The sequence below is a fragment of the Gossypium hirsutum genome, chromosome A09 (genome assembly GCF_007990345.1).
Source record: "Gossypium hirsutum isolate 1008001.06 chromosome A09, Gossypium_hirsutum_v2.1, whole genome shotgun sequence".
NCBI classification, from domain to species: Eukaryota; Viridiplantae; Streptophyta; class Magnoliopsida; order Malvales; family Malvaceae; genus Gossypium; species Gossypium hirsutum.
The window spans coordinates 55534035-55606123 of NC_053432.1; the positions used below are offsets into that span (position 1 = coordinate 55534035).

The window sequence follows — 72089 nt, forward strand, 5'->3', positions numbered from 1 at the left end:
CACGAACACAGTGCCCTAACTTTTCAAAACCTGCATCTAAAAGAGAACCTCTCTTCAACGAAACAGTCATACATTTTTCCCTTCTATGACCAAGTTGCCTCCATTCCAAACAATTTGACTTCAACTCCGTAACGGACGAGGAATGTCCGATTTCACCGGTCACTGTATAACCTTCCAGAATATAAAGACTGCCGGTTCTTTTATCTTTTAGCAAAACCAGAGCTTCACGAGATACTTTAATACTGCTCGACTCGATGTTGATTTTGCATCCTTTCAAGTCTAAAATACTTAAGAAGATGAGATTCTTTCGTAAATCAGGTACATACCTGACATCTGAGAGTGTCCTAATCGTCCCATCGTGCATCTTAATTTTAACAGTACCAATACCAATTACCTTACTAGATGAATCGTTTCCCATGCGTACAACTCCACCTCCAATCGAACTGTATGTGGAGAACCATTCTCTATTGGGACACATGTGGAAAGAACATCCTGAATCTAGGATCCACTCGGACGTGAGCTTGGTGTTATCACTTGTTGACACTAACAAGAAATCATCCCCATTTTCATCGGCCAAATTAGCACCAGCTACATCTTCCTCATTACTCTCAGTAGCTTTTTTATTTCGCAGTTTATAACAATCTACTTTGATGTGACCTAACTTTTTACAATAGCGACACCTTTTATCTCGTTTCTTTGATGCTACCAAAACGGAAGCTTGCCTATTTGTCTTGCTATCCAAATAAAGCTCATTGTCGAGTTTGTCTTTACTCAACAAATGACCCTTCACATCTTCGAACGAGAGTTTGTCTCTGCCATAAATCAGGGTCTCCCTGAAAGACTTGTATGAAGGGGGTAAAGAGCACAATAATAGCATAGCCTGATCTTCATCGTCAATATGAACCTCAAAATTCTTTAAATCATTTAAAAGAGTAATGAATTGATTGATGTGATCTCTAAGAAGCTCACCTTCGTTCATGCGAAACGTAAATAGACGTTGTTTCAACACTAAACGGTTAGCCAGAGATTTAGTCGCATAAAGAGTTTCTAACCTTTTCCACAAGGCAGATGAGGTCTTCTCCATCAATACCTCCTGCAATACCGTATTCGTGAGGCACAACTGGATTGCAGATAAAACCTTTTCATTAAGCTCTTCCTATTCTGTTTTATTTAGATTCTCAGACTTTTTCCCGATAACAACCTTTTTCAAGCCTGATTGAACTAGAATTGCCATCATCCGAACTTGCCATAGATTGAAATTTGTCTCACCATCGAACTTATCAGTTTCAAACATTGTTGTTGCCATCTCTGAACGGGCTGATCTATGAAAATTGAACTAGCTCTGATACCACTTGTTAGGATTTTAACCCGATTAAGTAACGAACAGGAAAATAGCAGAATAAATTGAGAAATTGAACACACAAATTTAACGTGGAAAAACCCCTCCAAAGAGGATAAAAAACCACGGGTAAAGATAATTTTACTATAATGGCAAAAGAACGAAGAGTACAAAAGATGGAGATAAAAACTAAACCCCGAAAACCTAAAAAAAAGAACCCACAAAACGTAAACAAAAAATTCTCTAAATGTGTTATGAGTTCTAATCTCTAATGGGTGTATTTTCTAAGGTTGTAAAAGAGCCTATTTATAGGCTAAATTCATAGATCAAATAATAATAAAATAATCTAAACTAATCAGTGTTTGATTGAAACAAGTAAACAGAGTTTAACTGAAAGACTATTTTTCAAATTTGACTGAAAATAGGAGTCATATTTAACACGAGTAAAATAATTTCAAGTTAGTCGAGTTGACAAATCTTATTTTTATCAATCGAACTCAATTTGAATTTTTTTTAATTGAATCGAATCGAGTCAAATTGAGTTGAGTTAACGAATCCTATTATTCATACTCAATGTTACATTTACATGGACCAGTTATTTAACTAGTAGACAAATTATAATATTATTTAACTATATAATCAATATAATTGTTTTGTCTTTAAAATTATTTAACTATATAAATAATATAATTGTTTTGTCTTTTCACTTAATGGGTAAACATTTATAAAAATAATGTAATTTTGCCTTTTAACTTATGGTTTTGACTTTTAACTTTAGGAAAAGAAACATTTATCAAAACGACATAGTTTTGCCTTTTCTTATTTGAATTTTCGAATAACTCGATAGTTTTGCCTTTTCTTATTTGGATTTTCGAATAACTCGAATTGTGTAATTCATATTCAAGTTAAACCAAAAAATTTATTTTTTCATTCGAGTTGATCCGAATAACTCGATTAACTCAAATAACTCAAACTATTTAATTCAAAATTTAAATTTTTATCGAGTTTCTTGAATTAAATCGGATTTTGTTCACCCCTAATTAAAGCAATGGTCATTTGAAAAGGCAATATTGAATCATATTTAAACAACAATGGCACTGGGGAGAGATAGAATATTATTTTAATTGATGATAAGATAATATTATGATATTATTTTTAATTCTTTTTGTAAGTTGTTTAGGCTATGCAAAGCAAGCAATCTTAAATTCGTTTTTTTAAATTTATCCAATATTTGTTCGATGCTCCTAAATTTCTTTATGAATTTGTCTTGAAAAGAAATTAAAATTTTAACAATTATTTTTAATAGTTATTATTAAATGTGACCATTAATTTAATGTAAATATATTTTGTATTTACTTTATTATATAGTTTAAAATTTGTATATTATTTTAATAATAATTTTATGTATTAGTTCAATTTTTTGTTTCTATTATTTTATCCTCTCAATTGTTTTTTAAAATTAATTGATTCATAATATAAATTAAACTAATCCTGGTTTAATTAATAAAAATATATATTTTAAATTATAAAATATATTATTTAATACATTAGAAACTAGTTTTAAAAAAAAATCATAAAGGTCAAAACTATGGAATACCTTTAATGGGATTTGACGGGTTGATTTGTTCTATAAAGAATGTATCGGTCAACCATGTATTGAGAGAAACAAATACTTGCTTTCAAAAAAAACCTCAAAAGGAGGTTTCAGGTATTTATTTTTATAGTCAATAAATATACATATATTATAAAATAGTAATAATAATGCAAAGAACACAATAATAATGGATAAGAATAAGAGAGATTTTTATTGCATTTCTCTTCTTTTCTATCATCATTACAAGTAGTATACTCTTATATTTCTCTTCTTTTCTATCATCATTACAAGTAGTATACTCTTATATACATATGAAGATTAGACTCCTCATTTTCCAATACATAAAAAGGAAAGGGGTTACAAGAAGATGAAATGTGAAGAGTTAAGGAAGATGGAAGGTGAAAGGTTAAGAAAGATGAAAAGTTGAACATCCACTTAATAGCATTCATAACCTCCCCCTTGGATGTTCATTGTATAAATGATATGTCTCATTAAAAAACCTTACTAGGAAAACCTAGTAGGATAAAAACCTAGTGAAGAAAAAAAGAGTACATAATCCTTTAATACACAACTTGTCACAACCTTAAAATAAAAAATATAATGCAAATTTACTCCCTCTCAAGTAAGCATCACTTAATATCTTTGAAACAACACAATCCAATGCTGAAAATTAACTTCTCAAGTGTAGCGGTAGGGAGTGCCTAATTAAATTCTCAATTATTCTTTACATTGGGTGAGGGGTGTTACAACAGTGCGTATTTTTCTCCCCTTATTTGGACATCATTTTATAACTCAATATTGAGTCATTCAATATTATTTATCAATAATAAATCATCAACATAAACAACAAATTTTGTTGATGCGTATAAATATAGCAATAGAATTCAGTTGCATTCTCATGCTTTAGATGTTGCCAAAAACTTTATAAAGCATGAAATATTGTATCATTCACTATTACCAATACAATGAGTGAATTAAGCATATAAAGAAATGGTACTTCAGGACCATCATTTTATAACATTATTGTTTGACCATTTGTATTCCTTTCCAATATCTCCAACCTACATGAAAAATTAGCTTGATTAATTTTGATTATATAAACAATATTGGATACTCTATAGCAATTCTTTATAATATCATTGTGTAAAAATTTGTTCTTATTGAACATTTGATCTCATGTTGAGACAAATTTTCATTTTTAAATATGCTTTCATTATAAATTTTATCTATCGAATAAGTATTTCTCTTGTAAATTCATCAGGAACTCCAATGATTTTCTCATGAAACTCAAGTTTTATGCTTCAGGCATCAATATTATCAAATCATTTATATCGGTTGAATACAAATTCACTAGACGTAAATAAATAACTTTATTTGGTTTTTGCATTCACCACAAATTAATCATTTTTCATAACCAAAATCAAGTGTCTTGTAGATGTTCTTGTTAGAAGTCAATTTTATATATTATTACTTGTATTTTTTTCGCTATTATGCTAACATGTACTTCCATTGGCTTTACACCTTCCGAGTGTTTGGACCTCTTGTCCGAGATGTATTTTTTAAGTTATAATAGAAGTGTTTATTTATTTTTGATGACTTGTTTTCATCTTAATGCTTTCAAATATATTTTTATTAAAGATCTCTACTTCTCCATAATATTGAAGTATTCTATTTATATTATCATTGTCGAAAACAATGTCCTTGATGTGAGCTCCATCATATTTAGTTATGACATAACTGATTGGGATATCCCATTATATTCATAATTTCATGTACTTGAACCTCTTCTAGAGTTTTATCAAAAGTTATGCCTTGGGTCCCCTCATAAGTACCCGCCTCCTTTAGCATATGACCATTTTCATTTCTTTTTCCTTTCTTTCAAGAATTTTTCATTTTATGGAATCGACTAGTTTGTTGTAACACCCCAGACCCAACCTGGACGTTATGGCTGAATTTGGAGAGCTATATTAAACCATTTCTGGTGAGTTCAACTTTTAATAATAAAAATTCAAACGTTTCAAAGTCATTTACAAAATCATAAACAAACCAAAAAATCCAGTTTTTAAAAGAAGAAATTCGAAAAGAAATATGCAATAGTATAAATTCATAAAAAATAAAGTAATCAAACGAACATGACCGTGTTCCTGCTACGCCGACCTTCTTAAGTCAGTGGGTTACCTAAAATTCAATCAAGCAGATGAATTGGATTTACATACTCAGTGTGCAACTTAAGTATTCAATTAGCAGAAAATACCAGACACGTATTCAGTTTCACTGTATTTAGATAGTTCTCAAAGTCAGGTACAGAAATAGTAACAGGATATATCAGATACAGATACAGTTCATATCGGATACATATCCAGATTTCCTACCTCTATCCTCTACTCACCATCTTCGTCCATCCCTACACACCAAATAGGGTCTTAAGTACCCATCCATCCCTATACACCACATAGTGACTGTATGTCACGTTCAGAATTTTACAGACTAGCTGCTAGATCAAAGCTCTATAAATCGCCAAAATCATATATGTATATGTGGTGTAACCACCAGAATCAGTAGATAATTAAACTTCCCACACTTTTTCTTTTATCACAAATCTCACCCCAATGTATATGTATAATTAATAGATATCAGATATGCGTACACAGTGATATAGATTCAGTCATTACAAATCATATTTGTTTATCAAATAACACATCTTAGAATATTCAAATAACATATTTTCCAGTAACAGGTCATCAAATAATGAGTTTATAGCCTAGTTCAGATCATACGAACCCTACAGAAGACCCACGTTTGATTCGAACGACGTTTATGGCCCTAGGGAAAAATCTTGATTTTTGACCCACATGCTTGTGTAGATTTACACGACCTGGATGACTGGCCCGTGTGGTCCACATGACCTGGCACACGCCCGTGTGGCTCATTATAGTTCCTCACATGGTCTGTCACACATCATGTGACTCAAATCAGAGAGCTACACGATCTAAACATACGCCCGTGTCATTCGTCTGTGTGACTCACAATCAAAATAGTCCATCATACTGCTTCGACACATGCCTGTGTCGCATGCCCGTACGACCCAAGTTAGAGAGTTACACAGTCTATCACACAACCGTGTGGCTCACACAGCCTACAACACTGCCGTATGGCGTCGACAGCCATGCATTCTGGCTTTCATCATTCGTAAAAAACTCAGTTTTCGTTAAATACCTGGGATAGATTTGACATAGAAGCAATAGAAGTGACTCTGTGATAAAACGTAATTTATACATATTTTTACCTCATGCTTAACACGTTTTATGGATGATTTTCCCTTAGACTTGGTGAATTCGATGCTCCTAATGCCTTAATTTCATGTTTTACACTTAGGAGAGCATAGGAGAGTGAAAGGAATGAGAAACGGGCCAAAAACAGAGAAAATGGGCCAAAGTACGAATTCAACACGGCCTAGACCTCCTCACATGAGCAGACCACACGGCCGTGTCAATTTGGAAGAATCGAAGCACGACTCACACGGGTGGACCACACGGCCGTGCCTATTTAACAGGCTCAAGCACGACCTAAAGTAATCGCACACGGACGTGTCCCTGCTGAGCCCAAGTTGAGTCTAATTTAGAAAAGGGTAATTTTGAGGGTTCTTAGGCATTCCAAAGCCTATAAATACACCCTAGAGGAGGAAGAAAAAAGGAGGCACAGGGAGGAAGGAAGAAATTACTCGAAGAAAGCCGATTGTTCCATCTCAAAAGCCGAATTCATCATCAAGACTGAAAATCTCCCCTCAATTTCCCTTCAGGAGTTTTGGGGTTTTTTTTTATGTTTTGTATTCGTTATTCTTCTAAGATGTTTTGTTTTTTAGTTATGAACTAAATCCCCTAGATACCTAAGGGGAATGAAACCTAAGACAAATCTTGTTATTATTTTCTGAATTGTATGATAAATATTTAACTTGTTCTTAATTATGTGTTCTTAAGTCTTGTTTTGATATCCCATGATACTGATTCAAGATAAGCTCTTATTCAGAGGAGGAATAGACCATGTCTAATAGTACATTTTTCATAATTAAGCGGAGTTGATTGCGCGCTTAGAGATAGGGTGACAAGATTTTGCCGGATTAGGGTGAAACCTAATAGGGGGATCCATAGATCAAGTTAATGCAACCCTAGAGTGTTAATTAAAGAAAAGTCTCAATTAATCAATCTAGGGATTAGACGTTATTAGTCTTGAATAGAGATAATAACATAACTTAGGGATCTCTACGGAACAAGTTGAATGAATAAATCGTCCGATTCGGAGCCAGAATAACAAGTAAAGTCTAGGTGGATTTTTCCTTAGGTATTGCCTCAATTCAATTGTTTTCCAAAAGTAATCCCCCAATTCTACTTTTTGTGAATTCTTAGTTTAGATAATTAGTTAGTTAAAACAAAACCCCCTAATTCTTAGGCTAGATAATAAAAAGACAGTCATTACTAGTACTTTTAGTTCCTTTGGGTTTGACAATCCGGTCTTGCTAAAACTATACTAGTGTTCGATAGGTACACTTGCCTACATCGTGATAATAGTTAGTTTCAAGAACGATTAATTATAAGTATTTAAAACCTGTCACACAAAAATCGTGATCACTCTGGAACCTAAAAACTGCAAACCAATGACCAAGTTAACCATTATTTCTCAAATGAAATGCTCGAGTTAACGCACAAAATTGACTTACATCGAAAAGCTTTAAGGTAAAACCCTAAACTCAAAAATCAACGTTTAACTTTGCACGATACCACAAATTCACATACCTATTACGTTGGGGGGTTGTTATCCTTAAGATATTCGCCTAAAAGAAGACTAATCGAACACTTAAATAAAGAATTCGAGCAAATTAAGCAAAAAACCAATTTTAACATAAATTATGCGACTGTTATAGGAATTCAACCACAAAAATTCGTCAATTAACCTTTTAGTCAAAATACAACAAACTATGCGACTTCCCCGACAAACAACAGCTAGATTTTAATGGAAGAAAACAAAAGCAACAGAGAGGAACAATAGGGAGCAAAAACAAAATAAGAAGAAAAGAAAAAAAAATAATAACGTCTAATAGTAGATGACCTATTCATGAAGAACGAAGGCTACAAATCGATGAGCTAGATGAATGGCGGATACATAAACTGAGACTGCTCGTTAAACCGACACTACGACAGAACGAGCTCAACACCTTCCCACATCAACTTAAGGTTGGAGATAAAGTCTTATTAGATACCGCAGATCCTCACATTGTCACTACCACATCGAATGAAGAAATCCCTCTTACGGTACTTAGCATTTTTCGATTTGGTATAGTTGAGGTAAGTCATCCCAAGTTCGACACTTTTAGGGTAAACAAAACCCATCTGAAACCTTATTTTGATGAGAATGATAGCAAGAATGAGGAGCATAAACTCCTCGAACCACGATGACCATTCAAGGGAGAGGTAAGTCGAGCTTAGACTATAAATAAGCGCTTCTCGGGAGGCAACCCGAGCACTAACAATATTAATTTCTTTAAATTTTAGTATTTAATACCTAACTTACTAACAGAGATCTTGAATATAGGTTTTTCCACACAGACATGGCCAAGCACCTGAGCTTACTTAGGGCCGTGTGAAAACAGGGCAAAGATTTCCCCAACAAGGGCTACGATAAATCGCCACGGCCGTGCGACATGGCCGTGGGCGAACCTGTCAAACAACACGGGCGTGCGACACGCCCGTGCCAAGCAACCGTGGTCAAACATGTTAAACTAACACAGACGTGGGCATACATACACAGGCGTGAGGGAAGCGAACGAAGCCAGGCACGGTCGTGCGACAAGGCCGTATGCACCCACACGCCCAAGGAACACAGGCGTGGACTAACTGTTCAGATGCGCCCAAATTTAAAAATTCGTGAGTCACACGGGCAAAAATTGGGGAACACAGGCGTGCTCCATGGCCATGTGCCCCAAAATCTATGAATAGGCTGTACTATTCATTGTCTTCCCTACTCAAAAACCCTAACCCTAGCCGCTGCAAGTCCACAAGGCCTCCCTACCACGCCCGTGCGCTACTCCCAACTTCATTCCTGATGCTTATTCTTCCATTTTTTAGTGTTTGTTCACTCTTTTCCCTTTAATTCCACTCATTTTTAATGCTATAATCTTCATGTATCTCACACTATGCTATCATTCAAGTTTCATTTCTTTTAGATTAGTTATCATTTCATTCTACATGACATATTTTTATGAAACTCTCATGCCTTATTCACCTATTCTAAATCAATATTCATAGTTTTCAATTGCTTTTTGTTATTTACCATTACAACTCATGCCATGTGCCAAATTTATGCTCTTTATATTTCCATGAAATTCGATGCCCATTTTCATGCCCTTACAATGCTAATATCACGAAATTATGCTATCAAAATTCAAATGTTGGCTGGGTTTGGTTAGTATTAGTAATTTTGGCTAAAATTGTTAGTTCGAATTCATGGCTTTTCAAATCCATTTACCTACTATTATTTTCCTTTATAATTGCAGGTACCACGTCATCTTCACGTGGTAAAAATGCCATTGTCCCTGCTTCAAAGAAAATGAAGGGAGCGTCATCTTCCTCAGGTCCAACTGCGGAAGTTCGTCACTCTTTCCTGAGGTTCCCCATCGGGCCCCAAGAAAAACTATTCCAAGTACTTCGAGCCCGACCTTTAATTGTGGGCTGCTGCATCAACTAGGCTGCTGTAGAACAAGTTCAGTTGGCTGATGCGATTCAAGCCCTCCTAACCACCGACCCTTGGAAGCTTTTCTTTGGGATCATTGAACCGACGTATCTCGAGCTTACGATGGAATTATGCTCCACATTTCATCTTCAGACCATGATGACGAACTACGATGATCCTGAAACGGTCCAATTTAGCCTAGGCGGATTAGTCCACCAGCTAAATGTCCCAGAATTTGGTATTGCACTGGTTTATATACAGAGGAATTTAAGGAGGAGAATGACTTAGATACGCTCAATCGCCACATCCATCATTCTCTTTCACGGTGCTGGGATACATTAGTACCAGGTGGGGCCACCTATAATCCTAGCCACTCCAAGGCATCGGCTCTCCCTCCATCTCTGAGGTACCTACACGCCATTTTGGCTCACACAATTACAGGAAGGCGAGAGAGCACTGGCGTCGTCAACACTCACGACGCCTACTTTCTATGGTGTATGTCACACGGGCATGTCATCGACCTTGCCTATTTCATTACTTTCACGATTCAGCACCAAACGGAGCGGCATAGGAAGGGGGTCATCTCCATTGGCCCCCATGTTACCCAGTTGGCTCGCCACTTTGGGCTCTTCAGCACCGCGGCCCAAGAATCATCCTTGACCTTCATTGGCCAGATGTCTCCACAAGGCATCTCGAGCATGCTTAGCATGAGGATGATCGAAAAGTGCCGAGGAACCTACCCTTCTGAATATCGTCTCGCCAAATCTACCGAGGAGGAGGCCTCTGAGGATATTCCTGATGATGTCTCTCCACAGCATGGGGACCCACCATCTCAGCCACCACCACCCTCTCGTCCAGTTCATGCGGCGGCTTCATATGTTGACATTTCTGAGCGCCTCACTCGATTCGAGCAACAGTGGTTTCAACGATTTGACAATATTAATACTACTCTACAGCAGATTTGTCAGCACCTCCACATCTCATCGCCAGTCCCACCTCGCGAACCATCCAGCGATGAAGATGTTTAAAAATATTTATTTATTATTTTATGTTTTTAATTTTTATTAAAACTTTTTTTTATTTTTCTTAGTTTTTAGAATTTTATTTTTATATTTATCAATATCGGTTATTTCATTCAGAGTAATTATTCTTATTTATTCCCCCTAAAAAGTTCATGATTCTATCATAGTTATATAGAGCTCCTAAGCTCATCATCATATAGGAACTAAAAACTCCACCGGAAAAAGTTCTCTACGACTGCCATGTCCTGCTCGATCACGACCATAGCTACCACTAGATATAATATTCTTTTGGCGCAGGACTTATGGACTAATGAACCTCTACCATCGCCGGAGGATCTTCCTCCACCCTCACGCCGATTATTCTTCGAAACTCCAGTTCAAGGAAACTCGCTAATCACTCAGGAAGTTTCACTTCTCTCCCTATCTTATTTTTATTTTCTTATATCTATCTTTGTACATTGAGGGCAATGTACATCTTAAGTGTGGGGGGTATTCATTTCACTATCAGAAAAATTCCTAAATGATATCCTTGTTCTCTTGAAAAACTCTCATATCATATTTAGGATAAATTTTGATTGATTTATGATTTTGATTGATACATCCTGAATTAAAACATAGGCATTTATGCATTGATTGTTTAAACTTTAAGACATTAGAGAATCAAGCATGATAAGTTGATTTTTAAGAATTTAAAATTTTAGGTTGTTTTCCCCAAAGTTTAGGTATAGCTTTGAGTTGGAATTCACAAGTTTTAAACATCAAAAAGCCATAGTTTTTGTGAGATTTTTGAGCCTTTTTAGCATCTATTAATTCTTTCATGCTCACTTTTATTATTTCTTTGAGTGCGTCAGTATTGAACTGTTATTCTAGAACTTGCTTGATTATGCATGTCAAGACCACACCATTTGATTTGATATGTCAAAATGATTAAGAGGAGCTACAACTCCACAAACCGCCCTAAATAAACCAACAAGGTAACAGTCGAGCTTAGACTATAAACAAGCGTTTCTCGGGAGGCAACCCGAGTACTAACGGTTTTAAATTATTTAAATTTCAATTTTTAAACATCTAGATCACTAACAGAATCTTTGAGCACAGGTTTCTAACTTCACACGGCCGATCACATGGCCGTGCTTCATCTTGTGTGACAACCATGGACAGAACCACGGCCATGTGAAAACAGGGTAAAAGTTATCTTTCCCAGCACAGGATGAGATAAGTTGCCACGGGCGTGCGACCTGGCCGTGGTCAAATCTGCCAAATGAACACAGGCGTGCGACACGCCCGTGTCTAGCACCCATGGACAACACTGTCAAAACAACACGGACGTGTGCAGAGCTACACGACCGTGGGAAAAGCGAACCACATCACACACGGTCGTGTAACATGATCATGTAGCCACACGGCCTAGACACATGGGCATGCCCTAAGGCCGTGTGACGATGTAACAGCCTAATTTTCAGTGGTGTCGGAACAGTGATTCGAGATCACTAAATCCAAAAAATGAGTAGGAAATATTATTAATTTAGTGAGTATAAGTTAAATGTGAAGTTAGGAAAAATTTTGAAATAGTGAAATGTACAAAATATATATATGTATATATATTAAAATAATTAGAATTGAAAACGAGGTATCGAGACCTCGAGAATTTTAAATCGAGCCATAAATATTTTTATAAATATTTATGGAGTGTTAATAATTTAGTATTAAAGTTTCGTCAAGAAATTTTAAAGTACTGATAGCTAATTGAGCAAAAAGGACTAAATTGTATCAAATGCAAAATTATGAGAAATGATTAAATAGCTTAAATGATAAAAGAAAGAGGGTTTAAAAGGGAAATAGACCCAAGGTCTATTTGGGCTGGATGGCAAGAGCATGAAATCACCATGAAAATAAGGGAAAATTGCAAAATTGCAAAATTTACTTAATAAAGCTAGGACTAAAGTGGAATTATCTAGATTTCTCTTTATTTTCTGCATTCTCATCAGAAAAAAAACCATGGAAGAGTTCCCTTAAGCTGGTTTTTCATATTTTTACTGCAAGTAAGTTCAATTCTTGATTATTTCTTGAAATTTTTTGTGTTTTTGTGACTTTTACAAATAGGTCCATTTGTTGAATTCATTAGTTCTTGATTCTATGAAAGAAATTGAAAGTTTCTATGAATATGTGCTGGAAGTATATGATGATTTGACATAGAATTAGAGCTTTAAGTTGTTTATAGGCTGATTTTATTGAAAGAATTGAATAGAAAGTGAATGTTTGGGACCTAAATTGTAAAAGAGTTTGAAGTTAGAGTTTTATGTGGAAATTCAGAATTTCAATAGTTATGAAATAACTTATAATGTCTAGGAAAATTATTAATTGAGAAAATTAGTTTAATTGAGGGGTTAATTAAGTAAGGACTGAATTGTATGAATTGTGAAATTTGGGGCAAAATGAAAATCAACATTTTGCACTAAAATAGTTTTGGACAGCAGCAATAGTCTAACTTTGAAAAATCTCAAAAAATTTTAGAAATCTAATTAGAGTATGAATAAAATATGAAATTAAAGCTTATTGAGTCTAGTTTCTTATAGAAGAAACAGTGTAAGCAATGGAATTGTAAATCATGAGATATAATAAGTTTTGTGAGACAATGTCAGAATGATTTCGGGTTCCCCTGTTCTGACTTTAGAAAATCATCAAAAATTGGAGAAAAATAATTAAGGGATTAAATTTATATGTTTAAAATCCTTAAAGAGTCTATTTTCAATAGAAATAAGCGGGAACATCATCTGAATCTCGTACAATGAGATAATTAGTTCTTAGTGAAGAAGGGTCGAAACTGTCAGACATCAGAATGGGGGAAACTTTAAAGAATAAACTGTACTTATTGGCTAAACCAAAAATTCTGAAAATTTTATGGTAATAAGATAAGTAAGTCTAGTTTTAGGGAAAATTATCGGATCTTAATTTCTAGTTCTTTAGCTTAAGATATAAATAATTTAGTGACTATGACGCAAATGGACAGTTTTGAATATACATAAGTAAATAGTGAAATTATTGATAATGTTACTTGTTGCATGTTATATAAATTAAGGATGTGGAATGGAGAGGAGGAGGAGGAAAATATGTATGAATATTCAGCTAGCATGGCTAATTTGTATGTTTTAAGCTCATGGACTAAACTGAATAAAAGTAAAATTTTGTGGGCAATTTTGTAAAAAAAATGTTAGAAATGACCAATTTGCATGAAATGGATTATTTTATTATTTAAATTACAAAATTGAATGAAATTATTAATTTAGCTCAAGATAAGGGAAAAGCATGTTTTAAGGATTAAATTGAAAAGTGTTAAAATTATGGAAAATTCTGACATTTTATAGAATTCATAGGTTGTTATCAATTTGTGTGAGAATAACGGCTGAAAATAAGGATTAAATTGCAATAATTTTATTTTATTTTAACCTAAGGATGAAATCGTCATTAATTAAAAGTTTAGGGGTAAAATGATAATTTTGTTTAGAGCATTAGTTGAATGTATTATAACATGAAATAAATGAAAACGACGATCAAATTTATTTATAAAGATCCGAATGACGTGAATACGAGACTTGAACGTGAAAAAAAAAGATATTGGATTAATGAAATATCTGATAAATGAATCGGTAACTCCGGTAATACTCCGTAACTCTATTTCGGTGACGGATTCGGGTTAGGGGCGTTACAGACGACATCTCACTTTGCAACAAACACGGGCGAGACACGATCCACACTGGCGTGTGAACCGGCCGTGCCACTTGAAAACTTTGCATTATCTATCTTATTTTATTTTTCTTTTATTAATTCTTGAAGATTCGCTTGTTTTTAAACATGGCTTATCTTTATGATTACTATCAAATTAGTCCCCCAATTATCCTTTTGACCTTCAAAGTCATGTTTGCCCTCCAGCTTTATTTCCAACAACTCGCTCTCGCTAATCCAGGAATTTCATCCATTTTAAACTCAGGAAGTTTCACTTTTCTCCCTATCTTATGATATTACACTTCCATGTTCAAAATATCTATCTTTGTACATTGAGGACAATGTACATCTTAAGTGTGGGGGGGTATCCATTTCATTATCAGAAAAATCCCTGAATGGTTGCCTTGTTCTCTTGAAAAGCTCTAATATCATATTTAGGATAAATTTTGATTGATTTATGATTTTGATTGATATATCCTGAATTAAAACATCGGCATTTATACATTGGTTGTTTAAACTTTAAGACATTAGAGAATCAAGCATGATAAGTTGATCTTTAGGAATTTAAAATTTTAGGTTGTTTCCCCAAAGTTTAAGTATTACTTTGAGTTGAAATTCACAAGTTTTAAACATAAAAAGTCATAATTTTTGTGAGATTTTTGAGCCTTTTGAGCATCTATTAATTCTTTCATGCTCACTTTTATTATTGCTTTGAGTGCGTCAGTATTGAACTGTTATTCTAGAACTTGCTTGATTATGCATGTCGAGACCACACCATTTGATTTGATATGTCAAAATGATTAAGGCACTTAGGATTAACCCGCTCATGCCATGAAAAGTCTACCTCCACGATTAAACCCTAGTGAACCCCCTTGAGCCTAACAAGCCAATTTTTGTATTACCCTTAATTTAACCCTTAACCTATTATTGTTGAAATCCTCTAAATTAATTTGATCCCTATTTTTGTCGAGATTTGAATTGAAATAGTTGCCCAGCTATGTTTTGTTCTTAATAGTTAGTTTATGTTATTTAACTTGTTTTTAAAAAAAGAAATGTATACATATTTGTAGTAGTAATCTTCTGAGCTAAAGAAGTTAAATTCCATATTCTGAGAGGAAGCTCTATTGTACGCGATTAATGACTAGTCATTTTTCTAGTTAGGTAATTTTTCAATTCAATCTCAATTCTAACTTTTTCTTTCAGCTTGTGACCACACCTCCTAACCAAGCCTCATTACAACCATCTAAAAACCTTTTGATTGATTTATCATCTCAAATTATAGTGGTGGAGATTTGATTTTCATGCAAGCCTATGGTAATGACTTTTCATTATTGACTATTGAGTGCTTCATTTATTGTCCTTAAACACCTCGAGTGATTTGAGTGAATCTTTAGTGAGGATGTGAAACTCTGTGACATTTTGAATCAAAGGTAATTATTTAGACGAGGGGAGACACCTATATTTTCATGATAAAGTGCTCAACTTGGAATGATTGAAACTTTGATGTTCTTTCAGTTGAATCTTCAATGTATGATTACCTATGGATTATTTTGAGATATTATCGATAGGAATTATAGGTTTAGAAGGATTTATTTTGATTATGAGTTGAGAATTTTTCTTGAGGATAAGCAAATGCTTAAGTGTGGGGGTATTTGATAAACCGTAATTTATACATTTTTTACCCCATGCTTAACACGTTTTACGGATGATTTTCCCTTAGAATTGGTGAATTCGATGCTCCTAATGCCTTAATTTCATGTTTTACACTTAGGAGAGCGAAAGGAATGAGAAACAGGCCAAAAACGGAGAAAATGGGCCAAAGTACAAATTTAACACAGCCTGGACCTCCTCACACGGGCAGACCACACGGCCGTGTCAATTTGGCAGAATCGAAGCACGACTCACACGGTGGACCATACGACCGTGCCTATTTAACAGGCTCGAGCACGGCCTGAAGTAATTGCACACGGGCGTGTCCTTGTCGAGCCCAAGTTGTGTCCAATTCAGAGAAGGCTAATTTCGAGGGTTCTTAGGCATTCCAAAGCTTATAAATACACCCTAGAGGAGGAAGAAAAAAGGAGGCACAGGGAAGAAGGAAGGAATTACTCGAAGAAAGCCTATTATTCCATCTTAGAAACTGGATTCATCATCAAGACTGAAGATCTCCCCTCAATTTCCCTTTAGGAGTTTTGGGTTTTCTTTATGTTTTGTATTCGTTATTTTTCTGAGATGTTTTACTTTTTAGTTATGAACTAAATCCCCTAGATACCTAAGGGGAATGAAACCTAAGACGAATCTTGTTATTATTTTTTGAATTGTATGATAAATATTTAACTTGTTCTTAATTATGTGTTCTTAAGTCTTGTTTTGATATCCCAGGATACTGATTTAAGATAAGCTATTATTCAGAGGAGGAATAGACCCTATTTAAGTGTAGATTTTTCATAATTAAGCGGAGTTGATTGCGCGCCTAGAGATAGGGTGACAAGATTTTGCTGGATTAGGGTGAAACCTAATAAGGGGATCCATAAATCGAGTTAATGCAACCCTAGAGTGTTAATTAGAGAAAAGTCTCAATTATTCAATCTAGGGATTAGACGTTATTAGTCTTGAATAGGGATAATAACATAACTTAGGGATCTTACGAAACAAGTTGAATGAATAAATCGTCCGATTCGGAGACAGAATAACAAGTAAAGTCTAGGTGGATTTTTCCTTAGGAATGTCTTAATTCAATCGTTTTCCAAAAGTAATCCCCCAATTCTAATTTCTGTGAATTCTTAGTTTAGATAATTAGTTAGTTAAAACAAACCCCCTTATTCTTAGGCTAGATAATAAAAAGACAGTCATTACTAGTACTTTTAGTTCCTTTGGGTTCGACAATCCGGTCTTGCTAAAACTATACTACTGTTCAATAGGTACACTTGCCTACATCGTGATAAAAGTTAGTTCCAAGAACGATTAATTATAAGTATTTAAACTTGTCACACGAAAATCGCGATCACTCGAGAACCTAAAAACTGTAAACCAATAACCAAGTCAACCATTATTTCCCAAACGAAATGCTCGAGTTAACGCAAAAAACTTGACTCACATCGAAAAGCTTTAAGGTAAAACCCTAAAATCGAAAATCAACGTTTAACTTTGAACGATACCACAAATTCACAGACCTATTTCGTTGGGGGATTGTTATCCTTAAGATATTCGCCTAAAAGAAGACTAATCGAACACTTAAATAGAGAATTCGAGCAAATTAAGCAAAAAAACCAATTTTAACATAAATGAACGAGAGCGAACATTATAGTAATTCAACCACAAAACTTCGTCAATTAACCTTTTAGTCAAAATACAATGAACTATGCAACTTCCCCAACAAACAGCGGCAAAATTTTAATGGAAGAAAAAAAAAGCAACAGAGAGGAACAATAGGGAGCAAAAACAAAAGAAGAAGAAAAGAAAAAAAAACATAAAAAGAAAAATGAGAAGAAGGAAACCATTTAGTAAATTTAAAATAACTATTTTTTTTGAAGTGTTAAAAATAAATACGTTCCCTCTTCACTTACGTAAAGATTCAAACACAAGACTAAATAGTATACAAAAGCTTAACCATTGAACTAGCAGGTTCATTCTTGATACAAGTTAACGTAGAAATAAACTTAATTCAAAAGTTTATGGTTAAGGGCTAAGTCAAAATAAATAGCAAAACTTCAAAAAGAGAGGCTTGAACCCCTGATCTAAAACACATAATCAAGGCTCAAACCACCGAAATAGATACTTAATTATTGACAATATTAACAAACAAACGTTCAAATTTTGGGCGTTACAACTCTCCCCCTAAAAGAAATTTCAGTCTCAAAATTTACCTGGTTCAAACAGATAAGGGTATTGTTGATGAATTAAATCCTCAGGTTCTCACGTGTCTTTCTTAGTACCATGATTCTGACACAGGACCTTAATTAGAGGAATAATTTTACTGTTCAAGAATTTAATGTCTTGATCCAGAATCTAAATAGGCTCTTCCTCAAAAGTCAAATCTAGTCCCACCAATAACTTCTCAACGGGAACAATGTAAGATGAGTCAGACCGGTACTATCTCAACATATAGACAGGGAACACGTCATGAATCCGATCTAATTTAGGAGGTAGCTCTAGCAAATAGGCAACAGGACCAAAACATTTCAAAATACGATAAGGCCCAAGGAACATCAAGCTCAACTTACCCTTATGTCCAAATCGGAGAACATTTTTCCATTTAAATACTTTAAAAAAGACCTGGTCACCCACTGAATACTCAATATCTTTCCTCTTTAAATCTACATATAATTTTTTCCAATCGGAAGTTGCCTTAAGGCGGTCTCAAATCAATCTAACTGTATTCCCAGTCTCAGAATCCAAATCGAAACCCAACAAATCGACGTTTACCTAACTCGGTCCAATACAAAGGGGTATGGCATTTACTACCATAAATATGGGTAAGTTGCCATCTAAATGCTAGATTGGAAGCTGTTATTATACGCAAACTCAGCTACCAGTAGGAATTCCTCTCAACTACCTCAGAAGTCAATCACATAGCTCATAACATATCCTCTAGAATCTGAATAACTCATTTAGACTGTCCATCGGTCTGAGAATATACGCAGTACTGAAATATAATCTAGTGCCCAATGTCTCGTGAAGCTTCTTCCATAACAGATAAATAAAATTTGAGTCTTTATTAAAGATGATCAAAATCGAAACTTTGTGTAATCTTACAATTTCAGAGACATACAGCTTAGCTAGCTTCTGCAACGAATAGTTTGTCATGATAGGTAGGAAATTAGTAAACTTTGTCAATCGATCCACGATGACCCAAATAGAATCTTTTTTAGTGAGTGTCAGAGGTAATCCGCTAACAAAATCTAAAATCACACGCTCCCACTTCCAAAGGGGAATCTTAACCAGTTGTAGCAGACCTAAAGGTAGTTTGAGCTCAGCCTTAACCTATTGGCACGTTAGACAATAAGAAACAAAGTCAGTTACCTCTCGTTTCAAACTAGGTCACCAGTAAAGCTTTTGAAGATCCTTTTACATTTTATTTTTACTGGGATGCATAGCATAAGGGCTACTATGCGCTTCTCACAAAATCGACTACCTTAATTTAGCATCATTAGGCATACAAATCTGACCTCTGAAACACAAAACCCCGTAATTATTTAACCTAAAATCGAAAGTCCCACCATCTTCAACCTTTCAAAACCGCAAAACCAAAGACTCATCACTTAACTGTTTAACTTAAATCTAATCAATCTAGGTCGGTTAACTTGCAACTCGGCCAATAGACTACCGTTGTCGAACAAACTCAGGCAAACAAACATGGCTCTACGACTAAGAGTATTGGCCACAACATTTTCCTTACTAAGATGATACTTTATAGTGGCATCATCATCCTTAAGCAAATCAACCCATATATTTTGCTTGAGGTTCAACTCTTTCTGAGTCAATAGATACTTGAGGCTTTTGTGATCGGTGTAAATGATACATCTCTAACCATACAAATAATACCTCTATATTTTTAGAGTGAAGACAACTATAGCCAATTCAAAGACATGCGTGGGATAATTGCCCTTGTGTGACTTAAGCTGTCGCAATGCATAGTTTCCCAATCTGACATGCGAAACATCTTTGTAAACTATGAACTTTCAACCAGATTCAGTCTATACTAGAACAGCTGCTTGAGTTTAAATAGAATTGAGTTTCTCAAAGCTCGCTTGTTTCTCTTCAGACTACACGAAAGGCGTATTCTTACACAGCAACTTAGTTAGGGGAACTGCGATAAGTCAGAATCCCTAAACAAACCTCCTATAGTAACCCGCTAAACCTAGGAAACTCCAAATCTCAAACACATTCAGTGGTTGTTTCCACTCGATCATAGCCTCAACGTTTTTAAGATCAACTCAGATCCCCTCAACAGAAACAACATGTCCCAAAAAGGTAACCTCTCAAAAATAGGACTCACATTTACTCAACTTAGCGTAGAGCTATTTCGTAATATAGAACTACTCTAAGATGCTCATCGTGCTTACTCTCAGTTTTGGAGTATATTAGAATATCATCGATGAAGGCTACGATGAAATGATCCAGATACTACTGAAATACCTAATTAATTAGATCGATAAACGTAGTCAGAGCATTCATCAAATCGAAAGGCATGACCAGGAACTCATAGTATTCATAACGAGTCCTAAAAGTAATCTTATTCACATTAGTCTCTTTAACCTTGAGCTTATGATACCCAGAATGAAGATCGATCTTCGAGAATACAAATATTCCATGGAACTTATCAAATAGGTCATCGATCCAAAAAGCATATACCTACTATTTATCATCAACTTATTCAGTTGACTATAATCTACACATATTCTCATCGTGCAATCCTTTTTCTTTACAAACAAAATTGGTGCTCCGTACGGGGACACACTCAGTCTAATGAACCATCGATTAAGAAGTTCTTAAAGATAAGCCTTTAATTCCATAAACTCTTTTGGTGCCATGTGATAAAGAGAAATAGACACAGGAGTAGTACATGGAAGAAGTTCAATACCAAACTTAACCTCCCTATCCGGAGGTATCCTCGGTAACTTTTCAGGGAAGACATCTGAGAAATCTCTTATTGCCCGAATATCTTTAATAGAAGGTTTTGAAGGACCGGAATCAGACAAAAATGCCAAATATGCCTCACAAGCTTTCCAAGCTAACTTTTCGGGTACCATAGTGGAGATCACATTACAGAGGTAATCTCGATGCTCGTCGATCATAACAATCTCAGTATCATTATCATATCTTTGAGTTACCCTTTTAGAGGCACAATCCAGACTGAATCGATGTTCTACGAGCCAATCCATTCTTCGAATAAGATTAAACTCTTCAAATGGTAACTCCATCATATTAGCAGGAAATACAACACCCTGAATATCTAATGGAACCCTTCTATAAACTTTATTAACATATATCGACTAACCGAGGGGACTAATCATAGAAATCTTTCTAGCAGTACTCTCAGCAGATATACCCAAATTCACAAAATAGTACTAGATACAAATGAATGTGTAGAACCAATGTCCATCAAAGCAAAATACAGTGCAGAATGAATAAAGAACGTACGTGCTATAATGTTTGGTGTCGTCTCAGTTCTCGCAGCGCCTCATTGCATATACAAAAGTAGGCTGTCGTGCCTCAGTCTGAATCGTACCTATGCCCGGGGCTCTTTGACCCCTGTCAGAACCATTACCACCCTTGGCCATAGCAGGACCCCTAGGTGGATACTATGTTGCCCTCGGAAGCTGAGCTAGACTCGGGGCTAGAGCTTGTGTAAGAGCTTGTACATGATTGGATCGGAGAGGACAGTTCCTAATGTCGTGCTCCATCGAATCGCATCACAGAAAAGCTCCCAATCTCCTTCAAGACTCACCCAAATGGTGTCTACTAGAGTCACAATAGGTTTGAATCTCAATTAATGTAGTTGATGCCTCAGCCCTCGGAAGCCCATTAAACCTAGTATGTTTCTTAGGGCTCTAAATAGAACTAAAAGGACCTGAATCCCTCTTAAGTTTACTTTAACCCTTCTCCCAATCTCTCCTTTCGCGCTTCGTACGCTTCACCTCCTTCGCTATCTTCACCTTGTCAACTAAGGCCTTGAACACTTGCTCCCTCTGAGAAGCTATTAGAACCCTCAAATCATATCTTAGTTCATACTCAAACCGAATACTCTTCTCATAATCATTCGAAACCAAACTACGAGCATACCTACTCAATCTCAGAAACTCGACCACAAACCTCTCACCCTGAACTAGGCACATAAACTCGCGGCTACAAGCCTCCACATAACTTGCCCTAACATACTTACTCTAGAAGGCTTTCTTGAACAAATCCCATGTGATGCGTTCGGGCTGGGTGCCCTCTTCAACTATTAACCACTACTACTATGCCTCATATCGGAGCAAAGATATTGTACCCCTCAATTTCTGTACAGAAGTGAAGTCAATATCATTCATGATGCGCTTGGTGGCCTCTAACTAGTACTTGGCCACTGTTGGGGCGACTCTAATGATGCCCTTGAAAACCTCAGCACCGTTCGACCAGATTCGTTCACTAACCGATCCTCAGCTTCCAGATCCAAAATGGGTCACAGTGACCCTATCTAAAACACTAAGCATGACTTGCGACAGTGTGTCATCCCTAGTCATCGGAGTCTAAGACCCCATCTCAATAGTAGTAGTACCAACAGTTTCGTTGGTATCTAGATTAGGGATATTGCCCAGCAAGGAAGACTCAGCTCGGTGCCCACGAGAACTACATTTACGACTACCACGCGAACTCATAATCTCAAATTTTCTACAAATATCAGAAGTTTATAAATCAGTTCTGAGTTTTTATCAGATGTCTTATTTCACAGTTCATATCACAGTCTTTAACTAAAGCACACAAATTTAATCACTATAGTGTTTTCTAGCTAAAGAGTATAGCTAAATTAGAAGTACTTACAGGTTCAACATCGGAGACTCAGCCTTTCATAAAATAAAATTTCAGAATTAACCAAATAAATGTTTTTCTTCAAAATAATTTTCATAAAATAGGAGCCCAAAAAAACATAGCCTGAGTTTTGCAACCTGGCTCTGATACCATTAAATGTAACACCTCAGACTTGGCCTGAATGTTATGGTCGAATATGAAGAGATACATTAAACCACTTCAGGAGAGTTAAACTTTTAATAATAAAATTCAAACCTTTTAAAGTTATTTACAAAATCATAAACAGACCATAAAATCCAGTCTTTAAAAGTAAAAATCTGAAAAGAAACATGCAATAGTATAAATTCATAAAAATAATAAAGTAATCAAACGGACATGATCGAGCTCCTACTACGCCGACCTGCCTAAGTCTATGTGTTACTTGAAATTCAATCAAACATATGAAATGAGTTTACATACTCAGGGTACAATTTAAGTATTCAATTAGCAGAAAATATTAGACACATATTCAGTTTCACAGTATTCAGATAATTCTCAAAGTTATGTATAGAAACAGTAACAATATATATCAGATACAGATACAGATCATATCAGATACATATGTAGATTTCCTACCCAATCCTTTACACACCATCTATGTCCATCCCTATATACCAAATAGGGTATCAAGTACCCATCCATCCCTACACACTGCAAAGTGATTGTATGTCACGCTCAGAATTTTGCAAACTAGTTGCCAGATCAAAGTGTGATAAATTGCTAAAATAAGATATGTATATGTGGCTTAGCCACCAAAATCTCGCTGTCCACACTTTTTCCTTTATTACAAATCCTGTCCCAATGTAGATGCATAATTAATAGATATCATATACGTGTACACAATGATACAGATTCAGTCGTTACAGATTATACCTGCTTATCAAATAACACATCATATGATTGTTCAAATAACAGATTTTCCAATAACAAATCATCAAATAATGAGTTTTATAACCTAATTTATATCATACGGACTCTATAGAAGGCCCACGTTCGATTCGAATGATGTTTATGGCCCTAGGAAAAATTCTAATATGCCTTAGATGACTAGCCCGTGTGGTCCACATGGCCTGGAACACATCCGTGTGGCTCATTATAGTGCCTCACATGGCCACACGGCCCCGAACATGTCCGTGTGGCTCATCACAGTGCCTCACATGGCCACACGGCCTGTCACACAACTGTGTAACCTAAGTGAGAGAGTTACACAGTCAGACACATGGCCTGATACATGCCCGTGTGACCCAAATCAGAGAGTTACAAGGTCTAGACATATGCCCCTGTCATTCACCCGTATGACTCAAATTAAAGTAGTCCCTCACATGGCCTAGACACACACTCGTGTCGCACGCCTGTGTGACCCAAGTTAGAGGGTTACACGGCCTGGCACACAACCGTCTGGCGTCGACAGCCATGGATTCCAGCTTTCACCGTTCACAGAAAACTCAGTTTTCTTTATACACCTGGGATAGATTCGATGTAGAAGTAGCATAAGTGACTCTGAAACCTAAAACGGTAAACTAATGACCAAGAGAACCATTATTCCCCAAACAAAATGCTAGAATTAACGTACAAAATTGACTTACTTTAAAAAGCTTCGAGGCAAAACCCCAAACTTAAAAATCAACACCTATCTTCGCACAATACTACAAATTCACGGATCTAATGCGTTGGGGGAGTGTTATCCTTAAGATCTTCGCCTAGAAAAAGACCAATCGAACTTTTAAACAGAAAATTTGAGCAAATTAAGCAGGAAAACCAATTTTGACATAAATGAATGAGAGGGAACATTACAGAATTTCAACCACAAAACTTACGCAATTAACCTTTCAGTCAAAATACAACGAACTATGCAACTTTCCTGAAAAACAACAACAAAATTTTAATGGAAGAAATCAAAGAACAAGCAAGGAAGAAGAACAATGGGGTGCAAAAACAAAATAAGAAGAAAAGAAAAAAAATGTAAAAAGAAAAAAGAGAAGAAGACGGAAACCATTTAATAAATTTTAAATAACTATTTTTTTAAGTAGTAAAAACAAATGCCCCTCTTCGCTTACATAGAAACTTGAACACAAGACCAAAGAGTATATAGAAGGTTAACCATTAAACCAACAAAATCATCCTTGACACAAGTTAACGCATAAATAAACTTAAGTCGAAAGTTCATGTATAAAGGCTAAGTCAAAACAAATATTAAAACTGCAAAAAGGGAGACTTGAACCCCCATTCTCAAACACATAATTAAGGCCCTAACCACTGAAACAAATACTTAATTATTGATAGAATTAACAAATAAACGTTCAAAGTTTGGGCGTTACATTTATCATGCTTCTAACATGCCCAAGACTTATTTTTATCACATTGTCCTTCTAGGACATATAATTATTTGGAGCATTTTAGCTGGTATATGTATCAGCTAGTATATGCGATCTCTAAATATCATCACTAAACATGTTTGACAAATAATTTTATCTTTCAATCTTTATGCACATAATATTAGTAAGGATCACAAAAAAATGATGACATAATAATTTAACCAATTTGTCTCCCCTTAATACTAAGAAAATTTGTAACATGACAATACTTTTTCAAAATTATAAATATATATCCCTTCAACTTTTTCACATATAATGAAAATTCTAAATTTTATCAATTTCATACTTAATGATCCATCTTAATGCATTATGGTGGAACATAAAATAGATATTGCACATCCAAATATTCTTAGATGAAATTTATTAGTTTATAAATAAAAACCAATTCTCATGAGACAAATATTTCTTACATGTTGGCTTTGATGCAAATAATGCATGTTTATTGTAAAGCTATTCTTATATTAACGGTTAAGCAATTAAATGGAGGCATAGTTTTGCTAACCATTAAGTATAACATATATAGGCATAAACAACTTAATATTATCCCAAATAAAACTATGAAAATCAAGCTTGGGATATAGTTCACCAGCGTTGTTAGCCCAAATTGTGTACTATAGAGATTGTGCACAATTAAATTATTTCAAGAAATAATATCACAAACTTTGGGTTGTACACATGTGATGCATGAGCTCATATATTATTTGGTTATCGTCCATAAATACAGCCGACCTCTAACTTTAGCTGGTGTTAGCTCGATATGTTGTCAAAATAACTAGTATTGATGAAAATTATTAAAATACAACTTCTAATTCTTCAATAAGATCATATAAATTTTCATCAAATTGTTTTGCATCATCATTGACTCGGGATGGTCTAACCGGTCATACCAATACTATGAACTTCTTTTCAATGTCAATCATATACGTGTAATGTATTCCTTTGAGAATATTTATCATATACAAAAACAAGTATCTCATGTCATTTCTATCCATGGTTTTAATGTAAAACACATAAAGATTACATTCAGCATATATCTTCTTGATCTAAAAATAATAATATAATATTTTACAAAATTTTGCATCATAAGGACGTGCAAAATTAGCACTTCTAGAGCTTTGACAATCTAATGCAATATTAATTAACTCTTTAGGAGCATATAATTAAATATTATTTTATCATATAATATTAGTAAATGTGTAATTTATTTTTTTAAAAAATATATGCAGTTTTTTAATTCTTTTCAACATGGATTATAAAAATTTCAGATCTTAAAAAAAAACTTTATTTATTCATATAAAAGAAAAAATATTTTTATAAAAAGAATAAGCATAAATAAAACATATGTTAAACATAGCAAATAATAAGTTCATGTCACTAATCAATCACGTTAAGAAGCATGCAATTAGATAAATTGTTTTATATGCCATAACATAATAAAATACAAAATATTATAAGGTCAAAATAAGATATTAAAGCTACAACTATAGAGGTTTAAAATTAAAATTTTTTTAACCTCCACCTCTTGTAGCATAATTTCAATTCAAATTTTATTATCATGCGTTACAAAACATCTCTTTTTCTTTATAAAACTTAGCAAAATTTAATGTTTTAGACATGTTGAAGGTATGTACACAATGCATTCATATTTATCATAATATTTATTAACATCATCCTTTTTTTTTTAACCTTATACTTTTTATAATGTCAATATAAACTGTGATAATTGATAATTTCATTGTCATTCATTTTATCTAGTATCCACATATAAGTAATATTATGGCATTTACTTCTAGAAATGCCTAAACTAATGAGAGGTCCATAATGTTATTATTTCAACAAAAGAAATATATATATTTTTTATAAAAGTATATGCAATATTCACTTCAGAGAATATGTCGAAATTTTCAAATAGCCAAATTGAGTTCAATGATGAAAAGTGATCATATAATTTATTATATTTATTGCAAACATTCACTTTAAGGAATCTATAAGAAATAATTCAGAAAATAATGTAAACTTATCTCATATTCTTTGCCAATAAGATCATAAGGTATTATCCGCTCCAAAGAAATAATTTATTATATTTATTGCAAACATTCACTTTAAGGAATCTATAAGAAATAATTCAGAAAATAATGTAAACTTATCTCATATTCTTTGCCAATAAGATCATAAGGTATTATCCGCTCCAAAGAATGATTAATTAGTATAAACCATTAATCATTTTGTTTCAGGAATAAACATTTAGCAATATTTTGGGCTATCCATCTTCCACTTATTTATTTGTCAATAACAACAATAAGTTCTATTCCCTTTTAGAAATGAATAGACAATATAATTTGTTAACAAAGACAATAAAGTCATCATTGTTTGCAAACTTACTTCAATATCATTGTGATAAATCAAATGTGTCTATACATTGTTCCCTTTTCTTTTTAATCGTACATTCACAAAATATTCAACTAGTATGCATGTGTCAAATGTTCTTTGAGTATCACATAAATATTTTCATTAAGATTTTTATAATCACTATAGTTATAGTGATTATTATTCCCATACTAGCCCATCAAAGACCATGCTCACAACCACAATTGCAAATTTGTCATTTTTAAGATTGATTATGCAATGCTATATTCACCTTAGGGAACGAAACTGATCTAATGTGAATTTTTTTTCATTATCATAATTTTCTTTCAAAAACTGATCTAATGAGATTTTTTTTTTCATTATCATAATTTTCTTTCAAAAACTAATTCATAATTTTAAAAAATCTTTTACATGTTTTCTTACAAAAATTCCATGATTAATATGATTATACAGTTCTCAAGTATGTATAGATTTGAAGTCCAAACTAATCATTGCATATAATACACATTTACAATAGACAATAATAGATAAGAACAATCATATAATTTAATCAAAATTAAAACTAAACCAATAAATTATATAAAAAATAACAAATATGTATATTCACATAGAAAGCACAACAAATAAACTTGAGAAAGGATTTATAAATTCATAGAGATGCAAATAGAGAATTATATAAATTGAACTTAATAGAAATCGAATCAAATTTTAAAATAAATTATTAGACTTACTTAGGTAATTGTGGATGAGAAGTAGACACTATAAGCATTCTTTACAGTGAAGAGAACGTGATCATCCCCAAACAAATTTTGAGCAACCACTTACAATTTTTTTAACCAAATAATTAAATTTCAATACTTGGAGCCCAACAAAATTCTGGCGTAAACTAAGGACCGATCACTCTTGAATAAAATCGTGTTGATAACGTTTTATAAAATAGTAATAAATAATACAAATAACACAAGAATAATAGATGAGAATAAGAGGGATTTTTATTGCACTTGTCTTCTTTTCTATAATCATTACAAATAGTATACTCCTATATATATATATAGGGAGATTTGACTCCTTATTTTCTAATACATAAATAAGAAAGGAGTTACAAGAAGATGAATGGTGAAAAGTTGAACATTCACTTAATAGCATTCATAACAATATATATTTTATAATTAAATTTATTTATATATTTATAACTAAACTTAAATAATGTATATTTATTTTTAAACAACCTTTGGACCAAAATCCAATCTATATAGACTGTATTTATCAAATAAGATGAGTAAATTGGCCCTTGGGCAAGTCAGTGAGAATGTATTTATCTAAAGGAAATAATCTGCCAAAAATGTTTTTCTTGTCTTTTTTTTTTTTTTTAAGAAACTAATCTTGCACCACTAGTTTAGGATTGTATCCAAATGAAATTGATACTTACATATCTACAGAAATTACATTTTTATTTACTAACTATAACATTCTAACTTTGATCATTTGTATACCATAGGACCCAATTTTTTCTTCTTTATTAAAAAGCTAACTTAGAACACTGGTGTTACAAAATTGTTTAATGAAACCTATTCAAAGCCAAGATTGGATTGAGTAATTGTATTTCAAACTGTTCACTCCACTAATATCAGCAAATATATCTGAGGAGTCGACCATTTCTTCCTTTTCTTTCACCACAACCTATGGGGAAATGAAAGCAAAAGTATCAATACATGTTGTAAGGGAGAAAAGCTTGAAATGTCGTAAGGAAAAAACAAGGAAGGAACTTACATCATCTTCTTCGTGATTGCTATAAGCTTGCCTAGGGGTCCCTCCACAATCATCATTCTTCGCAAATCTTCCTCGCACACGTGGTCGGCTGTCAGCTAGGGTTTTTCGACAAGCATACTGCAGATTTTATTGTAATATTAGTATCTTAATATGCCAACTAATTTTTATATACAAGATTATCATACATCCACCATATCAGTGAAAATAATATCTAACTAATTTAGAAGAAATTGTTCTAAAAATCTTATATGGCTTTGATTAAAATGATGAAGGTTATACTGTCTTGAGCTTAAATTTCATTTTTTTTAAATTTATTAAAATATAAAAAACATAAATACCTCTAAAATAAATTTTTTAAAAAGAATGAGTTTTTGGTAATTAAAATAATGGGTTAAATCACTTTTTGATCTTAAACTTGACAATTATTTTTACTTGGCAACCTGAACTTTCTTTTTATTCAAGTTAATTCCTGAACTTAAAAATTATTCTTATATTGGAACCTAATTTTTTTGTCTAAATTAATTCTCAATATTTCTTTAAAAACTTTAAAGTCCAAGCCGTCATGTGAGAACAATTGCCAAATTCATGAACTAAGTTAGATAAAAAAAATTCAGGTTCCAACTTTGGAACAACCACCTAGCTCAAGCTCTAATATAAGAACAATTATCAAGTTTAAGAATTAACGTAGAAAAAAAAAATTTACATCTAAATATAAGAGTAATTGTGAAATTGAAATCCAATATAATGATTTAACCCTAAAATAATTTGTGTCTAGTACAAGTGTCCACTCCATTTTCCACTTCATTTAAAAAATAATAATATACTTTGTACCAAACATGTATCAACATTCAACACATATGAATCCAAAAACATAGTCTATATATATATTGATTGAGATGGATTAATAGAAAGAACCTTGATTTTTTTGCTGAAGTTCCTCTCTTTCCTTTTCTTCATGTACCTCTGGATCTTCTCTTTTCTTTGTTGAACCGAAAGTTTTCCAACTTTGTTACGACTTGAGTCTTCCAAACTCGACATCTCTGATGCCAATGGAGCAGAGCCCACAACGCCTCCCATTAGTTGTTGGTTCTCACTTCTAAGGGTCTTTCAAAACAATAAAATAAGATTGTTATTTTGATGATTTTTCATAATGTACTATTTAGGATTTTATATTAAGAGTTGAATTATATTTGATTCTCTTTATTCAAAAAATTAAATAAATTAGTCCATACACATTAGATTAAAGGGTAAATTGATTCTTCTTTTATAATTTTTATTTATTTCTACCATTAAAAATTGATTCATATATGTCAATATAAAGTGCATACCTATTTGGTTATTCTGAAAGGTATACCAATTTTTAACAGTAGAAATAAATTTTTAACAGAAAAATTTTATTTATTTTTTATCTAATATATAAAAATTAATTTACCATTTTTTATTAAAATAACAAAACACAATCTAATTATTAATAGAGGTGCCTACATCTTATTTTTATCCAAAATTTATCCAACATTGAAAGCTAAGTACCTGTATGTCTCCAGGGTTAAATATGCATTGCACTGAATCTGGGCAGAAAAGTCCACCATTATCACCTTGAAATTCCAAGTTTTGAGCTTGCGATTCAGACCCCATAACAAAGCTCCCAGTGAAAATCCCAGAACTATCAACCGATAACGCAGGCAAGAAATTAGCCATTGTTGAAGCACCAAAAAATGAGCAAGAAGGAGATGAAGGGTTTAAAGAAGGCACAGTAGACAAACAATCTTCTTCGAAAACATGCGTAAATGGGGGCCCCGAAAGTGGTCCAACAAGGTCTGCAGTAGTTTCACATAACTGGTTTTGGGATTGAACTAAAGATAGATGATCAATTTGATCTTGTTGAGCTAGAAATTGAGGGATGGAAAAAGAAGGAGATTGAGAAAAGTCTATGGAAGCTGAAATATCATCTTCGATTTCGTCCGGTGAATCAAATATTACGGAAAGATTGTCGGTGGCGGTGTTGTTGTAGTTAGCAGAGGATGTCGCGGTGGTGGTGGTGGTGGTGGTGGTTGTGCTGGTGGTTGTAGGGGCAATTGGGTTAGTATTTCCTGTATTGTCATGGTGTCCATTGTTGAGTTGTTCAATATCTAGTGGTATAGTAAGATTATTGCCAAACGAAGAGTTCTGATCTTTGTAACAACAATTAGAAGTAACCTCAGAGTTTTGCAAGGCTTCTGAGAAAAGATCGGCATCGGAAAAATATAAAAACGGAACGTTGGTTGGACTCGATATATCATCCTGTAAGAAATTGACCCAATGAAACCCATGTTAAGATAAATCTTGACAACATGTTATAATAACTTACACAATACTTGTGCAACATATGTATTGCTTGATAATTGTCACTTTTCAATTACCGCCTCTTAAAAGGATTACATAAATCAACTCAACTGAAATTTAAATTTATATTCAAGTATAACTTATACAATAATTCTACAGGCTCAAGATTAAAATCTAAAATTTAAACTCTTCTATTTAAAATGTTCATGCAAGTTGTTCATATTTTCGTATCATCATGGGTTTGAATCTAATTCTATCTATCTAAAGAGAATTTAGGTTTAAAACTATAAAAATTAAAATAAAAGGAATTATTTGCAAACATTAAGAAAGTCGAAGAATTACAATGGAAAGCTGCTCGGATGAATGAATCATGTCGTGCGACATGGTTTGCTTCTTTCAAAGAAGTTGATCAAAAGTTCCCTTGAAGTAATGGCAAATATTGTGCTTTATTATTTCGGAATTACAGCCTAAAAAAATGAAGATGAAAAAAACAAATATGTTTGAAAGTGAACAAAACAAAAGAGGTTTTTACTTTGTTGAAAACAAATTTACTGTTTATTGTTTTCTTAACTTGGGGTGTATTTAATATTTAAAAGGAACAGGGAAAAAACGTTGTGAAATAGCAAAGAAAATGGGAGTTTTGGGGTGTCAAAACTTAGTTATATATAGACGAGTTTTGGGGTTTAGTCAACACGAAAATTGCGATGATCCATAGGTTTTTAATTGCTGCCCAGGCGCCATTTTATTAAACTTGATTAATATCCATGTATTCCTCGTGTTTTATCAATATTTTATAATATAAATTTATACCCTATTTTTCATATGTTTATAACAAATGACTGTTATTTATTTTGGGGGTTAATTAGCCAAGCTAAAATTTACTTCACCAAGCCTTTACCCATTTCTTCGGTATTTCTTTGATTTCTTAACTGAAAACTTCCCCTATTAACCATTTTTGCTTCTAAATTCTACGCTACATAGTAAACAAGTCATGGGACAACCTCAAATTTACTACAATCACGTCACAGTAAAAATGAATAAATTTATAATATCTCACCTATACTTGGTACTTTTTGAATATTTAAATTTTACTTCTTATACTTTTATTTAACAATTGGACATAAATGTTAAAATTTAAAAAATAAAAAAGTTAAATTTTTAAAAATATATATAGAGACTAAATTTCAAGTTTTTGATTAGTATAGAAACTTATAATATATTTAAATACTAAAGAAACCTCTGGTTATGCCCCATTTGATACTAGAGATGTTTATATCTTCAATCACAATTTGAATCTTTTTCCTTATTTATAATGGGTTGGAAGTACTTTTCTTGATTAAAATTGATATTTTTATAATTAATTTTAAATAAAATTATTTTTTAATGAAAGGTAATTAAAAATGTCATGTAAACATACATCCTCGTGTAGATTGAGTTTATTAAGTCGGATGAATAACATAAGAAATTTGGAGTTTTTAAGTAAGAAAAGTAAAGTTTAAATACTTGAGGCGTGAAAATATTTTTCTTGAAGTTTTCAAAATTTACTTTTAAGATGCAACAATTCATAAACAATAAAAAAAAATGACATTATTGAGTCTGATATAAACGCTCCATTTTTGTCATTGAAATATGTGTCCCAAAGTTTTTACCTTACTCCAAAGTTATGTCACTCTAATAAAACAATTCAAATGAAAAACTAAAAATTTATTATGTCAAAAATAAAATAATAATTATAGATAATTATTACACTACTAAATTCAAATTCAAGTGTCCATATTTTCAGTATTATTTTAAAAGATTATTCAAAAATTATTTATAATTTTTTAAAATGTGTTTTTATATTTATTTGAGAAACTTTAGTAATGATATTATTTTGAATATCATTTTTCTTTTATTATTTAATTTTAAATTAATATATTTAAAATTTGGATCCAATGCAAACGTATTGTAACTATTTTTTTAAAGGATAAAAACCATTTATTAATAAAACCAAGATGAAAATTGGAAAATATCAAAGAAGAGAAGGCTCAATTAAAACCCAAGTCATGAACTTACTCTATACGCTTAATATTGTCTTTTATCTTCATCGGTACTTGGGCCACTGTTAAATCTAACACGACTTACATAAGATAAAACTACTTGCATCAATCGGTGAGTTACCTTATTAGCAATCATTCTAGTCCATTGAAAAGACAAATGTTGAAATTGTAACTTCATTGACAGAATAGAAAACACAACGCTATCTAAAAAACACATTTCTCCTCTTCCTTTCTTTCCGACTTCCTTATAAAATTTGTCGGTTTCCCCTAAATCACTTTCAAGAAAAATTATGTCTAGGAGTTTGAGTTTTAAGTGGATTCAACCGTGACCCCTCCAAATTTTTCCGGAAATTGATCCTACTGTGATTTCCCTGAGAAGAACAACACCAATCGAGTTTCATCTTCCTTATTCAGGTGTACGAATATTGAAGCATTGTGTTTGCTTTGGGGGACAACGTCCACTACACGATTACACCAGTCAGGGCAAATTTGTTACTAAGGCAGTGGGTTTACCATGGCGCAGTAAATTTCTGATTTCTTAATTCTCCAGTCAGTGCTAACAGATTTATTTTGTAGTAGCTTATTTTCCAACAATTTAGAAATGAATACTTGAAAGTATGGGAGTGCCTAGAAAAAGCAGGTTTTAAACAGAACACTATTAGATCTAAAATTGTTATTGTTTTTGTTGGTTATGCTCTGAACAATGCTGCAGATAGATTTATGTATTTGCATAATTCTTCCATACGTGAATCTAGAGATGTTGTTTTCTTTGAAATTATTTTCCTTCTAAAGAAATCTGATATAAATCCTGATACACAGTTGGATGAGCATGTTTCTTCTTCTAGTACACATAATAAAGATATTGTTAATGATGATGTAAAACCTAGGAGAAGTAAAAGACAAAAGACGACCACTAGTTTCGGACACGATTTTCTTACTTCTTTTATAACTGAAGTTAATGATTTAGACTTAACAAATAATTCTATTGGTCATGCATTTTTGATAGATGATGATCTAAAAACCTATGATGAAGCCATAAATTCAATAGGTGCTAGTTTTTTTAGAGATGCTATTAATAATGAGCTTGAATCTATTATATTTAATCACACTTGGGAATTAGTACACTTGCCTAAAGGTTTTAAACCTATTAGTAATAAATGGGTTTTTAGAAAGAAACTTAGACTAGATGGGTCAATACAAAAGTATAAGGCAAGACTAGTGGTTAAAAAGTTTATTCAGAAATTTAGAGTAGATTGTTTTGATACATACTCTCATGTAACTAAAATCTTTACCATTCGTGTTTTATTTGCTTTAGCTTCTATTCATAATTTGTTGGTACATCATATGGATGTAAAGATAGATTTCTTGAATATTAATTTGGATGAGGAGATCTATATGGAGCAACCTCCAGAATTTATGGCACTTGGTGTGGAAGATAAAGCTTGCAGACTCAAAAAATCTCTATACGATCTCAAACAAGCTCTAGAACAATGCCATGAAAAATTTCATTAAACTATTCTTAGTTTAGGTTTTGTAGTTAATGGTGCAGATGCATGTGTGTATTTTAAAATATTTGGTTCTGATTGTGTCATCATAAGTATGTATGTAGATGACATGTTAATTTTTAGTTCCAATATAAAAATCATTAATAAAACAAAGAATTTCTTATCTACAAAATTCAAAATGGCTGATTTAGGAGAGGTAGATGTAATCATAGGAGTTAAGCTTACAAAATCAGAAAAAATGGGTTTTCATCAAACCAACCTTACTATATAGAGAAAGTGTTAAAAAGGTTTAATAGTTTTGATGTAATCCTTGCGAGAACTCCTTATGATTCTAGCATATAACTATTAAGGAATAAAGGAAATAGTGTTTCTCAATTAGAGTATGCTAAGATTATTGGAAGGGTTATGTTCGTGATGAACTACACTCAACAGGACATTGCTTATGTGGTTAGTAGACTAAGTAGATATACTCATAAACTAAGCAATAGATATACTCATAATCCAAGCAATGAGCATACCTTAAAGGTACTATTGTAATAGCCCATTTCTCTATGTTGTCGGAATAATGGTTTTGGGGCCACAAATCTAACGTATGGGGCTATAAATATTACTATTTAATATTTATGAGTGATATATATTTTAATAATAAAATTTCATTTAATGATTTATGTTAAATGAAAAAATAATTAGGTTAAAATGGTATGTCCTTAAAGTCAAGTAGTTTTAGAAAATGAGATATCGGGACCTCGTTTCTATAAATCGAGCCATAAATACTTTATTAAATATTTATGGAGTGTTATTAAATTCATATTAAAGTTTCGTTAAGAAATTTTAAAGTTTTAATGGTTAATTAAGTAAAAAGGACTAAATCGTAAAAGTTGAGTTCTATTAGTTAAAGGGGTCAAATGGCTATGGGATTAAAAAATAATGGACTTATTTGGTAATTATACCATTTGAGGAGTTAATGGATTAATATGGACTTGAATTTGATGTTTTGTTTAGTTAATAACTAAGGTTAAAATGGTAATTTAATAAATAAACTAAAACAAAAGAAATTAAAAGATGGTATCATCTTCATTGTTGTCTTCTCCACCATTTTTAGGTCAAATAAATAGCCATTTTAGGGCTTAAAGGTTTGGCTAGCTAAGGTGTTTGTATGGTATGTGGTTTCAGTCCCCTTTTTAATGATTTTTATGTTTTTGAGACTATTTTAACTTAATCTAGCTAGCCCAGGGGTTAGTTTGTAAAGTTGTTAAAAGTTGAGGGACTTGCTATGGATGTTTTTGAATATTTTTTATGGTAGTTGATAAATTATTAATCTTTGCTGTAAAATAATCATGTTTTGTTAAGTGATTTTTGGTGAAAATGGCAATTAGGAATTAAATTGCTAAACGTGTGAAACTCATTGTGAAATACTTGTAACATTTGTAAGTTGGATTTGGGCTAAAATGAATTATATTCAAGTTATGGGCTTAAGGACTACATTGTGAAAAGTTAAAATGTTAGGAGAAAATTTGTATTTTTGCATAAATATGAACTATGGATTAAATTGAATACTAGAAGTGCTTAATTGATTAAAATTATCTATTTAGATCAAGATAAACCACATTCGGACTTGAATAGAGAGAAAAGCTAAAGCTTCGGATTAGTTTGATTCTACTACTTCTACGCCCTAGTTATAGAAGTAAGTTTGTGTGAACTATAATTGTTTTAATGTTATCTAAATTGATTGCTTACTATATATTTTTTAATGTAAATGAATCAATATATGAATGTATCCATACTATGACGAATTAACGGATATTGAGTCCCGGTTGAACCTTAAGAATTCTTAGGATACAAATGACATGTCATTAGGGATTTCATGTTTCGGGTGTTGGTCTTGAATGTCCTACTGATGCCTGAGGTCCTGCATTTGTTGCGAATTCTCCACAGCTCGTGTGAGTTGCATCGTGTAGCTTACATTCCAACCTACAAGTGAGCAGACCCATTTCACAGCTTGTGTGAGCAATGAATATGTAATAGCATACTATGTGTGAGCTTTCCCGAGCATCTGATGTAATTCTAGATGGTTCAATGGGTAAGAAAAGGGAACAAAACGGTAAGTTTACAATTGGGATGTAATATGATGTTATAAAAAGATTGATGAGTTAAATGATGTACTTATATATGGGAAATCTACTTATGCTATGGATAAACTCATTTATATCATGGACAAGTGCACTAACTTGTGAATTGATGATGTTGTTTAGGATTATTCTAAGCTTTTGGAATGGAATGGTAAGTAAATAAATAGAATGGTTTATAATCTTATGAAAAGGTTGATGAATATGTTATGTATGTTATGAAACCCACTTATGTTATAAATGAACATATATGTGATATTGATGAACTTACTAACTTGTGAGTTTGATGGTGTTTCAATAGGCTTTGATGGGCGTCGAAACCACCAAAAATAATTCCTACTAAATTAACTCTAAATAGTAGTAAAGAGTGTAGTAAGGTCGAGTCCACAGGGATTGGATATCGTAACCAACTTCTATGTTCACTTATGAATAGAATATTCGTCGAGTCATATGTCGTGTCAAGAGTCGAGCCCACGACTTCAAAAGTACCTACAACAAAATAAACAATTAAATTGGGGGAGTTTGAGAATGTTTAAGAAAGTAAAATAATCTAATCAGCTTAAATAAATAATACTATTGAAAATAAATGTAAGCTGGAAATAAATTCAGACTTATGTAAATAGATAAAATAAGCCTTAGCCTTAGACTCGGTAAATTTCGTATCAAGAATCAGTCCTTGAAAATTAATCTTCTCCTCCAAATGATAAGCTGATTATAGCAGTTAAGAACATCCTAACCACCAATTCCTCCTAAAATAGCTGGTTCCGGTACGACCTACAAACCAACCCTTACCGATTATCTAACCGAGTTACACATGTTCCCGATTCAAGATTTCGACAGCCTTGCATTCTGAAGAACCCAACTGGAATTAACGGTCTCAACTACGTGGGTCGTTTAAACCCGATCACTTCTTCCTTGATTTTTTCTCGGAGAATTGAATACAGCACTGCCAACTCGTTTCTCCAACTATCAGCAAACATGACTTCAACCCAATGTGCACTTTGACTTGAAATTGAGTTTAACTTTAAGGGATGATTGATCTATCCCGATACTTAGGAAAAAAATGAATACCGATTGGACGAATTTTTAACACGAATTTGTATATCACGATTTCCAACCGGAAAGAACATTGGCCTAAGGCTAATATGAAATTTAGTAAAGCATGAAATTATGCATGCTTTGTAAACTTGGAAAGTAATTTTGATGAAGGGGGTGAAAAATCGGAAATAAAAGCACTTGGAAAGCAATAAGTACAATTTAATAAAAATAAGACAATTGCAATTGAAACTAGCAAAATCCTTCACACCAATTTGAAAGAGAAAAAGAAGAATATTTCAATTCCAAATTGAAGTAGGAAATAAAATTAAGTGATGATTTTTCAAAGAACATAAAGCCCTATTTATATACATAGAGTTTACTAAAATTAGCCTAAACTAAATTAATATAAAATAAAAATAAAAATAAAAAATAAAAAATAAAATAAAATAAGATTCTTTTTCCTATTTTTGACTTTTACATAGTCAAAATATCTGATAAGTCCTTGGCTTTCTCCACATTTTTTATCTAGCCCCATGTCAATAATTGTGTTTCAATTTGGCCCCTTTTTAGCTTGTTTTTGACCAATTGCATCCCTGAAAAGATTAAATCATAAAAACACTAATTTAGCAGGGATCAATTTAGAAATAAACCAAATTAAACATAAGAAACCATGTAAATTAACATGTTATCAGGCTTATATTAAGATTATGTCATTGGTAATGGTTTGTCCTTAATCTATGAATTGTATTAATGAAGTGGTAAGTTATGTTTAAGTTTATATGAGTTTACTAAGCACTTGATGCTTACGTAATTACTTTTCGTTGTTTTACAGATTATTGGAAGCTCGATTGGTTAGAAGTTCGTCGAAGACCTATCACACTATCCAGCATCTAATTTTATTTTGGACAAGGTTAATAATGGCATGTATAGGTTGTCTTGAACGGTGTTTTGAGAATGTGTTAATGGTGATTTCGTATATGTATGCTTTGAAGTTTATGTTGGATTCGGCATACCTTAATGTCTTACCAAACTATGTCATTTTGAGTCATATTTGAGTACTTTTAAATAAGATTCTTTTGGTATGTTATGATGGCTTGAAAATGGTCAATTTGTAACATGTTTTGGCACATTTTTGAATGAGGTCTTTATGCATGAATTGAGGCAATGTTAACATGTTTAGGTAAATGATGTTTTGATGCTATTGTGGTGCCTTTGAATGGCATATTGGTTAGGTGATTCAGGATGATTGAAATGGCGTGTTTATGTATGTTTGAATGATGTATGAATCCCTTGAATGTGTGCCTAAATGGTTTGAATGATTAGGTATGAATTGGACCTATAATGACTTGATTTTAGGTAAATTTTGGGTTCACACGACCTGTTACATGGGCTATCACATGGCCTGGTGACAGGACCATGTGTCATCTGGAATTTCTTAGTGTTTCAAGTCAGTGAGTTACACGGCTTGACACATGGACGTGTGTGGCAACTCAAAGAGTTACATGGCCTGGCACACGGGTGTATGACACGGGCGTGTGACCCTAATTAGTGAGTTACACGGGTGAGGACACGGGCTGGGATTCGGTTGTGTGTCCCTTGCTCGAATGTTACATGGCCTGGGCTATGTCACACGGCCATGTGACCCCTATTTTCCAATTTTTGCATCTTTTTCTTAGAACTTTTATTTTTTTCAAATTAGTCCCGAATTGCTTCAAAGCTATTTTTAGGGTCTTGAAGGCTCAATTTAGGGACGAAATACATGAGATTTATTTGTTTATAATATGAGTTTAATTTATTTAAATATTGTGATGTTAAATGTTTTTGATTGTACGGTAATGCTTTGTAACCCAAATTCGGCGACAAAAATGGATTAGTGGTGTTACAACTATAACTTGGGAGTTCAAATTTTTCAAGTATCGTGCAATCCTTAAAGGCTATTGTGATGCAAATTGGGTAACTAATAATGATGAGGTAAGCTCTACAAGTGGGTATGTCTTTACTTTGGGTGGAGTAACCATTTCATGGAAGTATGCTAAATAGACTTGTATTGCTTGCTCCATGATGGAGTCAGAGTTTATAGCTCTTGACTTAGTTGGGCAAGAGGCCGAGTGGTTTACGAATCTACTTGCAGAGATTCCTTTATGGGAAAAACCAGTACCTTCCATATATATATATTATATGATTCGCAAGCAACAATTTGTGTTGTTATGAGTCAATCTCACAATGGTAAGAAAATACATATTCGAATAAGACATTAATCTATGAGACATTTAATAAACAATGAAGTATTTGCTTGAGAGTACGTGAGGTCTGAAAGGAACCTAGTTGATCCACTAACCAAAGAGTTAAGTAGGAAAATGGTTCTTGATTCATCGAGGGGAATGAGTCTTAAGCCCAGTGGTTGAGGAATCCATAGTGGATACCTAACTTAGTTTTTAAGTTCAATGTGGTCAAACAAAATCATGGAAAGACTCATAGTGTACATTTTACCTATCCCTATGGCAAATGATGTATATGTGTAAGGATGAGTTTTTACTCTTAATGAATTTATAGCCTAGAAATTGGGTGGTCTTATTGAGACGTACTTAATGAATTCACCGACTTGAGAGGTTGAGTTTATTACTCTTAATGAGTTCATATCCTAGAATTTGGGTGTTCCTATTGAGATAGACTTGATGAATTCACCGAACTTAAATTTGAGAGGATAAGCTTAATGGAAACTCTTAATGATTTCATAGACCTGATTTGGATGGTCTATATTGAGATAGACTTTATGAAATCAACTACGTAAGTGAAAAGGACTAGCCACCTTCTATGAAAAACATTTTGGGCAGTTTTTCTAAAGCACTTACCAGCATCGCGAGGTACATTAGCTAAAACTTGTTAAGTTATCGCAGAACATCAATTGGATCTAAGATTAGTTGTGTGTCATAAATTAACTCCTATCTTGACAAGTTCAAGATTTGTTTACTTGTTAAAGAGAAGAATCACTTATTTCACAATGTACTAGTCCAAATCCACAAGATACTAGTGCTTAAGCAACTAATTTTATTGTTCTTCTTACGTTTTAATTTTAAAAACTCTACTTTTCTGGTGTTTACAAAGTCTCCAAATTACTTTCATTAGTGGTGGATTGTTAGTAATGCAAAGGGTTGTTTTTAGTGGGTATATCCCATATTGGTTAAGTACAAGCTATCAAGAGAGCTTTGTATACCTTTACTTCTAGCCCTCATTGAGTAATTGGGCTATAGGCCTATCACACACGCGTGCCGCTACCGCCGATCCGTTCTTGTCCATGTCTTTGACACATACCACGTGTATATCTTTTTAGACAAAAGTTTTATTATTTTTTTGGAAAAAATATCTTTAAAAAATTTTAATTTTTCCAGTTTTACTATTCTAAAAAAATCTGGAATTAATATATTTTTGGTTGTTGGGCGCAAAAATAGTGGGATAGTTTCAAAATTGTTCCTGCGTTTTTTACTCTTTTCCCCTACCTATTAATCGTTTTGTCCTGCCATTTCTAGTATAAATAGAGGGTTGATTTCCTCATTTTTAATATAGAACAGAAAACACGCTCTCTGAAAAACACTTGTCTCATCTTCATTTCTTTCTGATTTTGTAACATGTCAAACCCGACCGTATAATAGGATCTGAGTATGGTGTGTCCCTACTTAAAATCAAATTAATTTTAAAACATTTTGGCTAAGGCAATATATAATTTTCACAAATTTATAAATATAAAACATATATTGGTTGTTACTTTACCACAATTTGAATGAAAAACATCAACAAATTAAAAATAATGTATAAGTCATATGGCGTATAAGTTCAGATATAATAACTTCATTAAACAAAATATATTAATTTAAAACTAAGCATTAATACTTCATAAAAATCTCATAAAAACTGATTTTTGTCAAAATAGAAGTTCTTTGTACAAATTATTTCCAAATACACATATGCGCCACCCCACGAGAAATGCATGATATGAAACAAAACGGTCAGCTCATAATAGTATAGTATCACTCTGGCATAGTCCTTCCAACAAAGTCTTCCTTCAATTAGGAAGCTTGAGAAGGAAAAGGTAACAAAGTAAGTTCATACGAACTTATTGAGTTCCAAAGAGAAATTATACATAACATTACTGATAGCATATTTGAACCTTTTCGAAGGATTTGCACACTATTCCAACATCTATTCCAATGTCTATCCCAATATCTATGCATGCAAAACGAGAAACATGTAAATAACTTAGAGGGTAACCTAGGGTTCATTAGTAATTACCAGTGAGATGGTATTAACATAGAAGTTAGATGAACACTATGAACTAATCTTCTATAATTCGGTGTAGCAAATTAAACTAGTTTTCGCACTTGAAGAGCTTGAATACAAACACTTTTATTATGTTTTAACTAAGTTTTCATAGTTTCATTTACATTGATTAAAAAGTGTGATTTTTGTCTTTTATTGACCTTAGGGCTGAATAAGGCCTACGGTGAGCTAATATACTTCGTGAGTGTGCAGAAGACCATTAGAAGGCGTATAAACTCAATACTGGTCGTTGTGTTGCAACATAGGGAGTTTGATGTTGCAACATAGAGAGTAGAGTACAAGAATTCTGAGACTGCCTTCAGTGTCGTGATACAACAATGGATGTTGCGATACACCCTTAAAGTCACCTTGAAGTTGAACATATTGCCTTCAATGTTGCTACACTGGCACTAGAGTATCGCAACATCGATCCTGTATGAGAAACACTTACGAGCTAAGGGCATTTTGGTCTGCATAATCAAATATTTAATACGAGAGCAACATGTGACCCATGGTTGAGGACAATGCAACCTTAAATCTATAAATAAACTCATTTAACGCTTGTTAGAGATAGCTTTTGATACTTGAGAATATTTTTGGTAATTTCAGTTTTTATTTTTTTTCTTTTTTTAGGTTTTAGGTTATTTCTAGTTTTTATTTTTGTGTTTGTCGGGAGATTTGATTTGTAGACTCGATTAACTCTTTGTGGATTCTGCACTTCATTCAATACAATTCAGGATTCTTTAAATCTTTTCTCTTGGTTCCTTATTCATGTTTATTTTTAGTATCAAGTTTATTGTGTTTATGAAATCCATGAGGAACTAATCCTCTTATAGGGGATTAGCGACTGGTTGTATGAATAATTATTTGTTGTGTAGGGTTTTCTTAATAGATCATCTATTTGGGAGAGGAAGACCTTAAACCCTAGGCTTGACAACCTTAGGAAGTCAATTAGGTGGGAATTAACCTAAAATTGGTATGGCCTATTCGTGAATACCTTAGCCCTAAGGTGACAACTAGTTGATTTACTAGAACCTCGAAGCAACAGGTGGTTATGATTACCAAAACAAGCCATGCTTAGATCTTACTCAATTTACATAATTTGTTTCCCAAAGTCTCTTTATTTATGTTATTTTCTTTATTGTTATAAAACCCCAAAAAACCTCTCTTTATGTTTGTTCATAATATAATTTATTTAAAGTACTAATTAGATCTATTTGTCTTTAGATTAGGATTAATTTAGTACTCGGTTCCCTTGGGTACAATTTTCTAAGTACTCATTTACTTCGTTGTAACTATATTACAACCCGATGCGTATACTTGCGAATATCGCTTATTTCATATCTTTTGGCTGTCAAGTTGTTGGTGCTATTGACGGGGAGGCAACATCACTAGATTAATTTTAATTTTTGAATTTTTTAGAATAATTAAGAAATTAATAAATCATAGATACGATTGATATATTAGTGTTTCTTTATTCTTTTCTAATTTCATGTTGTAGGAAGATATTCATAAAGATGCTCATATATCTGGGAAGACCAATAGTTATATCCTTCTGGTGATATATGAGATAAATTTGTTGCCTGCAATATGATAAGTAACCTTTAATAACATAATGCAAGCATTAGGAATATTTTTTGGCATGGACTAGTTGCAATCTAGTATTACTTGCCTTATTATTCATAGTCCTCACTTTGAATTAGATCATTCATTATTAACATGAATTTCTCATAATGTCAAATTCAATGATTATAAAAAAAAGGATCTTATAGCCTTCCTTCTGTAATTTAAACACATCGCAGTACCATTATGTACGGGGGTGTCCTAGCAGAAGCTATTAAATTATTACTAATTCCATTCGCACTAGATGGAAAAGTGAAGGCTTGGTTAGATGCATTGCCACTTGATACTATCACTACATGGATTGATTTTATGTAGATATTCCTTCGCAAGGTTCTGCCTATGATTCAAGTAATCAACACCTATGAGAAATTATTTCAATTTAAGTAGTATATTACCGAAACATTAGGGCAAGATTAGGAACGATTCAAAACAATTTTTAGGGTAGTATTGGGTGGAGATATACATTTTACAATTAAAATCCAACATTTCTATGATGGGTTAAATAGTTATAACATGCGGAAATTTTACATTATAACTGGGGGAAGTATTTGGAAGAAAACGAGAAAGGAAGTCATGGTAATATTGGAAAAATTCAATGTGAATGAATTTATTTGGGGATACATCAAGAATTGGAAGGTGTGGAGTTGGTAAAACCTAAACCAGAAGACAAAAAATGCAATAAACTGGAGTTGATCATAGCAATTTTGGCTGAAGACAAAGAATATGGATCAGAACAAGAAAATTTGTATGATGTAGAACATGAAAACAATCAGATAGCTCTTCAACTTGATTGGTGGCGGCAAATTAAGGAACAACCAAAACAACTAATTTTGAACGCAACAAAAATGGTACCATCCATTGTTAAACCTCCTGAGTTAGAATTAAAACCATTACCAGAGCATTTAAAGTATGGATATTTAGGAGAGAAAAATAATTTGGGTTAAGTTCTTAATAGTAGGAGGCATTATTAAGTGTTTTAAAAACACACAAAAAAGTCATTGGATGGACTATTATTGATATTAAGGGAATCAATCATGCACAGTGTCAATACAAGATCAAATTTGAAGAAGGGAAAGAGTCATTAGTAGATGCATAGCATCGGTTAAATCCAGCAATGAAAGAAATAGTAAGAAAAGAATTGATCAAATGGTTGGACGTAGGTATTGTGTACACAATTTTTGATAGTGAATGGGTACATCCCACACAATGCATTCCAAAGAAACCGGGATTAATGGTGGTTGAGAATGATAAGAATGAGTTAATTTCAATAAGAGCGGCCACTGGTTGGTGAATGTGTATTGACTACTGGAAATTAAATGATGCAATAGAAAAAGATAATTTTCTGCATACTTTCATTGGTCAAATGCTAAATAGATTGACTAGAAAAGACTATTAATGTTTCCTTTATGGGTATTCCGAATATCATCAAATTCTTATACATCCCAATGATCAAGAAAAAACTACATTTACATGTCTTTTTGGCACATATACTTTTAAATGAATGTCATTTGGATTATGTAATGCCCTAACGACCTTTATGAGATGTATGATTGTTAATTTTGCTGATATGTTGAAAGAGGGCTTAGATGAATTGATGGATTATTTCTTAGTTTATGGATATTCTTTTCGGGAATGTTTAGATAACCTTGGGAAAATTTTACAAATATGTGAAGAAACTAATTTGGTACTTAACTGGGAAAAATGTCACTCCATGGTAAAAGAAGAATTAGTGTGAGGACACCAAATATCGAGAAAAGTTTGGAAATGGACAAGGTAAAGATCAAAGTTATCAAAAATCTTCCCAACCCTACAACAATCTGGGGAGTAAGAAATTTATTGGGACATGCTGAATTCTATAAGCATTCATAAAAGACTCCACTCATATCTCTAAATCATTGAATCAACTTCTTTAGAAAGAGATACCTTTTATATTCAACCAGGACTGTATCAAAACTTTTAAAGTAATAAAGGAAAAAAATTATCTTTGCACCTATAATCATTACTCCTAATTGGTTAGAACCCTTTTATTATAATATGCGATGCTAGTGATTATGCTTTAGGAGCAATATTGGGACAAAAGATGAATAACATATTTGGCCCTATTCATTATGCAAGCAAAACACTCAACTCATCACAGTGCAATTATACTACCATTGAAGAAGATATGCTCGCTATTGTGTTTTATCGTGAAAATTTTTTCCCTTATTTTGTGGCAAATAGAGTTTATGTATACATTGATCACTCAGCATTAAAATATGTTATGAAAAAGAAAGAAATAAAGCAAGACTAATGAGATTAGTGCTACTGCTTCAAGAATTCGATCTGTGGGTCATGGATAGAAAATGAACAATAAATCAAATAACAGACCATTTATCCAGAATAGAAAGTGATTTAGAGGAGAAAAACTCTACAGAAATCACTAAGACCTTCATTCATGAGCAATTATTCAAGGTAGAATCCGTCAAGCTGGGTTCAGGAATAACAACATACCATGGTATGCAGATTATGTGAACTACATCACTAAAGGTGTGTTTCCAGCAAAAGTATCATGGCAACAAAAGAAAAGGATCATGCATAAATCAAAAAAATGACATTTAGGAAGATCTATACATATTCCAACAATACGCAAATTAGTTAGTTGGAATATGTGTAGCGAAATAAGAGATACAAGATATTCTGCAAGGACGCCATACATTGCCATGTGGGGGGCACTTCGATGGAAAAAGAATATATGAAAAAAAATACTTCAATTAGGATTTTATTGGCCGACTATGAACAGAGATGGTCATGAATTCGTACAAGGATGTGATAGATGTCAAAGAAGTGAAAGTATATCAAAAAGAGATTAAATGCCACAATCAGGGATACTTGAAGTAGGAGTATTTGATGTCTAGGGAATTGACTTCATAAGACCCTTTCAAATCTCTTTTAGGAACAAATACATCTTGCTAGTTGTTGATTATGTGTCTAACTAGGTTGGAGTAGTTGCATTAACTACAAATGACACAAAAGCAGTAGTTAGACCTTTGAGAAAAAACATCTTCACCAAATTTGGAACATAACGTGCATTGGTAAGTGATTAAGGATCTCATTTTTGCAGCAAACAGTTTGAAGTTGCTTTAGCCAAATATAATGTGTGACACCAAATGACAACATCGTATCACCCATAAGCTACTGGCCAAGGAGAGGTGTCTAACCGAGAGATTAAGCGAATTTTGGAAAAAATGGTAAATCCAAGTAGGAAAGATTAGGCAGTAAGACTAGACGATGCACTGTAGGCCTATAGAATTGCATACAAAACTTCGTTAGGCATGTCTCCCTATAAATTAGTTTACAAAAAAATTTGTCACTTGTTGATTGAATTATAGAAAAAAACATATTGGGAAATTAAAGAATTAAACTTAGACCTAAAGTTAGCCAAGAAAGAAAGATTATTTCAATTGCAAGAATTAGAAGAATTTTGTTTCATGGCTTATGAAAATATGGAACTGTATAATGAGAGGAGCAGGCTTCAGCATGATTCTAATATATGAAAATGAGAATATTGATGGTTGCTAAACTAACTAAAAATTCGACTAAGGTAAGCGCACCTATCGAACAGTAGTATAGTTATGGTGAAACCGGAAATATCGTATCCACAAGGACTAAAAGTACTAGTATACTATCTTTTTATTATCTAGCCTAAAAATTTAAGGGATGTTTTTAAACTAAAATGAACTATCTAATTGACTAAGAACGCCACAGAGAATAAAGTTGGAAAATACTTTTGGAAAACTGATGGAGAAGACAATACCCAAGGAAGAATCCACCTAGACTTCACTTATTACTTCTGAATTAGATGATTTATTCACTTGACTTAAGCCATAGGAATCCCTAGTTTATGTTAATATCTCTCTCGAGACTAAAAACAATTGATCCTTGGTTGATTAATCGAAATCTCTTTTTAATTAAAACCCCTATTGTCGCATTAACTCGATCTATGGATTTCTTTATTAGATTTGACTCTAATCTGGCAGATTTATGTCGTCCTATCTCTAAGATTGCATGCAACTCCGCTTAATTATGGAGGATCTACTCTTAAACAGGGACTTTTGCTCCACTAAATACGCACATCAAAACCTGAATTAATATCCTGGAATATTAAAACCAGGATTAAAACTTATAATTAAGAATAAGACAAGTATTTATCATATAATTTAAATAGTAATAAGATCCGTATTAGGTTTCAACTTCCCTAGGTATTTAGGGAATTTAGTTCATAACAATAGAGGAAAACATCTCAAAATTGGGAAAAAAAACAAAAAGAAACCCAAAGAACTTCTAAGGAAATTGAATGGAGATCTTCAGTCTTAAAGGATATCCTACTTCTGAGCTAACTCTGATGGCTATTCTTTAAATATTTTCTACTTTCTACCCTCCGTCCCCCTTTGATCCTCCTTTAGGATGTTTATATAGACTTTGGAATGCCCAAAATAACCTAAACTTAGCCTTTTCTAAGTAGAATTAGACTTGAGCTTGACAGGGACACGTCGTGTGACACGTCTGTGTGAATGTGCTTAGGCTGTGTGCAATTCTGACTTGGTTTAATGTCAACACGGCCATGACACACGGCCATGTGGTGATAAACCATAATTTATACATATTTTTATCCTATGCTTAGCACATTTATGGATGATTTCTCCTTAGATTTGGTGAATTCGATGCTCCTAATCCTTTAATTTCATGTTTTATACTTAGGTGAGCATAGGAGAGTAAAAAGTGCGAGAAACGGGTCGAAAATGGAGAAAATGAATCCACATGGGAAATCAACACGACCTGGACTTTCTCACACGAGCGTGTCACACGGATGTGTCCCTTTAGCAGGATCGAAGCACAACTTACACAGGTAGACTACACGTCCGTGCCTATTCAACAGCCTTGAACATGGGCTAGAGTAATCGCACACGGGCGTGTCCCTGCCGAGCCCAAGTATAGTCCTATTCAGAAAAGGCCAATTTTGAGGGCTCTTAGGCATTCTAAAGCCTATTTAAACACCTAAAGAGGCACTTAAGAGGGTAGGCGCAGAGTAGGAAGCAAAGAATTACTCAAGGAAAGCCGATTGATCCATCTAAGAAGCCGAATTCATCATCAAGACTGAAGATCTCCCTTCAAGTTCCTTCAGGAGTTTTGGGTTTTCTTATGTTTTTTTATCTTTATGTTTTGAGATGTTTTCTTTTATAATCATGAACTAAACCCCCTAAATACCTAAGGGGAATGAAACCTAAGACAGATCTTGTTATTATTATCTGAATTGTATGATAAATATTTGACTTGTTCTTAATTATGTGTTCTTAATTCTTGTTTTAATATTCCAGGATATTGATTCAAGTTAATGCTCTTATTCAGAGGAGGAATAGACCCTGTTTAAGAGTAAAATTGTCATAGTTAAGCGGAGTTGATTGCACGCCTAGAGATAGGGTGACAAGATTTTGCCGGATTAGGGTGAAACCTAATAAGGGAATCCATAGATCGAGTTAATACAATTCTAGGGTGTTAATTAGAAAGAGATTTCAATTATTCAACCTAGGGTTAGACGTTATTAGTCTCGAGAGAGATAATAATATAACTTTAGGATTTCTCCGGATCAAGTCAAATGAATAAATCGTCTGATTCAGAGTAAAATAACAAGTGAAGTCTAGGTGGATTTTTCCTTAGGTATTGTCTTAATCAATCGAATTTTCTAAAAAGTATTTTCCCAAATTTTCTTTCTGTGCTTTCTTAGTTTAGTAATTAGTTTAGATAACAAAATCTCTTAATTTTTAGGCTAGATAATAAAAAGGAAGTAATTACTAGTACTCGTGGTTCTTTTGGGTTCGACAATCCGGTCTTGCTAAAGCTATACTACTGTTCGATAGGCACACTTTCCTTCATCGTGATAATAGTTAGTTTCAAGAACGATTAATTATAAATTTTTAAAACCTATCGCAAATATCACGTATCAAGTTTTAGGCGCCGTTGCCGGGGAACTAGGATATTAGGAACACTTGATTTTTATTACTTTAGTCATTTTACTTTTATTGCAATTTAAAATTTTCTTTTCTTTTCTAATTTTTCATTTATTTTCTTCTAACAAGTTTATTTTCTAGTTTATGACCAGAAGAAACCCGTTAGGACCACTACTTTTTGACGGTGAGATCGACCGCACAGTTTGCAAAAACTAAAGAGAAATAAGGCGAAGCCTAAGATTCACAGAGGAAGAGCAAGAGGACGATACTTCAACCACAACCTAGGAGATGACTGAAAACCAATAAAATCCGCTGCCTCCTGCGATTGCTGCTGATCCAGTAAATCAGAATCCTACTCAACGCACTATATATGATTATGCTAAACCTAATTTAACAGGAATTGAGTCAAGTATAGTTAGACCTGCTATTGTTGCAAATAATTTTGAACTGAAACCTAACACAATTCAAACGATACAACGGTTTGTTCAGTTTGATGGTTTGCAAGATGAGGATCCAAACAATCACTTGACAAATTTTCTAGAGTTTTACGATACTTTTAAGATCAATAGCATTTCTGATGATGCCATTCGCCTTCGGTTGTTTCCCTTTTCATTGAGGAACAAAGCTAAACAGTGGTTGCACTCATTACCGTGATGGTCAATCACTACTTGGGAACAAATGATCGAAAAGTTTTTACTTAAATATTTTCCGCCCTCTAAAACGGCTAAGTTGAGGAATGACATTTCTTCCTTTGTGCATATGGATCTAGAAACACTCTATGATGCATGGGAGAGATACAAGGATCTTTTGAGAAGATGCCCTCACCATGGGTTACCACTTTGGCTACAGGTTCAGACATTTTACAACAGTGTGAACCCCTCAATGAGGCAACTTATCGACGCAGCTGCCAGTGGAACTTTGAATAACAAAACACCTGAGGCGACTTACAAATTTATTGAGGAGATGTCACTAAATAACAATCAGTGGCAAGTTATGAGGACAAAGCCAACGAAAGCAACCGGTGTTTTCAACCTCGATGCGTTTACTATGCTATCTAACCAAGTAGATCTCTTAAATAAAAAGATTGACGGTTTGTGTGGTTCTACCCAGGTACATCCAGTGATGAGGTGTAATTCGAATGGAGGAGGAGCATGCATAGAATATCAACCCTTCAACCCTAGCATCAAGGAGGAACAAGTCCAATATATGGGTAACAATAACTCTAGACCCTAAAATAACCCGTATAGTAACACTTATAATGCAGGTTGGAGGAACCATCCCAATTTCTAGTGGGGCGGTCAAAGAAATCAAAGGCCACAACATCCTCCGGATTTTCAACAACCACCTTACCAGCAGGAAAAGAAGCTGAACCTTGAGGAGATATTAACAAAATTAATCTCGGTGTCAGAAACTCATTTCCAGAATACCGAGACAGCCCTTAAGAATCAACAAGCGTCAATCCAATTGCTCGAAACTCAGATAGGCCAACTCTCCAAACTGATTTCTGGACAACCACAAGGTAGTTTGTCGAGTAACAAGAAATCTAACCCAAGGGAACAACTCAATGCGATTACCACTCATGACAAGGAAGGGTTAGATGAGCCTACATTAGAACTTAGTTAAGGCATTGTGGTAAGTCAAGATAAAGGTGAGGTAGTCCACAGTGAGCAAAAAATGGTAAGTAAAGAGTACAAACCACGGGTGCCATACCGTAATGCGACAAGGAAAGACCATACAGATGAAAAATTCGGTAAATTCCTTAAACTATTAAAGAAATTACATATTAACTTACCGTTTATCGAAGCTTTCTCGCAGATGCCAAACGCAGTCAAATTCTTAAGGGAGCTTCTAGCAAACAAATAAAAGTTGGATGAGGCGTCACATGTGGAGTTGAATGCAGTTTGCTCAGCCATTCTATAGAATAAGCTACCCAACAAATTGAAAGATCCAGGGAGTTTTACGATTCCTTGTTTAATTGGTAGTTTAGATGTTCATAATGTATTGGCTGAATTAGGGGCAAGTATTAAAGTTATGCCTTATAAAATTTTTAAACAGTTAGGTCTTGGGAAACCCAACAAAACTAGGACGAGCATTCGATTGGCTGATAAAACCATTAGATTTCCTAGGGGTTTCATTGAAGATGTTCTTGTTAAGATCGATAAATTTATATACCCAGTAGACTTTGTTGTTCTAGACATGGAAGAGGATAGTAACGCACCTTTGATTTTAGGACGACCCTTTTTAGCGACTCTAGAACCATTATTGATGTTGGTACAGGTGAACTCACACTTCGTGTGGGAGACGAAACAATCAGCCTTTAACCTCATAAGACGAGTAACACATCAAAAATCAAGGGCGATTGCATAAATCATACTACTGGTACTGATCATGTGGTGAAACCCTCTGTGCAGAAAACAGTTTCAAAGAGCGCATATGACCCCTGTTCAAACAACAACAAAGGACCTATCTATGAAGAACGAATGCTACAAATCGAGGAACTAGATGAATGGTGGACACATAGACCGAGGACACATGATAAACCAAAACCACACCATGACGAGATCAATGACGCACCAAATCAACTTAAGCCTACAGACAAAGTACTAGTAGATGCTACAGACCCTTGCATTGCTACTTCTGAACCTAACAGAGTAATCCCTCTTACGGTACTCAATATTTTCCCATATGGTACAATCAAGGTAATTCATCCCAAATTCGGTACTTTTAATGTAAACAGTACTCGTCTTAAACCTTATTTTAATAAAATTAATAACAGGAATGAGGAGTGTAAACTCCTCACACCACCATGATCACACACCAGAGAGGTAAGTCAAGCTTAGACTATAAATAAGTGCTTCTCGGGAGGCAACCCGAGCACTAACAATAATGATTTTTTTAAATTCTAGTTTTTCACATCTAACCTACTAACTGAGTCTTGAAACACAGGGTTTTCCCATCCACACGGCCAGGCACACGGGAGTGCCTTAGGCCGTGCTCACACCACAGAAGGAGACACGGCCGTACGATACGACCGTGTGAAAATAGGGCAAAAAAATTTCCCCAACACGGGATGAGATAAGTAGCCACGGCCGTGTGATAAGGCCGTGGTCGAAACTGCCAAAACAACACGGGTGTGAGACACGCCCGTGTTTTGAAACCGTGGGCGAACCTATCAATTTACCACGAGTGTGCGACACGCTCGTGCCCAGCCCCCGTTGTCGACACTATCAAAATAATACGAGCGTGGGAGAAGCGAACGAAGCAAGACACGGCTGTGCGACACGGCCGTGTGCACCCACAAGCCCAAGGAACACGGGTGTGGGGTGAATGTCAAACGCGCTTAAATTTTAAAATCACGAAACACACGGGAAAAAATTAGGCATGCCCGTGTACCCTAAAATCTATATAAACCCCTCACTATTCATCATCTCCCTCCCTAAAAATCCCTAACCCTAGCTGCTGCAACTCCACACGCGCTATCTACCACGCCCGTGCGCCGCTTGCAACACTATTTCTGACAGCCCAAGCTTCTCCCTTTTTTCATTTGTTTACCCTTTTCTCTATATTTTCTTTAAATATTTTTCCTATTTCATGATTTCTTTGATCCATTTGACTATCTTAAGTGAATATTCATAGTAGAATAATAATATTCATGCTTTTCATTAAAGAATATTGCCATTTTTCATACTACATACATCCATTTTTCTTATTTCCATGGATTTTATGCTTACCCACATGCACTCATGCATTAGATATTCCCGTAGCATTATTCTCATAGTCCTATTTTAATAACTTAATATATTTGCTTTAGTTGTTTTAGTTTTGTTTACTTTATCTAGTACGTGAGTCTTATGAAATATTCCTATTTAGTTTTGTTTTTCCATGCTATTCTTAGGACATATTAGTTGAACTTTGACTTTTCAATGCAGATATACAATGTCATCCTCACCTGGTAAGAAGACCGTTGTCCCCGTCTCAAAGAAGAGGAAAGGAGCAGTGTCATCCTCGGGTCCTACTGCTGATATCCGTCACCCTTTCCTCGAGTTCCCTTTGGGACCCTAGGAAGAGCTTGTTCATATATTATGAGCCCGACCCCTAGGTGTGGGCCACTGCATTGACTGGGCCGCACTTGAACAAATTCAATTGGCTAACGCGGTCTGAGCCCTCTTGAAGACTGACTCGTGGGGGCTCTTCTTTGAGATCGTGGAGCCAACGTATCTCGAGTTCACATTGGAACTCTGCTCGACGTTCCATCTTCAGACCATCATGACCAACTTCGACGATCCCGAAGCAGTCCGATTCTGCCTTGGTGGTCTAGTGCACTAGTTGAGCGTACCCGAGTTCGGGATTGAACTAGGGCTATAGACGGAGGAGTTCATGGACGACAATGAACTTGACACCCTCCACCGCCACATCCACTACTCTCCCTCAAAGTGCTGGAAGGACCTCGTCCCTGCCTCGGCCACCGATGACCCTAGCCGCTCTAAGGCATCGGCCCTCGCCCTATCCCTGCGATACCTACATGCCATCTTGGCCCACATTCTGATGGGACGGTGAGAGAGCATCGGCGTCGTCAACACTCACGATGCCTATTTCTTATGGAGCATGGCGAACGGGCATGTCCTCGACCTTGCCTACTTCATCACCTTCGCCATCCACAATCAGATAGAGCGACATAAGAGAGGGGTCATCTCTATCGGGCCCTATGTGACTCGATTGGCTTGGCACTTTGGGTTCCTCAACACAACAACACAATCATCCTCCCTCACTCTCATTGGCCAGATTTCCCCACAGGGCATCTCGAGCATGCTAAATATGATGATGATCAAGAAACGACATGGCACCTACCCTCCTCAGTACCGCTTCATCCAGTCCACCGAGGAGGAGGACCCAGAGGACATTACTGATGATGTCCCTCCACGTCATAAGGACCCACCGTCTTAGCCACCACCCATCCATCGTCCAGTTTATGCGGCGGCTTCACTGTCTGACGTCTCTGAGCGCCTTACACGATTTGAATAGCAATGTTTTCAGCGCTTTGATCACATTGATGTGACTCTACACCAGATTTGTCAGCATTTCCACATCTCATCGCCACCCCTACCTCGTGAACCATCTGGCGATGACGATATTTTAAAACTTTTTATTTATTATTTTTATTTTCACTTTTATCTTTATTTATCTTATTTAAGTACTTTTTATTTCCATTTTCTTTAATATTATTTTAATTTTAGTTTTTATAATTAGAGTTATGAAGAATAATCGGCTAAATCAATAATGAGGGTGGAAGAGGATACTCCGGTGGTGGTAGCATTCACTAGTCCATAGGTCCTGTGCCAAAAGAATATTATATCTGGTAGTAGCTATGGTCGTAGTCGAGTAGGACATGGCAGTCGTGGAGAACCTTTTCCAGTGGAGTTTTTAGTTCCTATGCGATGATGAGCTTTGGAGCTCTTTATAACTGTGATAGAATCAGAAACTTTTTAGAAAATATAAGGAAGCATAATTACTCATAATGAAATAGCCAAAACTATAAAATATTCATTAAAAATTATAAAAACTAAAATTAAAATAATATTAAAGAAAATGGAAATAAAAAGTACTTAAATAAGATAAATAAAGATAAAAGTGAAAATAAAAATAATATCATTCAAGAAGTTTCACTTCTCTCCCTATCTTATGATTATATATCTATCTTTTTCAATATATCTATCTTTGTACATTGAGGGCAATGTACATCTTAAGTGTGGAGGGTCTTTTATATCATCATTAGAAATCCCTGTATTTTGCCTTATTCTCACGTGAATCACTCATGTCACTCACTATTAGAATGAATTTTAATTAATTTATGATTTTTATGGATATGTCTTGAATTAAAACATAGGCATTTATGCATTGATTGTTTAAACTTTAAGACATTAGGGGATCAAGCATGATAAGTTGATTTTTGAAGAATTAAAAACTTTTAGGTTGTTTCCCTAAGTTTAGGTATTATCTTGAGTTGAAATTCAAAAGTTTGAACATCAAAAAGCCATAATTTTTGTGAGATCTTGAGCCTTTAGAGCATATTTTATTTCTTTCATGCTCACTTTCACTATGAGTGCGTCAATTTTGATTTGTTATTCTAGAACTTGCTTGATTATGCATGTCAATACCACACTATTTGATTTGATATGTCAAGATGATAAAGGCACTTAGGTTTAACCCACTCACTCCACAAAAGCCTACCTTAATAATTAACTCTTAGTGAACCCCTATGAGCCTAACAAGCCACTAATTGATTTACCCTCAATATTAACCCATAACCCATTATTGTTGAAATCCTCTAATTTGACCCCTATTTTTGTCAAAATTTAAGTTGAAATAATTGCTTAACTATGTTTTTATTCTTCGTTGTGATAATTAAGTTCTATGTTATTTGACTAGATCTTAAAAAAAAGAAAAAAATTTGTACTTTAATACATATTAATAGTAATTCGTTATTTTTGAGCTTGAGTGTTAATTTCATATTCTGAGAAGAAGCTCACTTGTATTCAACTGATGACTAGTCATTTTTCTAGCTAGGTAATTTTTCAATTCAATCTCGATTCTAGAATTTTCTTTCACCTTGTGACCACACCCCCAACCGAAGCCACGTTACAACCCTCTAAAAGACCTTTTTGATTGATGTATCAGCTCAATATATAGTGGTGGAGATTTGATTTTCAAGCAAGCCTATGGTAATGACTTTTCATATTGACTAATGAGTGTTTTAATGATGTCCTTAAACACCTCGAGTGATTTGAGTGAATCTTTAGTGAAGACGTTAAACTCTGTGATATTTTGATCAAAGGTAATCACTTCAATGATGGGAGACACCTATATTTTCGTGATAAAATGCTCAACTTGAAATGTTTGAAACTTTGATGTACTTTTAGTTGAATTTTCAATATAGGAATACTTATGGATTATTTTGAGATATTATTGATAGGGATTATAAATTGAGAATAATTTATTTTGATTGTGAGTTGAGGATTTTGCTTGAAGACAAGCAAATGCTTAAGTGTGGGGGTATTTGATAAACCGTAATTTATACATATTTTTATCCCATGCTTAGCACATTTATGGATGGTTTCTCCTTAGATTTGGTGAATTCGATGCTCCTAATCCTTTAATTTCATGTTTTATACTTAGGTGAGCGTAGGAGAGTAAAAAGAGCGAGAAACGGGACGAAAACGGAGAAAATAGACCCACGTGGGAAATCAACACGGCCTAGACTTTTCACATGGGCGTATCACACGGCCATATCCCTTTGGCAGGATCGAAGCACGACTTACACCGGGAGACTACACGTCCGTGCCTATTAAACAGCCTTGACCACGGGCTGAAGTAATCGCACACGGGCGTGTCCCTACCGAGGCCAAGTATAGTCCTATTTAGAAAAGGTCAATTTTGAGGGCTTTTAGGCATTCTAAAGCCTATTTAAACACCTAAGGAGGCACTTAGGAGGGTAGACGCAAAGTAGGAAGCAAGGAATTATTCAAGGAAAGTCGATTGATCCATCTCAGAAGTCAGATTCATCATCAAGACTGAAGATCTCACTTCAAGTTCCTTCAGGAGTTTTGGGTTTTCTTATGTTTTGTTATCTTTATACTTTTGAGATGTTTTCTTTTATAATCATGAACTAAACCCCCCTAAATACCTAAGGGGAATGAAACCTAAGACAGATCTTGTTATTAATATCTGAATTGTAAAATAAATATTTGACTTGTTCTTAATTCTTGTTTTAATATTCCAGGATATTTATTCAAGTTAATGCTCTTATTCAGAGGAAGAATAGACCATGTCTAAGAGTAAAATTGTCATTGTTAAGCGGAGTTGATTGCGCACCTAGAGATAGGGTGACAAGATTTTGCCGGATTAGGATGAAACCTAATAAGGGAATCCATAGATCGAGTTAATGCAATTCTAGGGTGTTAATTAGAAAGAGATTTCAATTATTCAACCTAGGGTTAGACGCTGTTAGTTTCGAAAGAGATAATAATATAACTTAGGGATTTCTGTGGATCAAGTCAAATGAATAAATCGTCTGATTCATAGTCAAATAACAAGTGAAGTCTAGGTGGATTTTTCCTTAGGTATTTTCTTAATCAATCGAATTTTCTAAAAAGTATTTTCCCAATTTTTCTTTCTGTGCATTCTTAGTTTAGTAATTAGTTTAGATAACAAAATTTCTTAATTTTTAGGCTAGATAATAAAAAGGAAGTAATTACTAGTACTCGTGGTTCCTTTGGGTTCGACAATCCTGTCTTGTTAAAGCTATACTACTATTCGATAGGTACACTTGCCTTCATAATGATAATAGTTAGTTTCAAGAATGATTAATTATAAAATTTTAAAACCTATCGTGAATATCACGTATCATGTGGTCTGTCCGTGTGTCACACACGGGTATGTAGATTACCTTTGTTGAAGTGACTAGGCCGTGTGAAACACTGAATTAGGCCCAATTTTCTATTTTTGGCTTGTTTCTTGCTCTTTTTGCTATCCTAAGATCTTCTGAGTATAAAACATGAAATTAAATGATTAGGAGCATCAAACTCATTAAACCTTATGATAATCCTTCCAAAAATATGCCAAGCATGGGGTAAAAATATATATATATATATTATGGTTTATCAAATATCCCCACACTTAAGCGTTTACTTGTCCTCAAACAAAATTCTCAACTCACAACTAAAATTAATTCTTCTTAATTTATAATTCTCATCAATAATGTTTCAAAGTAATCCACAGATAATCACACATTGAACATTCAGCTAAAAGTACATCAGAGTTTCAAACAATCCAAGTTGAGCATTTTAATCATAAGATCGTAGGTATATCTCTTACCTTTAATTAAAAATTGAAAAGAGTTGAAATCCTCACTAAAGATTCACTCAAATCACTCGAAGTATTTAAGGTTCACTGATTAAGCACTCAATAGTCAAACATGAAAAGATATTACCATAGGCTTGCATGAAAATCAAATCTGCACCACTATAAATAAGATGATACACGAATCAAAAGGTCTTTAATAGGGTTGTAATGGGGCTTGGGTTAAAGGTATGGATAAAAGCTTAAAAAGAGGGTTAGAGTCGAGATTAATTTAGAAAATTACCCAACCTAGAAGAATAAAGCTAATTATTGAATTATAAACAGGTGCCAGAAATAAAAATTTCTAAAATGAGTGAGCTTTCCCTCAATATAATAACTTTAACTTATCCAAACTCTTTAAAACAATATGTAATTGAATTAATATCAAAATACAGTTTTTTCATAACAATAAGAACAGTAATGGAGAGTACATAATAGTTCAGCAACTGATATGGACGGAAATAGTTAGGTAACTGATCAAATCAAATCTCGATAAAAATGTGTCAATAAAAAGAGAAATTCTTAACGAATCAAAAGGGATTCAGTCGTGGGTTAATCATTAAGGGAAAAATCAAGACACAATGGTTAAGGCTCAAGCGCTTCACTAGGGGTTCATTATGTGGGTAGGCTTTTTATGGGGTAAATAGGTTAAAACCTAAGTGCCTTTATCATTTTAGTATATCAAATCAAAGGTGTGGTCTCGACATGTATAATCCATGCAAGTTCTAGAATAGTTAATAAATGTTGACACACTCATAACCAATAAAATAAGTGAGCAAGGAAGATATATGCTCTAAAAGGCTCAAAATCTAGCAAAAATTATGGGTAATTGATGTCAATCCTGTAAACTTAGAACTTCAAGATAATACCTCAATTCAAGGAAACAATCTAGCAATTTTAATACTCAAAAGTCAACTTATCATGCTTGGTTCTCTACTACCTTAAAGTTAGACGATTAATACACAATGACTTATGTTTTGATCCAAAACATATCAATAAAAATTATGAATTAATCAAAATTCATTCTAATAGTAATATGAAAAAAACTACTTGGGGATTAGACAAAATTTAGGGGTTTCCTGATAATGATATGACTAACCTCCCCACACTTAAGATGTACGTTGTCCTCAATGTACAAAGATAAATAATGACAACATAAGCATAATATCATAGAAAAAGGGGAGAAATGAAACTGCCCTGAATTTGGATGTAGTCCTTGAAAGAGAGGAAGCGGGTTTAGAGACATTGGAAGTGATGTGTATGTGACGTGTAGACAGAGGTGAAGGTGGTGGTAGAGGTTGGGCTCCACAATCACAGTGCCCAACGAAGAGGTTATCGTGGTGGCTGTAGTCATGGTCGAGCAGGACATGGCAGTCATGAATTAACTGTCCCCATAGGATTGTTTGTGTATTCTTGAGTAGCACCAATTGACTGAACCTTTTGAAACTATGATATCATCAGTAATGGTTTAGGGTGTTATATTAGAGGAAAGGAACAAAGAGGGAGGAGGAAAAAAGAGAAAAGAAAAAGAAAGGGGAAGGAAAAATGGAGAAGGAGAATGGGGCTGGTTAAGGAATATGGGGGAATAGTGAAGGGTGAATAGTGAGTTTGTATACGAATGGGGAGAAATTAGGGTTAGGGGTGGGGAATAAAAGAGGGTCACAGTCGGGTAAGCCCTATTTTAGGCCACACGGTCGTGGCCTACTCCCGTGTGGTGTGGTCCTAGCCCGTGTTTTTCATGAAGTCCGTGTCACACACGGTCCTTTAGACATGCCCGCGTCCCCAGGTGTGGTGTGCATGACCCAGTCACACGGCCGAGTGGACGTTCGTTCACTTCTCCCACGCCTGTGTTCATGACTTGTGCTTATGGTCTGATGATTTAAGTCAGTATCGCAGACGACCTGTGGACACGCCCGTGTGTCTAGGCTATATGGCCAACACAACCGCATCGCACGGCCATGTGGTGATTAATTCACTTCTCCTACGCTTGTGGTAGGTCCAACACGCCCGTGTCTAGTAATCAGGATTGCACACGGCTTTTAGGCACGGCCGTGGCATCAGCCCGTATTGTATTCTGACTTGTTGAAAGTTTCAGTTGTTTGTGCAAGTTCCCACATGGCCTCAAGCACGGTCGTGTTCATGACTGTGTAACCTCCACGGCTGCCTCGCGCGGCCGTGTGATTTAATGTATGTCGTGCCTCTAATAATTTTTTGGGGAATTAAAGTGCAGTTTCACCACGGTCTGGGACACGCCCGTGTCCCTTAGCCGTGTGGTGCACAGGGCCATATCGCACGGCCGTGACTATTTATCGCAGCCCCTATGTCATCCTGTCTTAGGGAAAAGGTTTGTCCTATTTTAGCACGGCCATGGCCACGCCCGTGTCTCTTACCCATGGTGAGCACACGACCTAAAGCATGCCCGTGTGTCATGCCGTGTGTGCCAAAAATACCTGCATTTAAAAAAATTAGAAAAACAAATTAAAGTTAATTAGTGGTGTTAGTGCTCCGGTTGCCTCCCGAGGAGTGCTTATTGAGAGTCTAAGATCGACTTTACCTTGTGGGTATATTTAGGCAGGTTCACGGAGCCATAGCTCCTCTCTATTATCTTTAAAACCCTTACCATTATAAAGTTTAAGACGATGTACATTTACCTTGAAAGTGCCTTGGGGTGGATGACTTACCTCGACTGTACCGTATGGAAAAACGGTTTGGACTACGAAAGGACCTGACCATCAAGATTTAAGCTTTCCAGGAAATAATTTGAGCCTTGAGTTATATAGTAAGACAAGGTCTCCAACTTTAAATTGCTTGTGTTGCTTTAAACGAGCATCATGGCGGCGGTTTGTTGCTTCTTTGTATAATCGCGTGTTCTCATATGCATTAGCTCGCCATTCATCTAACTCATTCAACTGCATCAATCTCTTTTCACCTGCGAGTTTGGGATCAAAGTTCAGAAATTTTATAGCCCAGAATGCTTTATGTTCCAGTTCAAATGGTAAATGACAACTCTTCCCATAAACAAGTTTGTAAGGCAATGTTCCTATGGGGGTCTTAAAAGCAGTTCTATAGGCCCATAAAGCATCATCTATTTCTTTGCCCAATCCTTCCTATTTGACTCTACAGTCTTTTCTAGGATACGTTTAAGCTCTCGGTTTGCGACTTCGACTTGTCCACTAGTTTGAGGATGGTAAGAGGTAGCTGTTCTATGGTAAACTCTATATTTCTTAAGGGTTTTATCGAGTTGAGTATTACAGAAATGAGTGCCCCTATCACTGATAATTGCTCTAGGTGTTCCAAATCGAGAGAAGAGTTTCTTAAGAAACCTCACCACTACTCTAGCATCATTAGTAGGTAAGGCTTGGGCTTCCACCCATTTAGACATATAATCAACGGCTACTAAGATGTATTTATTCCCAAATGAGCTAGGGAATGGACCGATGAAATCAATACCCCATACATCAAATATTTCACATGAAAGCATGTACGTTTGAGGCATTTCGTCACGTTTAGAGATATTACCTGTTCATTGGCATTTATCACAAGAAGTAACATACCTGTTGGCGTCTTTGAATAGTATGGGCCAATAAAAACCTAATTCGAGTGTTTTATGTGCAGTTCTAGTCCCATTGTAATGTCCTTCAGTCGGTCCTGAGTGGCAATTTTTCAATATTCTAATTGCTTTTGACTTCGTAACGCATTTTCTAATGACTTGATCTACACATATACTAAAAAGAAAGGGATCTTCCCAAAAGTAGTTTTTCACATCAGTAAAGAAGCATTTTTTTTATATGTCAGCCCTTTTAGTGTAACGTTAGCAGCTAAATAATTCGCAATGTCTGCGAACCAAGGTTCCTCGGAGTCAAATATAGCTAGAAGTTTTTCTTTAAGGAACGAGTCATTTATCTAATGTTCATTAAGCTCCTTGAGATGTGGGTTTTCTAATCTAGATAGATGATCTGTTGTAAGATTTTCTGCTCCCTTCTTGTCTTGAATTTCTAAATCGAATTCTTGCAACAATAAAATCCATCTTATTAGTCTAGGTTTTACATCTGTTTTAGTTAGGAGGTATCGAATAGCTGAATAGTCAGTGTAAACAAAAACTTTAGATAATATTAAATATGATCTAAATTTATCGAATGCAAAAACTACAACCAACAATTCTTTCTCAGTCGTCGTATAATTTTCTTGTGCGGCTGTCAATGTTTTGCTAGCATAATAGATTGGTCGAAAATGCTTGTCTTTCCGCTGTCCAAGAACCGCACCTACTGCAAAATCACTCGCATCACACATTAGTTCAAAGGGTAAATTCCAATCAGGTCTAACTACAATTGGAGCATTAATTAATTTATCTTTAAGAGTATTAAATGCTTCTAAACATTTCTGACTGAAATTGAAAGGCATTTTCTAGTAAATTCGTTAAAGGCTTAGCTATTTTAGAAAAATATTTAATAAATCTTCTATAAAATCCAACATGACCTAAAAAGCTTCGAATAGTCTTAACTAAACTAGGGGGAGGTAATTTCTCAATAGTTTCAACTTTGCTTTGTCAACCTCGATTCCCTTGCTAGAAATTTTGTGGCCTAACACAATCCCTTCACGAACCATGAAGTGACATTTTTCCTAATTCAATACAAGGTTCATTTCCTCACATCTCATTAGAACTCGTTTTAAATTTTTAAGGCAAAGATGGAAAGAGTTACTGAATACTGAGAAGTCATCCATAAATACCTCCATAATGTCTTCCACCAGTTCATAAAAAATGGCCAACATGCATCGCTGAAAAGTAGCAGGAGTATTACATAATCCAAAAGGCATTGATTGATAAGGAAACATACCGTATGGACATGTAAATGTCATTTTCTCTTGGTCCTCAAGGGCTATCGGAATTTGGAAATAACCAAAGAGTCCATCTAGGAAACAATAATACATATGCCCTGATAATCTTTCCAACATTTGATCGATGAATGGTAAGGAAAAATGATTTTTTCTTGTTGAATCGTTCAATTTCCTATAGTCAATGCAAACTCTTCATCCCGTGACTGTTCATGTTGGGATCAGTTTGTTCTTCTCATTACCCACAACAGTCATGCCTCCTTTCTTAGGAACAACCTGCACAGGGCTTACCCAAGAACTGTCAAAAATAGGATAAATAATTCCAGCATCTAAAAGTTTAATTACCTCAGCTTTTACAATTTCTTTCATGTTAGGATTCAGTCACCTTTGAGCTTGCACACAAGGTTTATATTCATCTTCCATTAAAATTTTATGTGTGCAAAAAGAAGGGCTGATCCCTCTTATGTCAGAAATCTTCCAAGCTATGGCTCCTTTGTACTCTTTCAACACTTGGAGTAACTCGTCCTTTTCGGTTGGCTGTAAATCTGAAGCAATAATCACTGGTAATATGGAATTATTTCCAAGAAATGCATATTCTAAGTGATTTGGTAGTTGTTTTAATTCCAATATAGGATGTTCTTCGACAGAGGGTTTTAATTTTAATTCATTGTTTACCTCAATACCCTCATAGCTCTTCTGTTTCAATGAAGGCTCATTAGAACTTAGTTCAACTTTTACCTTACCTATCACAGAATCCTCATCATTTACCTCCTCTCTTTAGGCAAGACACAGTTCCAATATGTCCTTATGTACGATTTCCTATAAAGAATCTTGAGTAGCATGATCAATAGAGTCAATAAAATAACAGGAGTCATCTTGTTCCCTAGAAAATTTCATGGCATCATAAATTTTTAAAAAAATTTCTTCATCACCTACCCTAAGCACAAGTTTACCATCACCCACATCAGTAATAGCCCTAGCAGTGGCTAAAAATGGGTGACCTAAAATTAAAGGCACCTCAACATCCTCATCCATGTCAAGCACAACAAAATCAACAGGGAATATGAACTTATCTACTTTTACGAGTACATCCTCGATAATACCCCTAGGATATTTAACAGATCTATCAGCTAGTTGAATACTCATCCTAGTAGGTTTTGGTTCCCCAAGGCCAAGTTGCTTGAACATTTTGTAGAGCATCAAATTAATGCTAGAGCCTAAATTAGCTAGTGTCTTCTTAACATTTAAACTACCAATTAAGTAGGGACTAGTAAAACTTCCTGGACCTTTCAGTTTGGTTGGCAGTTTATTTTGGAGTATGACCGAGCACTCCTCGTTGAGTTCCACTGTAGACAATTCTTCAAACTTCCTTTTATTTATTAGAAGCTCCTTCAAAAATTTTGCGTATGTAGGAATCTGCAAGATAACTTCAGCAAAAGGTAAGTTAATATGTAATTGTTTAAACAGTTCAAAAAATTTACCGAATTGTGCATCCAAGCAGTCTTTCTTCAACTTTGCTGGATATGGGATTGGTGGTTTATATTCCCTTAGCACCGATTTTTCATTATTTTCGGGTTTCACTTCCTCATCCTCTTTTTTGTCCGCTTCCTGTGGCAGCTTCTTTTCAGATTTAGCTAACACTTTCCCACTCCTTAGTGAAACTGCTTTCACATGCTCTTTTGGGTTGGGTTCGGTGTTACTAGGTAGACTTCTTTGTGGTCTCTCCAAAATCATCTTAGTCAGCTGTCCTATTTGATTTTTGAGTCTTTGAATTTATGCTTGCTGGTTTTTAAGTGCAGTTTTAGTGTTTTGAAAACGAGTTTCCGCTACTAAAATAAACTTTATCATCATCTTCTCAAGGTTTGACTTTTTCTCTTGCTAGTAAGGTTGTTGTTGGAAGCCTGGAGGGGGTGGTGGTCTTTGATTCCCTTGGCCTCCCCATGAGAAATTTGGGTGGTTCCTCCAACCTGTATTGTAAGTGTTACTATAAGGATTATTTTGAGGTCGAGGATTATTACCCATATAATTCATTTGCTCGTTCTCCATGTTAGGGCTGTAGGATGGATACTCTGAATTGCTCGTTCCCCCTCCACTTGCGTCGCACTACATTACTGGATGCAACTACATAGAACCAAGTAAACCATCAATTTTTCTATTCAAAAGTTCTACCTAATTTGAAAGCATAGCAACCGAATCGACGTTAAAATATAAGTTGCTTTTGTCAGCTTTGTCCTCATGACTTGCCACTGATAATTATTCAGTGACATCTCTTCTATGAACTCATAAGCCTCTTCAGGTGTCTTATTATTGATAGTTTCACCAGCAGCTGCGTCGATCATTTGTCTAGTTGAGAGATTCAAACCGTTGTGGAAAGTTTGAACCTGTAGCCAAATAGGTAACCTATGGTGAGGGCACCTTCTCAATAGATCCTTGTATCTCTCTCATGCATCATAAAGTGTTTCTAAGTCCATCTACACAAAAGAAGAGACATCATTCCTCAACTTTTCCATTTTGGTCGGTGGAAAGTATTTAAGCAAAAAAACTTTCGGTCATTTGTTCCCAAGTAGTGCTTGATCCTCGTGATAATGAGTTCAAGCATTGTTTAGCCTTATTCCGTAATGAAAAGGGAAATAACCGAAAGTGAATGGTATCATCAGAAATGCCATTTATTTTGAAAGTATTGTAGAACTCTAAGAAGTTGGCCAAATGAGTATTTGGGTCTTCATCCTGCAAACCATCAAACTGAACAAACTGTTGAATCATTTGTATAGTGTTAGGTTTCAGTTCAAAACTATTTACAGCAATTGTAGGTCTAACAATACTCGATTCAGCCTACGTTAAATTAGGCTTAGCATAGTCGTACATAGTACGAGGAGTAGGATTCCGATTCATTGGATTTATGGCAACCACAGGAGGCAGCGGATTATTTTGATTGTCAGCCATCTCCTCATTAGTGGTGTCATCCTCATGCTCTTGCTCTACATACCGTAAACTTCGCATTATTTCTCTACGATTTCTATGAGCTGTGCTTTCAACTTCGAAGTTAAAAGTAGAGGTCTTGACGGGTTTCTTCTAGTCATAAACTATAAAAACCTACTAGAAGTAGATAAAAGAAAAGTTAATAATTAAAATAAAAACAAAATTAAATTTTAATAAAAATAAAAATGGCTAAAGTAATAAAAATTAAGTGTTCCTAATATCTTAGTCCCCGGCAACGGCACCAAAAACTTGATGGTCGCTAAACTAACTAAAAATTCAACTAAGGCAAGCGTACCTATCGAACAGTAGTATAGTTATGGTGAGACAGGAAATATCGTATTCACAAGGACTAAAAGTACTATAAATTACTATCTTTTTATTATCTAGCCTAAAAATTTAAGGGATGTTTCTAAACTAAAATTAACTATCTAATTGACTGAGAACACGACAGAGAATAAATTTGGAAAATACTTTTGGAAAACCGATGGAGAAGACAATACCCAAGGAAAAATCCACCTAGACTTCCCTTACTACTTTTGAATTAGATGATTTATTCACTTGACTTAATCCGTAGAAATCCCTAGTTTATATTAATATCTCTCTCGAGACTAAAAACAACTGAATCTAGGTTGATTAATCGAAATCTTTTTTCTAATTAAAACCCCCATTGTCGCATTAACTCGATCTATGGATTCCTTTATTAGATTTGACTCTAATCCGACAGATTTATGTCGTCCTATCTCTAGGATTGCATGCAACTCCGCTTAATTATGGAGGATCTACTCTTAAACAGGGATTTTTTCTCCACTGAATAAGCACATCGAAACCTGAATTAATATCCTGGAATATTAAAGCGAGGATTAAAACTCATAATTAAGAATAAGACAAATATTTATCATATAATTCAAATAGTAATAAGATCCGTCTTAGGTTTCAACTTCCCTAGGTATTTAGGGAATTTAATTCATAATAATAGACGAAAACATCTCAAAATTTGGAAAACAACAAAACATAAAGAAACCCAAAGAACTTCTAAGGAAATTGAATGGAGATCTTCAGTCTTGAAGGAGATCCTACTTTTAAGCTGACTCTGATGGCTATTTTTTGAGTATTTTCTAGTTTCTACCCTCCGTCCCCCTTTGATCCTCCTATAGGATGTTTATATAGACTTTGGAATGCCTAAAATTGCCCAAACTTAGCCTTTTTCAAGTAGAATTAGACTTGAGCTCTACAAGGACACTGCCGTGTGACACACCCGTGTGAAGGTGCTTAGGCCGTGTGCAATTCTGACTTGGTTTAATGTCGACACGGCCTTGACACACGAGCATGTGGCCTGCCTGTATGTCACACATAGGCTTGTGGATTACCCGTGTGAAAGTGCCTAGGCTGCGTGAAACACTGAATTAGACCCAATTTGTCCGTTTTTGGCCCATTTCTTGCTCTTTTTGCTATCCTAAGCTCTCCTGAGTATAAAACATGAAATTAAATGATTAGGAGCATCAAACTCATTAAATCTTATGATAATCCTTCCAAAAATATGCCAAGCATGGGGTAAAAAAATGTATATATTATGGTTTATCAAATATTTTTTAGGCCCAAAGGTCCTTCTGTTTAATTCAAGGTTAAAACTATTTCCTAACAAGTTGAAATCCAGATAGACTGGTCCATACACTATAAATCAAGTAACAAATCATGGGCAATAAAACTTATCAGAAATGAATGATAACTTTTTATCGTAAATGGTCAGAGAGTGAAACATTATTTCACGGGACCAACAAAAGAAGTAACTGAAACCCAAGCCTTGCAATGCAAAATTTTATGGAGTTAATATGAGAGTAAAGACTTCATGGAAGATGAATAGCAAACAGATGAAAAAAGTGAAGCTACTAAAGACCCTAAGACGAAAAGGCACAGTAGAAATTGCCCTCCATGTCGTAACAACAACCCTGTATGTCACAACAATGAACAAAATTTAGCATTGGTGAACTGTCTTCGACTACATGACAACCCTAAGGGATTTTGCGACACTCATGCGTAATCTACAGTCTGAATTTTACTAACTTGTGACGTGTTAGTAGTTAAATTTCAATAGATTTAAAAGACTTTAGCTTCTCACTAACTATGAATAATATATCTCAGACAACTATAACTCTCAGCCTTTATTATAATCTTCCTCTAGGAATCAACAGGTTATACAAATTTCTTCTTTCTGTCCCAACATTGTGGAAAAAGCAATATTTCTCTCTCGTTGTTCGTGAAGCAATAATCCCAGAACAAAATACCACAACAAGTTCAAGTTTGAGTATTTACAAATTCTTGTATAAACATCATGAATCCATCTGTTGAATTTTAGAAAAAACAGCATAGACAAATATCTACAATAGTTGCAGTCTTATACCTTTATCCAAGAACAAGGGTTTGACCCGTTGATGAGAAATTGTAAAGGAGTGTGGGAAATTGCAATAGAAAAAGAATGGACTAACTTCTTCCTGCCACCTAAAGAGCCAACAATAATACCTGTTGTGAAATAATTTTATCTCACATTAAAAGAAAAATAAGTGACAAGACCGTATTATGAGTTGCGAACATATGTTAAAGTTAGAGGAGTCAATGTTCTAGTAATTGAAAGAAGTATTTGTTAAGTTTTTATGCTCCTAATTATTACCGTGATTACCTGTACAAAATAGATCTCAAAGAGTTTAAAAATGTAGACATTGTAACGCCCCCACGCCCAAAACCGTCACCGGAGTCGAGCTTGAGGGGTTACCGAACATAATTTATCAAATTAAGAACTTCAAATCATTTGTTTCTACATTCACAGCTTTCTAGCTACCCGCGTCATAGTTACAAGAAAAATCATATCTTGAGTTACAAAACTTGAAATAAAGATCCGTAAATTTCCCCTAAATCTAGACTCATATATCTATTTAATAATTGTTTTCTAGAATTTTTGGTTAGGCCAATTAGTACAGTTTATTAGTTAAAGTCTCCCCTATTTCAGTGTTTGACTGCTCTGACATCTGTGTATTACGAATCAGATATCTCTCTATACAGAATTTCAATTACTACAAAGTTTATTTCTCTTAAAACTAGACTCAATAAGGAATTTGTACATATAAATAATGACTCCTAATTATTTTTTTAAAATTTATTATGAATTGTTAAATTCAAAATAGAGGATCCAGAAATCACTCTGGCCCTATTTCACATGGTTTCAAATATCTCATAAACTATAATTTATATGCCTGTTTTTTTTATCCATATGAAAATAGACTCATTAAGCTTCAATTTCATAACTTTCTCATCATTTAATTCCATTTATACTATTTTTAGTGATTTTTCAAATTCATGTCATTGCTGCAGCAATATTCTGTTTTAAGGCAAATTTCATCTTTTCATGAGTTGTTATGAACTAGATAACCTATTAAACTTCCATGATATCAAACATGATCTAAATTTAACCATCACCATGACTTATCAATATCAAACATTTTCTCAACCAATCATGGCCATATCATAAAATTATTTACACAAAATAAGTATATTGCTATACATGCCATACTTAAGTTTTACAAGCCATTTACCCAGATGAAAGTCCTTTGGATAGTGTGATCGAACCTTCGACCCGTCCCGATTCTCGAGCTGGCTTGTTCAAAACTACAGTAAATAAAGAGGAGGGAGTAAGCATAAATGCTTAATAAGTTCATATGTAAATAACAAGTAACATAACAATACAAATATACCAAATAACTTTAGCATGGTATCACCAAAACATATATCACATTTCTAAACATCATTCATCATCTTACCACCTTATCGTTGTTGTATCTGTTTTCAACCCGAGGGTTAAGAACATACCTGTCCAAAGTGTCAATTTCACAACACTTACCAAAACGTCGCTTGCACCTTAAGTGTTCTTCCATTTCACTAGAAATTTCACCCGTTGAACACATCGGAATACAACTCGGATACACGGATAATTTGCACATAAGTGCCTCACATGTAATCAAGAAATCATGTAACCCGCCCCTAAGTGAACTTAGACTCAACTCAACGAGCTCGGACGTTCGCATCCATAAGTGAACTCGGACTCAACTCAACGAGTTCGGATGCCTAGTTACATTTCACGAACTCGGACTCAACTCAACGAGTTTGGACATTCGCATCCATAAGTGAACTCGGACTCAACTCAACGAGTTCGGATGCTCAACCATCCTAGTGACATGTCACTTGTATCCTAATCTATTCCTAAGGTTCAAACGGGATTTTCCTTGAACACATATCCTTGCCATCTTCCGTAAAATACCAAAACCAATACTCGGTAGTACTTTATATTTAACAATTAATACACATAATTTGCATTTTATTCGAAAATAACCACAAAGCATATATTTCATAATAAAAATCAGCATATCATATAATTAACATCAATAACTTAAAAATAACAATTATGCTACATTATTTACACATGAACTTACCTTGATACCAAAATATAAAGATTTTGCAATTTAGTCCACAATCTTTTCTTTTCCTCGATCGTGACTTGAATCTTGTTTCTCTTGATCTATAATGCCAAATTAATCTTATTTAATACATACATTCATCAAAACATCATTTAATACGAACTTTGGAAAAATTAAACTTTTACCCCTAAACTTTTGCATAATTACACTTTTGCCCCTAGGCTCAGGAATTAAACTTTATTCCTTATTCTTATGTTTTATAATATGCTGATCATTTTTCCCTTCTATGGCAACATCAAATTCTTTTACAACTCTCCCATGTTTTATAATATGCTGATCACTTGTGACTATTAGGTATTTTTGCCGATTAAGCCCTTTTACTCGTTTTCACTCAAAACCGAGTAGCACAAGTTGTCTAATATAATTTAAAACCTCATATTCTATCATAAAACATCAAAATACACAATTTTCACCTGTGGGTATTTTTCCAAATATAAACCCTAGGTTG

At 34.3% G+C, this 72089-nt stretch overlaps 1 protein-coding gene and 2 non-coding genes across 3 annotated transcripts; 1 reads left to right on the forward strand and 2 right to left on the reverse strand.

The window, feature by feature from the left end:
- Window positions 1-28932: 28932 nt before the first annotated feature.
- On the reverse strand, window positions 28933-32166 carry LOC107889999 (uncharacterized). The gene is made up of 5 exons (XM_041076163.1): window positions 32125-32166; window positions 30991-31740; window positions 30376-30564; window positions 29461-29577; window positions 28933-29370 (listed from the first exon to the last, which is right to left on the reverse strand). The coding sequence occupies exons 1-5, from the start codon at window positions 32164-32166 to the stop codon at window positions 29263-29265; spliced, it is 1206 nt and encodes a 401-aa protein (XP_040932097.1). The 3' UTR covers window positions 28933-29262.
- An 18971-nt stretch (window positions 32167-51137) lies between these two features.
- Window positions 51138-51244, reverse strand: LOC121207291 (small nucleolar RNA R71). Its single transcript, XR_005902383.1, has one exon. It is a non-coding gene; the product is annotated as a small nucleolar RNA R71 (small nucleolar RNA).
- Window positions 51245-66536: 15292 nt separating this feature from the next.
- LOC121207511 (small nucleolar RNA R71) lies at window positions 66537-66643 on the forward strand. The gene has a single exon (XR_005902600.1). It is a non-coding gene; the product is annotated as a small nucleolar RNA R71 (small nucleolar RNA).
- The last annotated feature ends 5446 nt before the right edge of the window (window positions 66644-72089 follow it).

Coding starts and splice junctions, on each gene's coding strand:
- LOC107889999 (XM_041076163.1), bottom strand. CDS start 32,166: ATGTCGCACGACATGATTCATTCATCCGAGCAGCTTTCCATT. Junction 31,741..32,124: donor CATCCGAGCAGCTTTCCATT/GTAATTCTTCGA, acceptor AATTTCTTACAG/GATGATATATCGAGTCCAAC. Junction 29,371..29,460: donor GCAATCACGAAGAAGATGAT/GTAAGTTCCTTC, acceptor ATTTCCCCATAG/GTTGTGGTGAAAGAAAAGGA.